The sequence below is a fragment of the Brachyhypopomus gauderio genome, chromosome 7, assembly GCF_052324685.1.
Source record: "Brachyhypopomus gauderio isolate BG-103 chromosome 7, BGAUD_0.2, whole genome shotgun sequence".
NCBI classification, from domain to species: Eukaryota; Metazoa; Chordata; class Actinopteri; order Gymnotiformes; family Hypopomidae; genus Brachyhypopomus; species Brachyhypopomus gauderio.
Window position 1 is genome coordinate 1690152 of NC_135217.1, and position 71509 is coordinate 1761660.

At 42.7% G+C, this 71509-nt stretch overlaps 3 protein-coding genes and 2 long non-coding RNA genes across 9 annotated transcripts; all 5 read right to left on the minus strand.

Moving 5' to 3' along the window:
* Positions 1-15096: 15096 nt before the first annotated feature.
* On the minus strand, positions 15097-17611 carry LOC143518438 (uncharacterized). The gene is made up of 3 exons (XR_013132181.1): positions 17490-17611; positions 15543-15737; positions 15097-15427 (listed from the first exon to the last, which is right to left on the minus strand). It is a non-coding gene; the product is annotated as an uncharacterized LOC143518438 (long non-coding RNA).
* A 2660-nt stretch (positions 17612-20271) lies between these two features.
* LOC143518448 (uncharacterized) lies at positions 20272-22997 on the minus strand. Its single transcript, XR_013132191.1, has 4 exons — positions 22686-22997; positions 21435-21459; positions 20805-20855; positions 20272-20417 (listed from the first exon to the last, which is right to left on the minus strand). It is a non-coding gene; the product is annotated as an uncharacterized LOC143518448 (long non-coding RNA).
* A 4384-nt stretch (positions 22998-27381) lies between these two features.
* On the minus strand, positions 27382-31871 carry LOC143518400 (uncharacterized). Of its 3 annotated transcripts, XM_077010865.1 has the most exons (4): positions 31560-31871; positions 30447-30471; positions 29812-29862; positions 27382-29435 (listed from the first exon to the last, which is right to left on the minus strand). In XM_077010865.1, exons 2-4 carry the CDS (start codon positions 30466-30468, stop codon positions 28045-28047), a joined length of 1464 nt encoding a protein of 487 aa, XP_076866980.1. In that variant the 5' UTR covers positions 30469-30471; positions 31560-31871; the 3' UTR covers positions 27382-28044. The 3 variants fall into 3 exon arrangements, with proteins under 3 accessions (XP_076866980.1, XP_076866982.1, XP_076866981.1); XM_077010867.1 differs by lacking the exon at positions 29812-29862; XM_077010866.1 differs by lacking the exon at positions 31560-31871 and having other exon boundaries at positions 29812-30119; positions 30447-30465.
* Positions 31872-36187: 4316 nt separating this feature from the next.
* On the minus strand, positions 36188-42608 carry LOC143518396 (uncharacterized). Of its 2 annotated transcripts, XM_077010858.1 has the most exons (9): positions 42407-42607; positions 40726-41130; positions 40090-40281; positions 39780-39973; positions 39573-39608; positions 39383-39407; positions 38706-38957; positions 38401-38591; positions 36188-38264 (listed from the first exon to the last, which is right to left on the minus strand). In XM_077010858.1, exons 1-9 carry the CDS (start codon positions 42468-42470, stop codon positions 38085-38087), a joined length of 1539 nt encoding a protein of 512 aa, XP_076866973.1. In that variant the 5' UTR covers positions 42471-42607; the 3' UTR covers positions 36188-38084. The 2 variants fall into 2 exon arrangements, with proteins under 2 accessions (XP_076866973.1, XP_076866974.1); XM_077010859.1 differs by lacking the exon at positions 39573-39608 and having other exon boundaries at positions 42407-42608.
* Positions 42609-50008: 7400 nt separating this feature from the next.
* Positions 50009-55894, minus strand: LOC143518389 (uncharacterized). 2 transcript variants are annotated; one of them, XM_077010849.1, is made up of 3 exons: positions 55253-55894; positions 53225-53296; positions 50009-53114 (listed from the first exon to the last, which is right to left on the minus strand). In XM_077010849.1, the coding sequence occupies exons 1-3, from the start codon at positions 55863-55865 to the stop codon at positions 51901-51903; spliced, it is 1899 nt and encodes a 632-aa protein (XP_076866964.1). In that variant the 5' UTR covers positions 55866-55894; the 3' UTR covers positions 50009-51900. The 2 variants fall into 2 exon arrangements, with proteins under 2 accessions (XP_076866964.1, XP_076866965.1); XM_077010850.1 differs by lacking the exon at positions 53225-53296.
* Positions 55895-71509: the final 15615 nt, after the last annotated feature.

Genomic DNA, 71509 nt, shown 5'->3' on the forward strand with positions numbered 1-71509 from the left:
CTAGTTTGATCGTGTTTATTTTTTGGCTTTATGTCTAATCATGAACATCCACAGACACGGATGTAGGAGACCCTGGGCAAGGACAACAACTAAGAAAAGAAAGAAAAAGAACCAAAATATAAAAGCACACTAAACCTTTCACAGATCAACTAAACCCCCATAGTGTTTTTTATACACCAGTCCCGCATCTGAAGTTCATCTGCTGTCTTCATTGGCCATCAGGTCAGGACCTTGTTAAGATTATGATTGACAGCATCCCAATAATGAAAACAGAGAATCGACATCTCACGCCACGACACGTAACAATAACTGTGCACATCAATGAATAAACACAACAATAAAGTGCAAATTATGAATGGCTAAGTAACAAATGGCAGTGAGAACTAACAAATGTAAATGTAGAGTGAGGTGGAGGGAGGTGAAGATGGTAACTATGGTGAAGATGAAAGGATGAAGTTCCTATGAACTGGCTGAGGAATCTGGATGTGTACTGGGACATTCTGGTGTGATGAATCATAAGGCAGAGTATTGAGGATATGTGGGGTTGTTGTAAACTTGTATTGCCTTGTTATCTGTTTCCAGATCTTCCAGATCTTATCGTTTCCAGGGAGCCCCACACCTGCTCTGCCAGTTCCAGTTTACTGAAGCACATATCACGCATTCAGCTATAACACACTTCCTCTTCACAGAACACACTCTGCAATTCAATGCATTGCAATATTCAAACAAGCACATTTTTCCTAGTTTGACATGCTGTGTAGCAACATTGCAGTTTTAAGACTGACGTGCTCCTCACCACAAAGTTTTCTTTCATTTTATTCATGTTATTTCCTTCACTCACTCTTTGTCTTTTACAAAGAAGGTCATTATTGACTTTTATCGTTTAACATGCACATTTCATTTGGCATCATGACGATTAAGGTGTTATAATATGAGGTGTTTAAAAAAGTATCTATCTATCTATCTATCTATCTATCTATCTATCTATTCTTTAGAAAATTAGACATGATTATTATCTTTAAGTTCTGCTTCTAGGTCTGTTCCTGCTCTTGAAACAATGGAGCAGAAATCTAGGGTGACATCACAGGCTTTCACATCATCCATCTTCTACAAGCATAAAGTTTGTTTGTGGAGATTACTAATAAAGTCATCCTAACATCTTATTGTAGTCTTATTGTAGATTTTCACGATGGAGCCCTGGCCAAGTATTGAGTGTATTTACTGTACATACTTTTCAACAGGCCAACATCTCTGAATTAAAACAATTTTTTTCAGTTGGTCTTACATAATGTTCTAATTTTCGATAATTAGTTGTCATGTCTGGCTCAATAAAGTTGTCATGCCTCGCTCCACATCTGCCTGTTAGTTTTGTTGTTTTTTTGAGCATGTGCTAGTTGCCCATTGTAACTTCTCCATGTGTTCCTTTTTAAATCTTCAGTACACATGCCTCATGTCAAGTGTTTGTGGTCGCTGATCTTTGTTTCATATGTTTGATGTACATCTGAGTGTTCTTTACGTTTGTTCATTTTAAACAATTTTGTATGGTTTCCATTTTGAACCATGTTCAAATACCTAGCTAGCTACATTTAAAGGGATTTTTCTAATTCAGTCTCATTCTATACTGAGACACTGTATAACACAACTCTTGTAAAACCTAAATGGAGATCTACACTCACCGGCAGCCCCGTCGACATGAAACTTTCTTGTCCCGGGCCCCAGCAAGACTGTCAACGGGCCTGCTCACCGGCCACTTTATTAGGTACACCTTACTAGTACCGGGTTGGACTATGAATGTATTTTGAATGTGAATGTATTTTGTGGAATCGTTTTGAGACCTCTACCCTCTGCCACTCGTGCCTACAGCACTTGGGCAGCTGAGGGAGGCGTGGTTCTTCACCAAACTAGATCTTTGCAGCACCTACAACCTCATCTGCGTGCGGCCTCGCCACGGCACCCTCGGTATTCCAGGCATTCATAAACGAGGTCTTGAAGTCATTTTTGGGTAAATCCGTTGTCACATACATCGACAACATTTTGATTTATTCCAAGACCAGGGACCAACATGTTCATGACGTGCGAGCAATCCTGAGCACTCACTTGCACAACCACTTGTACTGCAAACTCAAGAAGTGCAAGTTTCACTTCTCTGAGGTGAACTTCCTTAGTTACATCATAAGGCAGGGCTCCATATGCATGCAACGCGGAAAGGTGGAGGCGGTGATAGGATGGAACTGACCCCAGATGCGCCGTGAGTTCCAGCAGTTTCTAGGGTTCGCAAACTTCTATCGGCTGTTCATAAAATCCCTGAGCTCCATAGCTAGGCCCCTCACTGATCTGCTCCATGGAGGAACACATGAACTGAAATGGGGTGAAGAGGCAGAGACAGCATTTAAAGCGCTTAAAGAAGCCTTTGTGTCCGCCCCTATACTGCAGCAACCTAACCCTGCCTACCCTTAAAGTGTTGAAGTAGATGTAGGCGTTGGAGCTGTACTGTCCCACAGGATGAAGAAGAGAGGCTTAAAACCTATAGCATACTTCCAGGCCCGTTGACAGTCTTGCTGGGGCCCGGGACAAGAAAGTTTCATGTGCCCCCCCCCCCCCCCCCCCCCGCGGGTAATGACGTAATCGCAGTGGCACCGCCCATGCGCGAGGGCCTCACGCGCTGTCGATTCGCGAGGTCGTGCACCTCTCGAAATTTGTAACTTTGCGCGCACCGCGCTTCAGCGCAATGAACAAAGTTGTGTATGCAGGGTTCATACACCTTTATAAGGTGGAATTAAATCACTTGTACGTCACTTTCAAGGTCCATTTCAATATTTTCCAGCACGTTAAACTTAAATAAGTTAAATATTTATACATATACTCGAAATGATTCGAAATAATTCGCTTTTCATCACATTATTTAATGGTTATTTATTTTCAAAACGCCCAATCTTAACGTCTTCACGTTCTCTCATGTTTCGTCCTGGAATTACAAGAGGCTTGTATTTGTTAACGTAATACAGGAGAACTGGGGTGAGTTTCCCGAAACGTTCGTAGCGCTAAGTACTTCGTAACCTCGTATGAAACGTATGAGGTTAAGAAGTACTTAGCGCTAAGAACGTTTCGGGAAACTCACTCCTGTTCAGTCAGACAGATATTTGTTGTGAAACGAAGTAGTTATAATTTCAAGCATTTTCAAGTACTTCAGCCTAAATTCCAGCACTTTTCAAACCTGGAACACAATGCAACTTTAAAATTCGTCAGGTAAATATTTTCCTTTCTTTTCTGTGCTCCAAATTTCTGTATTTACTTTAACTATCCACCACTGTATTTCCCGCTGTTGTGCGGGTACCAGCCGGTTACGGTCGGTGCTGGATCAAACCATTTTCCAGTGGGAGGCGGGGGTGTATGCACTTAATGGAAAATATGCAAATAGGTAAAAAAACATATATATTTTAGCCATTGAGCTTATTTTGAGTACAGAACTTTATATTAATGAAAGATTTCAAGATTATTTAAAAATTATAGACTTTAAATAAAAAATAAATTGCTGGGCTCTTTGATGGGCCCCCCAGGTCCTGGGGCACGGGACAACAGACCCGGTTGTCCCCCCCTGTCGACGGGGCTGCATATTTCTCCAAAAACCTCACTCCCGCTGAGAAGAACTATGGCGTAGGTGATAGAGAGTTGTTTGCTATCAAGCTCACACTCGAGGAGTGGAAACACTGGCTTGAGGGAGCGTGGCACCCCTTCTTGGTGATCACCAACCACTAAAACCTCATAACACCTAGAGGCTCAACTTGAGGCAGCCCCAGTGGTGAATGACTCTTCTTCTCCCGGTTTATGTTTACCTTAACGTATAGGCCGGGAGAGAAGGATATGAAGTCGGACACGCTCTCTCTGCAATACGACCACCAAATCCACCTGAAAAGAGCCAGTGCTCCCTCCTCAGTGCTTCCTGGGAGCTGTAAACTGGACTCTGGATTGAGCGATTCAATGCGCTAACCCGCATCCTCGGTGCCCAGAGAACAGGTTATATGTGCCGCTTCATCAGCCTAGTGAGTTAATATTGTCACGTCCAGCCCCTCCCTCCTCCCTGGTCCTGCCTAGCTTCCCCATTTCATGTTTCTCCCTCTGTTTGCCATGCCCCTTTTCTCATTATTCCCACCTGCGTCTCGTTTCACCATCATGTTGTCAGTATATTTAAACCCTTCTGTTCTACACTCCTGTGTCGGTCATTGTCTGTGCGTAAGTCTTCCTTTGCCTTCCTGCTCTCTCGTGTTCCCTGTTCATAGGTTCCCGATTCTTGTTTCTAGTGTTTGCTCCATGTATCTGATTTGTGTAGGTTCTCTTGTTGCCCTTCTGATCCGTTGTGTATTTACTGTCTTATTTATTGATTATACTGTTGTTAGTTTTCCCTGTTGGTCATGCATTCTCGTTTCCTTAGCCCAGTGGTTCCCAAAGTGGGGGGCGCGCCCCCTAGGTGGGGCGCGGAGCTATTGCAGGGGGGGCGCGGAGCTTGGAAGTGTTGACCTTGGCTTGCTCACTGGAGGCTAGGACTCGGCACTTGTAAAGCTGCTTTGTGACAACAACTGTTGTAAAAAGCGCTATATAAATAAAATTTGATTGATTGATTGATTGAAGTAAAACTTGCACAATGTGTCGATGTGTCAATATTAAGAGGAGAGGTGAATCAGTGACTCGTACTCGCGCTGGTGCTATTCCACTTATGGCGCATTTCCACTAGGGCCTGCTTGGCACGGTACGGTTCGATACGAATCGATTCGCAACGGAACGGTACGGTCGCGTTGTGTTTCCATCACAATGGTGGACCACCACAATGTGGGTGGAGTCGCTGTTGGCGCACGGGTTGTAGTGTCGTGACATCATTTGTATGCGACCACAACACCGGTCAATGCCCCTTAACACATACCATTATTGTATCTTATTTATCTTTATCTTCATTATTGTATGTGGTTGCTCTAATTATTGATAATAATTTGGTATTACTCAAACAGGCTGAACACACCCTGCATAAAAAGCATCAGTCATACAATCAAATTAAATCAAACTTTATGTTACGATTCACGGGGACGGGTGTGACACAATTGCAGGAATGATTGTGATTTAATAGACAACACAGGTAACGAACCACACAAAGGAAAGCAACAAGGCAAAGTGGTAAATAAATCAAGGGGAACATGCGAAAAAACAAAACAGAGAACCTACGAAAACAACTAGCCAACAGAGTACAAACATGCCACAACAAACCTCAACAATGCATGAACACCAAAGCGCAAACTTGATTACATAAAACAAGAACATAACACTAAAAGCACAGACTAATAAACAGACGCATAAAACACCGCCGCTGGAGGCTATGTACAACACACGTAGGATAAGGACAAACTAAACAAGTGAATACAGAGACAAACAAAATGGCATACAACCAAATCTAAAAATAGGGGGAGACACTACTAAGAACAGAACCTATGGGAAGGTAACAGAAGGAGTGTGAGGAGTGTGAGCGAGTAACTGAACAATTAAACACGAGAGACAAGACCAAACCAGGGAAGACAAACCAGAACAAACCCAAAACCATGAGGTAGAAGAGAAGAGAAGGGAAGGCTCAGGCTACTGGACGCTGGATTCAGATAAGAAAAGCATAAAGAGGAACAGGGATAGAGAGCACACAAACACAAACGCAACAACCGACACGGGAGTGACACACTAGGGGGTTTATATACACAGAACTGGACGGTGAAACGAGACTCAGGTGTGGGTGTGCTAACGAGGAGGGCTTGACAGACAGAGGGAGGAACAAATGGGAGCGGGGAGCTAGGCGGGACCAGGGAGGAGGGAGGGGCTGGACGTGACATAGCCCCCCCTCAAGGCGTGCAACACCGGGGTACGCTAACTAGGGAGGGCCGGACAGAGGCCGGGGACAGAGACACCACGACACAGAGGGAGACGAGTGGGCGAGGTCGGGGCAGGGACAACAGACACGGGGCTGGGTGGAGACAACGGCCCGAGCCCCGGACGTACAGGGGGACCGGGACAGGGAACGGGCGGAGACGTGGGAGCGGGGCCGGACGGGACAGGACAGGGGGTCGACTCAGGGGGCGGAACCAAGGGGGCCGGATAAGACAGGGACAAAGGAACAGGACTGGATGTTCGGGACGACCGGGACACCGAGGTAGACAGACGGAGGACAACGGAGACATGGACAGGAACAAAGTGGGTGACAAGATGGGGAACGGAGATGGGAACAGGGACATGGAAGACGCTACCACGGACGGACACAGGGATAGGGACGTGGACGCGGACAGAAACACACACAGGGACAGGGACCAAAAGGAAGCCAGGAAGGGGACAGGGTAACAAGGGGAACACAGGCAAGTTCAAAACAGGCCCAACAAGGGGGCTAGCGCCCAGACGGTTCGGCACAGCGGCAGTCCCAGGCCCATAGGCGGGCAAAGTAGTCACTGTGGGGGCTTGCGCAGATCGAGGAGTGTCCAGGGAAGCCGGCGGAGCTGGAGGAGTGTCCAGGGGATCGGGGAAGGCTCCAGGTGCACAGGTAGGTTTGGTTGAGGGACAGCGGAGACCGGGGAGGCCGGACGGCAGGCCACAGGGACCGGATGCCGGGCCGCAGGGACCGGTGGGATCGAACGACGGGCCGCAGGGACCGGTGGGATCGATCGACGGGCCGCAGGGACCGGTGGGACCGGCCGACGGGCCGCAGGGACCGGCAGGGCCTGTCGGCCGGCAGTGGGAACAGGAGGAACAAGGGGGGGGTCTTAAGGAGCCTGGACGTAGACGGGACCCTGGGGAGCCTGAGAGCCGAGGAGGCCCTGGGGAGCTTGGGAGCTGATGAGGCCCTGGGGAGCTTGGGAGCCAAGGAGGCCCTGGGGAGCTTGGGAGCCGAGGAGGCCCTGGGGAGCTTGGGAGCCGAGGAGGCCGAGGCGACGCCCTAAGGAGCCGGAGATGTCGAGGCGACGCCATCAGGAGCCGGAGACGTCGAGGCGACGCCATCAGGAGCCGGCGACGTCGAGGCGACGCCATCAGGAGCCGGCGACGCCGGGCGGTTCCCACCGGGAGCAGGCAGGAACGCAGAGTCGACGTCATCAGGGGGCGTGGCCACCTGAGCGACGTCATCAGGGGCGTGGCCACTGGAGCAACGTCATCAGGGGGCGTGGCCGCCGCGCAGACATCATCGGGGGACGAGGTCACCCGACCGCAGTCATCAGCAGGCGTGGCCACCTGACCGGAGTCATCGGCAGGCGTGGCCACCTGACCGGAGTCATCGGCAGGCGTGGCCACCTGACCGGAGTCCTCGGGAGGCGTGGCCATCGGGTTGCAGGCCTCGGAAGGAATGGTCAACGGGTTGGAGTCTTCGTAAGGCGTGACCCCATCTCTGCACACCAGGTCGGTATGTATTCCCCCTTTGGATTTAGGAGCAGACATGTTATATTCCCTACCAAACCTGTCAAGCAGTGACCTACAAAATCCCGCCACTGTCCATGCATCTGTGACGCGATGTGCCGGGATAATGTTCGCCCAGTCTAGGGCTTTTCCTTTCAGCAGAGACCTAAAAAACAGCACCAACAACTCCTCCGATGGTTTGGGGACAGTGAGGAACTGAACAATTAAACACGAGAGACAAGACCAAACCAGGGAAGACAAACCAGAACAAACCCAAAACCATGAGGTAGAAGAGAAGAGAAGGGAAGGGAAGGCTCAGGCTACTGGACGCTGGATTCAGATAAGAAAAGCATAAAGAGGAACAGGGACAGAGAGCACACAAACGCAAACGCAACAATGGACACGGGAGTGACACACTAGGGGGTTTATATACACAGAACTGGACGGTGAAACGAGACTCAGGTGTGGGTGTGCTAACGAGGAGGGCTTGACAGACAGAGGGAGGAACAAATGGGAGCGGGGAGCTAGGCGGGACCAGGGAGGAGGGAGGGGCTGGACGTAACACTTTATTATGAAATATAGATATTTAAAGTACAACATATGTAAATAATATAGTTATAGTTAAAAAAAAGTGCAAAAAGCAAATTACCTAAAAATAATGTATAGCTTTATATGAAATAAATATTTATAGTACTACAAGCAAAATTTTGTGTGCTTTTACTGGCGTCTGTCTCGCATGGTGTTCACAAGTTCGCCAAGCACCCAGAGGAAAGCCTGGTTGAAGGAAACATTTTCCGCCAACTCCGCTCGCCTTGTCAGTGGAAGGGGAATCTTGAACGTAAAAAATAACAAATATTAAACACAAGCATTCCCGTGAAAGCAACAACAATATAGCGTAACTGCACAAAATGTGTAGCACGTCCAGTGGCGGACTTAGCAATTTGGGGGCTCAAGGCGAATTTGGCTAGGGGGCCCATCAACATTAATATGCGAGAAATAAGTTCAGGTTCACACTACACGATTTTAGGCTGGTTTTTCAGTCGCCGACTGTTTTTGTAGATCGGAGGCAAATCGGGGATCACTCGGCGCTCGCTCAGTCGTGTAGCGTGAACTGCTGAAAGATGCTCGCCGAGTGGTTGCCGACTCATCGCAGACGACCGGCAGATATCTAGCATGTTTAATATGTAGCATGTTTAATATGTAGCCCAGTCGGCGACTGTGAGTCAACAGCAGCGTCTAGCTTCATACAACTTTACTACAACACTGTGTTTAAGTTATTGTGACAGCACTGGAGAAATAGTGCGATTGACTATATCTATGTTCACTGCAACGGAGAGATTAAATAATTCTGGCAATTTGGGACTATGGAGTTGTTAAACGAAAAAAATAATAATAATAACGAAAATGTGGAGTACATGTACATTGTTTTTTTCTTCTTTGTGGTGTTGCTGGTTCTCGCGAGAGTTTCGTTTTTGTGTTCTCGTGTTTTTGGACGGCAGCCAGATGAGTTGGCGATTCCCCAGTCGTGTAATTCGTGAGCCCGCGTCGCCAATCAGCAGTGTTGGGAACGTTACTTTAAAAAAGTAATTAGTTATAGTTACTCACTACTTGTTCAAAAAAGTAACTGAGTTAGTAACTGAATTACTCTATAATAAAAGTAACTCGTTACCAGAGAAAGTAACTATTTGCGTTACAGTTAAAAAAAGTTATATGCCAATGAATAAGGATTTTTTTTGAAAAAGTAGTTTTTACAGTCAGTTGAAATGAGTAGATCAGAAAGGTGTTTAGCTTTTGATATTTATTGCACATCCACAGACCAGTGTAAAATCCTTTAATATCCCAAATCTTTGTAAAAAAAAAAAAAATAGTAAAGTTACACTATATAAAATGCATTTACATCTATCAAATAAAATTAAATTCTCTCAATCTGAGACAACTGTTTGTTCACAACAGAAGTAAACTTAACAATACAACCTCTATTCTTAATTAAATAATTCAAATACCCAGTCTGGTAGACATTCAGGAACTTCAAGTATTTTCTTAAATAATGTTTATATCGCCACCTTGAAAATGCTCATTTTTCTTCGGCTTGCTCCTGACTCGCCATTTCTGTCTCTTCTCCGTTTGTGTCGCGTGCTTCGGCACGTGTATAAAAACACTGGCTCTGATTGGCTACCATAACGCTGCCTTAGACAATTGCTTACTGACTTGTTAAGTTAAACAGGTGTTACACCGAGAACTGTGATCTATCGAGATCTGTTACTCCTCACTAGTCTGGGCAGCGGTCCGCTCGCATTACTGTTAGTATATAAATATATAGTAACGCACCGCTTTTATTGACCAGTAACGTCAACGGCGTTGTAACGACAGGAAAAGTAATTAATTATATTATCCCGTTACTAACAAAATGACACCGTTACCTAACGCCGTTTTTAACGGCGTTATTCGCAACACTGCCGATCAGTCATGTAGTGTGAAAGCCAAAACAACTGAAAGACTCGCGATTACAGCACAACCAGTCATGTAGTGCGAACGGCACAAAAACCTGACGACTGAGAAGTCGTGAAGTGTGAACCTGGCTTTAGCTAGACAAGGGGGCCCTACAGTGGGAGGGGCCCAAGGCAATTGCCTAGCAACGCCTCTATGCAAAGACCGCCTCTGAGCACGTCATCGCTGCTCATGCTTTGTTTATGGCTACAGCTAACTACCAACTAGCAAGGCTAAGACCTAGCTATTGTACAGTAGTGACTGTGGTGGTAACATTAACTACAAACACAGCTCTAAATTCCTGCGTTTACAATAGTTGCGTTCATATTACGTTCATATTACATCTTTTACGAGCCTAGTAAAACTGAAATCACAATACACTCACCATTCTCCGTGGCCTCCAGCACCGACATTGTCGTGTCCAGCACGTTTTCTCTTCCGTTACTGGCTGGCCGGTGACCGTATATGGCATCCATTTGCTGGAACCATTTCCAGTCTTTGCGGTTTGCTCTGCTGCGTTCGTTATGGTCCTTCACCGCCTGGTAGCTTGGACCGACTGGCACTGCTGAACGGACCGCTGGCATCCATGAGTGGCCATTAGCGCGGAAACCTCGCTAAAAACCTTTACATTTCTAGTGGCCCCGTCCAGTTTGCCCTGGATTTTTTGATCACTGATTATTAACAGAAAGGTTTATACCTCGGCGTTTGACCAGGGAACAGACTTCGCTCCTTGGGTTTTAAAAATGGCTGAGGAGTCCATAGCGGAGGAGTCGCTCTCCTGTGACGCAACCTGTGACGACACTCCCTGGCCAATCAGTGTCATGCTGCTCCTCCACGTCACAGAACTGTACCGCTTTGGAACGGTTAGAACCTCGAGCGAGTAGGTACGAAAAAAGTACCCGAAGGGACCAGCAAACTGGGACCTGGTACTAATGGAAACACTCACAAACCGTCGCGAATCGAACCGTACCGCGCCAAGCAGGACCTAGTGGAAATGGGCCACTAGTCCGTTTATTTGCTGGTTGACAAAAATAAACCTGGGCTCCATCACTACTTGACTGTTCATACATGAACTGGTGAGTTGTCCAAAGCTCATTGAATGCGTTACTTACACAAATAAAATAAAGAAAATAAAGAGCAGTGGTCTGAGTCGGTCTACGGCAGAAAGCTAAAAAAAACAACAATATTCCATACGCGCTCTCAACTCGCTCCCTTAAAGAGACAGTACACATATTTCTGGCCGTTACATGCTTTGTGCTCTGCGTGATGTCTGCGCTTGCAAACTAGCCACATATGTATTGCTGTTTCTCTTATTTCATCTCCTTATTTATTTAAAATTATATTTAGAATTCTTGAACCATTTAAAACGTTTCATGCAATTTATTTTTTTCATGTTTGACCAAAGTTGTGAACCTATTGTTTTTGTAAGTTTCAAGTTCTTTGGTATTATTTATTTTACATTCAATGTTATATTCATAATTGCACTGACTGAACAAATGCAAGTTTTGTTGTTTTTACATATTTATATGTGTATTTAAGTGTGCTATACGGGTGCAGAGTTTTCAATAAACTTGTAATTCAGTATGTCTGTGTTTAAAAAAAATGTTTTAAGTCGATTCAGCACAGTTTAACTCTATCACATCGGTATCGGATCAGTATCGGCCGATACTAAGCCTCAGATATCTGAATCGGTATCGGAAATGAAAAACGTGAATCGGTGCATCCCTAGTCAATATGGGGGGGGGCGCAAAAATATTCTCATCTACTAAAGGGGGGCACGGCAGAAAAGGTTTGGGAACCACTGGCTTAGCCTTTGGTGTTTACCTCGTCATAGTCAGTAGTAGTCCTTCTTTTGTTGTGTTAGTTGTAGTCTGGTTTGGTCTCTCCCCTTATATGTTCATGTAGCGTGCGTTATGTTTGGTTTCCCCAGTGAGTTAACCCTGCCATTTTGTTTCGTTGACTCGTTTAGTTGGATTAGCCCTCCGTTGTTTAGTGTAGTTCTGTTTGGTGTTCTGTGTTTCTGCCTTGTGTTTCACTGGTGTCTTAATAATAAACATTCCTCACTTTGCATTTGCGTCACCCCTGTCTCTAGCAATCATTACAGATATGCTGGGCTTACATGTCCCTGGGAATGGGGTACCCTGGGACAGCTCGGACAGCCCAGCTTCTGACAGCACGCTACTGATGGCCGGCTATGCACAAAGACATTAACAACCACGTCAACTCGTGCTCAGAGTGCACACGCAGTAAAATCCCGCGCACGCTACCAACAGGTAAGCTGCTCCCCCTACCAACACCTAAGCATCCGTAGTCTCACCTGGCCATCGATTTCCTTATAGACCTGCCAGTGTCAGAGGGAAACACCACAATCCTGGTCGTGTGTTGCTTCTCGAAAATGATGCATTTCATTCCACTTCTGAGTATGCCAATGGAGCTAGAGACTGCGGACCTCGTATTCAGGCAGTTTGGGCTGCCCAACGACATCGTGTCAGACAGGGGGATTCAATTCACTTGGCACATCTGGAAAGTTTCTCAACAAGCTCGACGTAACGGTAAACCTCACTTCCAGGTAGCACCCTCAAGCTAATGGACAGACGGAACGAGCCAATCAGGAGTTTGTGTGCTTTCTCAGAGCTTATTGTCATGAGCACCCAAAGACATGGGCATCGTATGTGGCATGGGCCGAGTATGCTCAGAACTCCTTAGTCCATACAGGTAACTAAGCTGACTCCTTTCGAGTGTGTTTTTGATTTCCAGCCACCACTATATCCCTAGAATCCCCCTCCATCTGAACAGCCTGCAGTGGATGAGTGGTGGCCTAGAAGCGAGCGCGTGTGGGAAGACACACCAGTGCTTGAGGGCTGCCATTTGCACCTTCAAGAGAAAAGCAGACCGAAGACGAGGAGACACGCCCACCTACAGAAAAAATGTGAAATTTTAAAAAGTCAGTCATAAGTCCGGTTCCGTCGTTAACAAGTCCCGTCGTTAAGCGGGGACTCACTGTATTGAGTTTAGTAGATATATGCGGCTTAAAGCCTGGTGCGGCTTATACAACATTTTCCTCTTTTTTTTTTTTACTTGGTAGGTGCGGCTCTATAGTCCAGAAAATATGGTAGTTACTTTTAAAATCAAGTAATCAGTAACGTAACTTAGTAAGTTACTTTTAAATCAGTAATAGCTCTGGAATTCTCTTCCTGAAGAGCTCAGAGGCATTTCATCCCTGCATAGTTTTAAGAGCAGTCTCAAAACATTCCTGTTTAGATCCGCTTTTAGTTAAAACTATTAAGATAGAGTTTCTTATCTTATTTACTTTACTTTTTATTATCTTACTTACTTCACTTTTTACTTTTTATGTTATTTTAATATTTTTATCTTTAATTTCTTTTAACATTTTCTTCTGTCTTTTTGTCTTTGTCTTATCTCCTTTTAATGTTTCTTTTATTTATACTGTAAAGCACTTTGAGTTACATGTATGTATGAAAGGTGCTATACAAATAAAGATTATTATTATTATTATTATTATTATAATAGTATTACTTTTTCAAGGTAGCTAAGCCATCACTGCTTTTACGTGAGTAAAAAACTTTTACTAAAGTAATTATTTTACAATATTATTAGTACTTTTACTTAAGTAAGAATACTTCTGTACTTCTGCCTTCTCTGCCTGATCATTACTAGCACTACAAAAGCTATGCAGTCACTGTGAAGTATTGCAAAGGGCATGCAGGTGATGATTCAGAAATGTATTGCATAATACCGTTAGCATACCATTTTGTTCACCCTTGTGTTTTTGACCTTTTGCATGCTCTCTGTGGTTTTTGTGATTTTGCCCTTTTAACCTGTTGCCTTTTGCTGTTTGGTGTTTTAACCGTTGTTTGTTTTTGCCTGACCTCCCTCTCCTGCCTCTCCTGCCTCTGGCCCTGCTGAATTCTCAGTATTAAAGTGCCATGAATATGAATCCTGCTTCTGTGTCTGAGTCGAGTGCATTACACAGGCATTGTGTTTATTTAGAAGGTTTATCAGGAAGACCAGAAAATCATGAAGAACCTTCTGTCAAGCAGATTCTCTTATGCTTGTATATGTATACCTACTGTCAAACCTTTATGAAACTCTAATGTTTTATGTAGTGTAAACTGTGTTTCTGTATTTGTTTCAAATCCACAGTACTAATGATGTTATTAAATGATTTATTATCCAGCATTTCACTACAATGTAACAGTGTAAAATCTAACTGGAAATAATTCAGCAGCATATCTAAACAGCTTCAACAACTTTACCCACTATTTGATGACTATATGATCTACTAGTGAATAAAAAGTTATATGCTCAGAAATTCCAGTTCTGTTACCCCTCTACCCAAAGTCATGACTAAAGCTCTGTGAAGTCATGTGATCAAAAGTTCACGTGAGTAGTGCTTAGGTTTCACGCTTCTCTCTTCTTGGGCATCTAGGAACACATGCAAGAAGGAACATATTACATTTTACTATAACACTTTGACACCCCCAGATCTACAGAATGTACATCTCCATTTCTCAGAGTGGACCACATCTTGGACATCAAGATGACATTTGTGTTCATTAAACTTTGACATTAAGACACATTTGTAAAGCTGAATGAGTTGCTTGGTGTTTTGTGAACTTTAATGGGGAAACTCACTAAAGTTTACACAATCCGAGTCACTTCCTGTAAAGGATGCAGATGGAAATATTTTAGAATCTTAATTTGCCTTGTTCCATAATAAGCAGACATAATTTCATATTGAGTAAATCAGTAAACAAATGTTCAAGTGAAAGTATTTAAATCATCAACCGCGCTAAGGAGGTGAGTCTCACTAAGATGATCACTCTGTACTAGTGTCACACCCCACTACCTCCTCCACTCCTGTGATCCTCATATTACACTCATATCCACTCATCTGCCACACCCTTACCCTGTCTCCTATTACCTGCACTGATCATTGGCCACACCCCTACACCTGTTTCCCATTACCTTCCTTGTTTAAATCTCACTGTTCAGTTCCCAGAGAGGGGAGTCTCCTGTCTACATTTGAGTCTGATCTGAGTTCTCCATCATCTGTGTTCTCCTTCTGTACAGTGACCTCTACCATCTAACCATTTCCATTTGAGGTTGACACCCATGGACTCACATGACCTGCTGTCTGTTTGCCACTTTGAGTTCACCTGCTTCTTTGGATTGTATGTTTAATAAATAAACTCAATTTGCATCTTGTCTCTCTCATAATTTCTGTCAATGGTTTTGCCTATTCTGGATGACTACAAGTGTACGAGACTGTAGGTCTAGAAAACTAAAACTGCTAAAACTAAGAGTATAATATCAGTACCTGAGGTTTCAGCTTTTTTTACCACTTTCTTTAGTGCTTCCTCATTTTTTAAGCACTTCAATAATCCACAGTCCTCATGGAACAGACAGTCCACTATGGTCGTGTTCTTCCTGGTTACATATCTGCTGCTGTCTGGTACAGTGCGGTCTGGGTCAAATGTGTAATGGAGCACCACTAGAACAGCAGGCTTGGAGTCTGTGGACAGAAAGCAGTTTTTATTTGTGTTTTGTTCAAGCCAAATTGTTATGTATATGCGATATTTAGACATATAATTTAGATATTTAGATATAAAGACTAATAAGTGTCTTACCTGCTGCATCAGATATTATTTTCAGTGCTGCATCAATGTCAGTTCCAACCCGTGACACAATGGGACAGAACACCAGAACAACATCACACTGTTCTGATGATACACACATCAGGTCTGGTATTTGTTCATGGAGACGTTTGATGAATCCTTCATGACATTGTGAAGTGTTTCCAGTTATAATGGTGGAGTACTTAACTGTGAGGAAAAAGAGAGCTAATTCAAAGTTTGGAAGTTTTGTGACAATCCAGCTTGTGTAGATGTACAGATTTATATTGCTGAGACACTATATACAATAGGGCTACATATCAGCCTACCCAACAAAGAATTCTACATGTCCAACAAAGAAGGATCACTCATTTAGTATGAATATTCATAGAGTATGCAAGACATTGACGACAACACATTGCACACCCAACTCACTAGTCTATTTGAAGACACAGTCAAGTCACAGTCCAGTCTCAAATCTCGTTAGAAGTATTCAAGCTACAGATCAACAGCACACTTCAAAATCTGATCACGCAGGCACTCACATGGGAACAAACCCTTGGAACTATTCTAATTAGCAATTTTGGTTGCTTTAAAAGTATTTTTTTTATCTCTCTGACAGATATACAGTATACATCATTTTATCTAATCCATTCCCTCTTTTGACTCTGCACTACTAAGATGTACGTCATAAATAGAACTGTTAAATACAGTGGCCAAGAAGACCCATCGCACTGCAAAAGAAAAACACGCTGCAAATACACAAAGCAAATTAATCAAAATGGCAACACATATGTAACATTTTGGAAATGCAATGCAAATTCAGAAATGCTGTAAATCCATTCGCAACAAAACAGAAATCGCAAAATGCAAAGTGAATGAACAAAAGCTAAATGTAAATCAAAGGAAAATGTTGGAATGAAGGACAGCATGGAAGCACTAATCATGGCAGCACGAACAAGCTGTAAACACTAGATTGATAGAGGCTGGATCTACCACACTAGGCAGGACCCCAGATGCAGGATGTGTAAAGACGCCCCTGAAATAAACTAGCAAGTAAATAAGTAACATTCTGTTTAGTCAAGCAGAGCTACAAGATGCAACACAAAAATAAAATACATACTATTTACATACAGATATAATATACCAATTGTCTACTGACCGGTCTCAAAAGTGAGGGCATACAAATTAGTCTTTGATCTCTTTTTTAAAAAGTTAACTTCCAGATACAGACTGACAAAGTGATGATGCTTTTCCAACTGGACACAGCAGAGAGGCAGAACAGTAAAAGGTGGCCATAGTAATAGATACTGGTGATTACAACACCAGGAAAAAGGAGGATAAAAATCTCTAGAAATACCAAGGGCTGGAAAAGATGTGGTGGCAATGGCAAACTAAATGTTAATAATGCTCTGTAACTGACCAGTCACATTTAAAGTTACCCATGTGCACATTTCAAGAGTGTAAACTGTACAGTGATTATTTGTATGATGACACTAAATTTGTTTTAAAGATGACTCGAGACCCAAGGGGAGGGGCTAAAGGTATAAAAGAGACATTAAACCATGAGAAGTGCGATGACGGAGATAGATAATAATAATAATAATAAAGATGCATTTTATGTAATGGCGCCTTTCTAGCACCCAAGGACACCGTACAATAAAAGACAATCATGAAATTAGACAAAGGAAATAAACATTAAAGATAAAACTAAATTAAATGATGAGACCATCATGCTTATTTTTATTTAGACTTCAGCGTTTGAACAGTAAAATTCCTAAAAGCTGAACCCTGTCAGTCTAGTCTCTGTAGCTGTAGGCTGCAATTTCTGCTACTTTGATCCAACCCCCCTACCTACCCCTCCCATTCGTCCCTAACCACACGCACACATACACACACAATATGAAGCAAAAATCAGTGTAAATGGGTTAATTTAATCAAAATAGAGATTAAAAGTTTTACCAAAAGAACTGGTGTTTTCTTGTAGCAGTTTCTTGCATTCATTTTGCTGCTTTTCTCTTTCAACTACCTGTTCCTTTCTTTCATTTTGCTGTTTTTCTCTTTGCTGTTTATCTACCTGCTTCTCTCTTTCATCTACCTGCTTCATTCTTTCATCTACCTGTTTCTCTCTTTCATCTCGTAATTTCTCTCTTTCAATTCGCTCTTTCTCTCTTTCATCTGTCAGCTTCTTTCTTTCATTTACCTGCTTCTCTCTTTCATTTAGCTGTTTCTCTCTTTCATTTAGCTGTTTCTCTCTTTCATTTAGCTGTTTCTCTCTTTCATTTTGCTGTTTCTCTCTTTCATTTTGATTTTTCTCTCTTTCATCTAGCTGTTTCTGTCTTTCATTTTGCTCTTTTTCTCTTCTATCTAACTTTTTCCCTTTTTCCTTTTGGTTTTCCTTTTCATCTGTGTGTTCCTCTCTGTTCTTTGGTGGGTTTGACACATCATTCCTTCTGTACTTCTTTGTTTGATTCTCTTCTTCTGTTTGCTGTTGCACCTGATTGAGCTGTTGGTCTGTTCCTGTATCATCTTCATGCTGTAGTTCCGGGTAATTTGCAGTTGTCTCTAGCAGAGTTTCTTTATTTCCTGCTTCGGTAGGTTTCGACTGGTCGTTTGCTTTCTCATCTGATAAAGGGTGTTGCGGCTGTCCAACACAATCTGACTGTTGTTTGCCACAATTTTGATTATTTGTGTCTCCCGACATCATTCTGGTCTCTGTTCCTTCATTTCCACAGTTTGGCCTCTCATCTGTGTGTTGTTCTCTGTTCTTCGGTTGGTCTGTCACATCATTCCTTCTGTTCATCTCATCTGTGTGTTGTTCTCTGTTCTCCGGTTGGTCTGTCACATCATTCCTTCTGTTCATCTCATCTCTGTGTTGTTCTCTGTTCTCCGGTTGGTCTGTCACATCATTCCTTCTGTTCATCTCATCTGTGTGTTGTTCTCTGTTCTCCGGTTGGTCTGTCACATCATTCCTTCTGTTCATCTCATCTGTGTGTTGTTCTCTGTTCTCCGGTTGGTCTGTCACATCATTCCTTCTGTTCATCTCATCTCTGTGTTGTTCTCTGTTCTCCGGTTGGTCTGTCACATCATTCTTTCTGTTCATCTCATCTGTGTGTTGTTCTCTGTTCTCCGGTTGGTCTGTCACATCATTCCTTCTGTTCATCTCATCTGTGTGTTGTTCTCTGTTCTCCGGTTGGTCTGTCACATCATTCCTTCTATTCATCTCATCTGTGTGTTGTTCTCTGTTCTCCGGTTGGTCTGTCACATCATTCCTTCTGTTCATCTCATCTGTTTGTTGTTCTCTGTTCTCCGGTTGGTCTGTCACATCATTCCTTCTGTTCATCTCATCTGTGTGTTGTTCTCTGTTCTCCGGTTGGTCTGTCACATCATTCCTTCTGTTCATCTCATCTGTTTGTTGTTCTCTGTTCTCCGGTTGGTCTGTCACATCATTCCTTCTGTTCATCTCATCTGTGTGTTGTTCTCTGTTCTCCGGTTGGTCTGTCACATCATTCCTTCTGTTCATCTCATCTGTTTGTTGTTCTCTGTTCTCCGGTTGGTCTGTCACATCATTCCTTCTGTTCATCTCATCTGTGTGTTGTTCTCTGTTCTCCGGTTGGTCTGTCACATCATTCCTTCTGTTCATCTCATCTGTGTGTTGTTCTCTGTTCTCCGGTTGGTCTGTCACATCATTCCTTCTGTTCATCTCATCTGTTTGTTGTTCTCTGTTCTCCGGTTGGTCTGTCACATCATTCCTTCTGTTCATCTCATCTGTGTGTTGTTCTCTGTTCTCCGGTTGGTCTGTCACATCATTCCTTCTGTTCATCTCATCTGTGTGTTGTTCTCTGTTCTCCGGTTGGTCTGTCACATCATTCTTTCTGTTCATCTCATCTGTGTGTTGTTCTCTGTTCTCCGGTTGGTCTGTCACATCATTCCTTCTGTTCATCTCATCTGTGTGTTGTTCTCTGTTCTCCGATTGGTCTGTCACATCATTCCTTCTGTTCATCTCATCTGTGTGTTGTTCTCTGTTCTCCGGTTGGTCTGTCACATCATTCCTTCTGTTCATCTCATCTGTTTGTTGTTCTCTGTTCTCCGGTTGGTCTGTCACATCATTCCTTCTGTTCATCTCATCTGTGTGTTGTTCTCTGTTCTCCGGTTGGTCTGTCACATAATTCCTTCTGTTCATCTCATATGTGTGTTGTTCTCTGTTCTCTGGTTGGTCTGTCACATCATTCTTTCTGTTCATCTCATCTGTGTGTTGTTCTCTGTTCTCCGGTTGGTCTGTCACATCATTCTTTCTGTTCATCTCATCTGTGTGTTGTTCTCTGTTCTCCGGTTGGTCTGTCACATCATTCCTTCTGTTCATCTCATCTGTGTGTTGTTCTCTGTTCTCCGGTTGGTCTGTCACATCATTCTTTCTGTTCATCTCATCTGTGTGTTGTTCTCTGTTCTCCGGTTGGTCTGTCACATCATTCCTTCTGTTCATCTCATCTGTGTGTTGTTCTCTGTTCTCCGGTTGGTCTGTCACATCATTCCTTCTGTTCATCTCATCTGTGTGTTGTTCTCTGTTCTCCGGTTGGTCTGTCACATCATTCCTTCTGTTCATCTCATCTGTGTGTTGTTCTCTGTTCTCCGGTTGGTCTGTCACATCATTCCTTCTGTTCATCTCATCTGTGTGTTGTTCTCTGTTCTCCGGTTGGTCTGTCGCATCATTCCTTCTGTTCATCTCATCTGTTTGTTGTTCTCTGTTCTCCGGTTGGTCTGTCACATCATTCCTTCTGTTCATCTCTTCTGTTGCTCTGGTCTTTCTCCCCGTCTCTGCACTGCCCTCATCATCACCCTTCACACCTTCTACACCCTCATGATGGACACTGTGGTGCTCAGCTGAGTGTCCTGTTTAAGAACAAGAGTTCGTAATGAGTGAATGATGATACAGCTGGATTACCAGGTGGTCACATACAGTTTACACATACAGTATGATTACTTATGATTTATTAATTTGGTCTTTTTTCCTAAAGTTTTTATTAGTTTTTCCTATAAATCCTTCATATTAAATGGATCTCATTTACATGTTGCATCTTTATGCATTAGTATTATAAATAACATTATAAATATTAACTACACAAAAACATGATTAAAAAACATACACATAAACGTATCATTTCTAGTTAATCACATTCATGTATGCTTAAACATTTAATCTTGTAATATGGTCAATTCTCATTCAGTTTTTCAGTCTCTTTCTCTAAAACCCTCCAACCCCAAACTGGTCTTCATTACCTGTTTCTGCAGTTTGTCTCTGCATGTTTGCAGTATCTTGGAGAATTAAATCTGTTGAAGACAATATATACTATACATGTATGTGCTCAACTCTGTTTATTACTATAATCCCTCCTGAATGCACTCTACTGAACAAACATGTGCACTGGGGACAAGGATCTCACAGCTTCTCTGGGCTGAACTAGACTACTGAGGGAGAGAAACAGCCCTCCAGGATGGGGCTGCCATGACTCCTGAAAAAACTTATAAAGGTCAGGAGGTCAAACCACCAACAAACCTGCTGAAAGTTCATGAAAAGATATTCTGAAAATAGAGGATATAGCGAAAGTTAAAAGCACATGCTAAAACGAAAGCTGTCAAAAATAAAACTGTTCCTAAGTGAAGGAACAATGGAATCAAGTGGAGATTTTATTAAATGTAAAATTAATTTAAGAATATTTTTTATCCTTAAATAAAAAACAAACTCGTCTTTTGATGAGTGAATTTCTGATATGTGAATTTGTCATTATTCTGATGAACATAAAGCACACACATACATGGGGAGATACAGACAGGTAAATGTGACTGGGTCTCATCACCTTTCTTCACATGGGAGTGAGACAGGTTGCACTGACACAGTTCTCCACTCACCTGAGTTACTGTCAGAGCTCATGTCCTGCAGGGAATAATGAGAAAGAATGATAAAGTGTTATGATCCATATTAAAATCACACTACTAATCCTGTCAAAAGAGTGTTATGATCCATATTCAAATCACACCCCTAATCCTGTCAAAAGAGTGTTATGATCCATATTCAAATCACACCCCTAATCCTGTCAAAAGAGTGTTATGATCCATATTGAAATCACACCCCTAATCCTGTCAAAACAGTTTTATGATCCATATTCAAATCACACCCCTAATCCTGTCAAAAGAGTGTTATGATCCATATTCAAATCACACCCCTAATCCTGTCAAAAGAGTGTTATGATCCATATTGAAATCACACCCCTAATCCTTTCAAAAGAGTGTGGAAGTGTTACCAAAAGGTAATGGAATAAGCCCTGCTTTTGGTTAACCCTTTACTGATGGGATAGATTGCACCATTACCCATATATTGAATATTAATGCACACCAAAGAATAACAAGTCAATGTTGTAAGAAAAGTTACCAATTTGCCAATTGTGGTTTTCACCAAATCATAATACACACTAGTGAACACTAGGGGGCTGTGAATACACAAACACTGGTGAGCACTGTGAGTACACACGTGCCCAGAGCAGTGGGCAGCCCTAGCACCGGGGAGCAGTTGGGGTTACATGCCTTGGTCAACAGTACTTCAGTCATGGCTTAGCTGGGAATCAAACCTACAACACTCTGATCACTAGATCAGCTCCCCTACCACTCGACCATGGCTGGCCCATGTACCTGACCTAACAGGAAATATAACAATGTTATACAGATCTGGTTCTACTACTTCATGACAAAGATCTTAAACAAAGATTCAGTAGTTGAAAAAGCATCAGTTGACAGTTCATTTAAAAATAAGGAAAATCACAAAGAATCATTATCCTATAAAACTACAAAAACACTGGAGGACAGACCTACTAGATAGGCTCATAATCACATAGAACCACATCAACACAGGGGGACAGACATATTGCAATGCTCTGGAGATCTTACACAACATATCAGACTCTCCCACAGAAACTCCAGTGTAGCTCCCATACACACAGGCTACTTTCTCATTTACTTACCTATATACACTGCTTATTATCATATATATAATTTTAGCGTTTTATATTATCTATTGCCCACCTATACCTATTAGTTCATGATTGTAGGCTATGCCCATGCTCTGTTTGCAGAGCCTATACATTTCAGTCTGAAATATCTACTCACCGTCGTTAATCTTCAGGTAGTGAGACACGAAGGTAATGAGCTTTCTCTTTGAACACACAGAATGGGCGTGCCCTACTCTGTTGTACTCTAACTACCGTTTACCTTTTCACGCTGTTAAAACCAGCGAACGAATGTTTATGATTGTGGTCAAATATACCGTTACTGCCGTTTATCGCTCCTTTACGTTATCTTACTTGCGGGTGATGTGCTAGGCTGATTTCACCGCTTTTTAGACTTTCTGAACTGGCAGGAGGTGCAGCAAAAAAGGCTGTTATACTTTTGCATCTGAGCATAGCGCTCGACTCCGCACACTGCGCGCGCCGCGAACCTGTGTGTCAGAAGCGTTTATACTGGACACGTCACATTCTCTGCTGTTCTCCAAAACAATAGCAGTAGTAGTAGTGAAGGACTTAGCAATTTGGGGGCTCAAGGCGAATTTAGCTAGGGGGCCCATTAATATGCGAGAAATAACTTAGCTAGTCAGGGGGTCCCTACAGTGTGGGGTGCAGTGGGCGGGGCCCAAGGCAGTTGCCTAGCAAAGACAGCCTCTTAGTAGTATAGTGGTAGTGTAATGGTAGTATAAAGAAATACCCCCAGGGTAATGAACATTTACCTGACGAATTTTTATGTTGCATTAACGCTAACAAATACATCAAATATGTATTAGCTCTTTAAAGTTGTGAAACATAATCCACATCAATATCTATGTGGTAAAAGAGCATAGGCCTATCGACTACATGTATATCTGAGAAAATTAAAGTGTATATATTCGTTAAAAGAACTAGCGCATACGTATTGTCATGAATAGAGTATTAGCAGAAACTACCGGTGTAGGTTGTAACACATGCTGGAGTAAGTTGTAACAATTAGACAAAAGAAGCAAAAACAGAGGCCACACCATGCAATATGCTTCAAAAAGAGGTTTATTGAAATAAAAGAACAATCCAGAACAATGTCTCTCTCTCTCTCTGTGACTGACTCATATCCACTTTCTGTTTTACTGTGTGTGTGTGTGTGTGCGTGCGTGCATGCGTGCGTGTGTGTGTAAATTAGTGTACTAGAACAATCTTATTTAACAATATGTATGCCTAATGAACACTAATACAACGTACGTATGTAAAGAACATGTAGGTCAAATAATAAACAATGTGTGTGTGTGTGTGTGTGCGCGCACGTGTGTGTGTGTGTGTGGTGTGTATGTGGGGTGTGTGTGTGTGTGTGTGTGTGTGTGTGCGCGCACGTGTGTGTGTGTGTGGTGTGTATGTGGGGTGTGTGTGTGTGTGTGTGTGTGTGTGTGTGTGTGTGTGTGTGTGTGTGTGTGTGTGTGTGTGTGTGTTACATGGCAGATACCATGTGCCTTTGCAACTGATCTGACTGACTTGTCCTTCTTTGTGATCTCATCAGATGCTTTTTTAAAAATCATTTGCAGGCACACCTCTTTCAGTCTTTCTTTAAAATTATTAAAAATCAAGAAAGTTTTTTTAGTTGTATCTAAGGTGATGGTTGTGTTACAACCTACCCCACCCCTGTCAGCTATTGTTTGTCTAGCTGTATTAGCATAGTGATTTGAAATTAACAGGGAAAAAATGTATCTATTACAGTTTAATGTAATATAATTTATATGGTTTTATCTGCAAGAATAAGTAATAAAGAGAATATAGTCTGTATTCAGACATTTACTTTCTTACCTCAAAATCATTTTTTCTCTATGGAATCTGCATGTGCCTGTTTCATGGGCCTGTTGCAGGGCCCGGTGGGGAACAGCATGAAGGAGACACATGGGTCCACTCTCCCATGGGCCCACCATCTGTGGGAAAGGTAGTACTAGGGGTTCGGGGCATTGTGAATTGGGTGGTGGCTGAAGGCGGGGGCCTTGGTGTTCTGATCCTCCGTTACTGAAGTTGATTCTTGGGACATGGAACGTAAGCTCTCTGGTCGGGAAGGAGCTCGAGGCTGGAGTTGCCCATGGTGAAAGGCAGAGAACAGGAGTGGGTTTACTCATAGCCCCCTGGCTAGCTGCCTGTGTATAGGGGTTTTCCCCGGTAGACAAGAGGGTTGCTTCCCTGCACCTTTTTGGGGAATGTACTCTGACTGTTGTTTGTGCTTATGCACCAAATGGCAGTTCAGAGTACCCGGACTTCTTGGAGTTCCATGTTCAAGCACAAAGGTATACATAAGTTCACATAGCACCAGGATACCTTAGCTTGCAGTTCAATGATTGACTTTGTAGTTGTGTCGCCGGACTCGCATCTGTGTGTTTTGGACACTTGGTTAAAGAGTGGAGCTGAGCTCAAGTGGAGCTGTCAACTGATCAAATTGAGTTGGATCAAATGGCAGGTGAGGATGTGGGAAAGATCTGGCAGACCCCAGTGTTTTGTGAGCGTTTGCTGGGAATGTCTGGCAGAGGAAACTGTCAGAAAGATCATTCACTTTCACGTCCAACAGACCTTTGACCTCTTTGTCATGCTGAAGAAAGAATCATATCAGGCCTGGTTGGCTTGTGGGACTCTGGAGGCAGCAAATCGTTACAGGAGGGCCAAGCGGCTTGCAGCCCTGACTGTCGCAGAGGCAAAAACTCGTGTGTGGGAAGAGTTCGGTGAGGCCATGGAAAGTGACTTTTGGCTCCAAGAAGATTCTGGAAAACCGTCAGGCAACTCAGGGGAAAGTGGTTCCTGACGAACACTGTATACAGTGAGGCTGGGAATCTGCTGTCCTCGACCGGGGATGACATCAGGTGGTGGAAGGAATACTTCAAGGATCTTCTCCATCCCACCATCACACATTCCATAGAGGAAGCAGAGGCCTCATGTTACTCAACCCTTTCTCTTGTTGGTCTCCGGTTGCGGTCATTTGTGTTTCATCACCATTCCTTTCATTTTTGTTATTTTGTCTCCTGCTATTCTTCGAGTACTTACCTCCTGTGCTGCTCTCTGGCCTTCCTCAAGTTTTTCCCCTACCGTTTTCTTCCTATCCGTTTCTACATGTGCTTTGTGCATTTGGAGAAGGCATTCAACCTTCTCCGGGAGTATAGAGTACTGGGCCCACTGCAATGGGCTATCCAGTCCTGGTAAAAACGGAGCAGGAGCTTGGTTTGCATGGCTGACAGTAAGACAGACTGGTTTCCAGTTGTGGTCAGCGTCCATCAGGGCTGCCCTTTTTGGTGCCCAATCTGGTGGCCTCAGAATTCCTCGTCTCCTTTTTGTGGATGACGTGGTCCTGTTGGCATCATCGGGATTTCCAGCTCTCACTGGATCAGTTTGCAGCTGAGAGCAAGTCAGCCAGGATTAGAATCAGCACCTCTAAAACTGAGACCATGGTACTCGGTCAGACAAGGATGGGGTACCCTCTGTAGGTCAGGAGTGAATCCTTGCCTCAAGTGGAGGAGTTCAAGTATGTTGGGATCTTGTTCATGGGTGATGAAAGATGCCAGTTGAGGTGGTTCGGACATATGGTCCAGAAGCCCTGTGGGCACCTCCAAGGTGATGTGCTCCAGCATGTCCAACTGAAAGGAGACCCCGGGGATTACCCAGGGCTCGCTGGAGAGATTATATCGGCCACCATGTTAAGATTGTTCTGCACTGAGACAAATAACCATCGTGGAAAAAAAATTGAGTGATGGGTTCTATATGGTTTTGAGCATGCAAAATTGAGTGATATTTAAATCGTTTCCAGAAGTGATTTTTGGTCACTTTATTTATCATATACTCCTACTGTGGTTGTTGTTGTTGTTTTATTGTTGCTACACCTTGTTTACCTGCCTTGTGTTTCACCTGTCTCTCGTTCTACCATCATTAATGTGTCCATTTAAACCTTCATGTTTTACCCTCCGTTGTTGGCCTTTAATTGTCATGATTGTCTTGGTGCTTGTCATGTGTGAATAAATGTTATGGTGACAATGAAACCATTCCAACAACCGTCCAACGACATTCCACACCAACATGAACTGATTAGGATCTTATCACTTTCCAGCTCTTATCAGGTCTGAGGGAGCCCCACACCTGCTCTGCCAGTTCCAGTTTACTGAAGCACATGCTAATCTCACGCACTCTCAGATATAACACACTTCTTCCTCACAGAACACACTCTGCAATTCAATGCATTGTAATAACAAATACTCCAAACAGACAAATCCTAGTTTCACATACTGTGTTGCAACACTGCTGATACATGCTTATCACCACAATGTTTACAATCATTTTATTAATGTAATTGGTTTCATTCTGTCTTTAAGTAGAAACATTGATTGTATACATAGTCATGATGCCAAGTGAAATCTATATGTAAAATTAAAAATGTCAATAATGACTTTCTTTGTAAATGATGGGACTCAATAATTTTCCTCTAGATTATTAAGTTGCATTATGATGTGAGCTGTAAAAAAATCTGTAAAAAATCTACACTACTCACAGTGCTCAGAGTAATCTTGTTCTGTGTTACAGTGGAAGACAATATGAATGTTTGATTAAATGATAAAAACTCATATCAGTGTAATGGTTTTCAAATGTTCTTTAGAAAAATGATTGCCAGATACTTGATAAAGTGCTTTCAGTTCTGCTTCTAGGTCAATTCCTGCTCTTGAAACAATGCTCTTGAAACATCATCCACCTTCTTCAGGCATGAAGGTTGTTTGTGGAGATTACTAATAAAATCCTTCTGAGCTCTTATTGTAATACAACAAAAAAGAACGCACTTCACATGCACTAGAGGGAAGTTTATTTTGATTTGTAACAAAACTTTTGCATAACTTGATTGTGCAGGAATATAAAGGTATCATCAACTGTGCTAGACTAAGATTCTATATGAATATTCACTGGTCAAAAAATTAACGGGAACACTTAAACAACACAATGTAACTCATACTACATACTAATCTAAACTAAAGTATAGTTTAGATTAGTATGTATCAGATTAGACCAAATCAGTGATTTATCATACATACTAGTGGCTCTTCTTCCCCTCGTGTCCTGTGCTCCTGTGTTGTCTGTTAATATAACCACAAACTAAAGGATCAAATGCTGTGCTTTTCCTGCTAAATTACAGCCAAAAAATCAAGAAATAGAATCAATCAGCCCTTCAGAGAAACAAAGAGGCCATTAATGAAAACTAAGGTGTTACTTTATGTTGTAGTAGAATGGTAATACAATGGCGCCCCCTTTCTCAGAACTGTTGGCATTGCGTCTGTTATGAGAACATAATTTTCATAATGTAAAGAACGTGATTGTGTGATTTACATCTGAACATCTGCTGTGTTATCTGCTGCCAAACAGGTTCTCCTAGTCATCATTTCAGTTTACCTCTGGAGGGGAGAACCACCGTTATTGGTATCAATCTTTCAGTTTCTTTTTCACTAAGGAATCAATCAACATGTGGCAGCCTCCCTCCTGCCTCCTTCTACATTCATTCGTTCATTTCGCTCTTTCTCTCTTTCATCTACCTGCTTCTTTCTTTCATATAGAAATTTCTCTCTTTCATTTTGCTGTCTCTCCCTTTGATCTAACAGGTTCTCTCTCCCATCTACTTGTTCCTCTCTTTCATCCAACAATTTCTCTCGTTCATTTCGCCATTTCTCTCTCTCATCTACCTGCTTCTTTCTATGATCTACCTGCTTCTTTCTTTCATCTAGAAATTTCTCTCTTTCATTTCGCTGTCTCTCCCTTTCATCTAACAGGTTCTCTCTCTTATCTACTTGTTCCTCTCTTTCATCTAACAATTTCTCTCGTTCATTTCGCTCTTTCTCTCTTTCATCTACCTGCTTCTTTCTTTCATATAGAAATTTCTCTCTTTCATTTTGCTGTCTCTCCCTTTGATCTAACAGGTTCTCTCTCCCATGTACTTGTTCCTCTCTTTCATCCAACAATTTCTCTCGTTCATTTCGCCATTTCTCTCTCTCATCTACCTGCTTCTTTCTATGATCTACCTGCTTCTTTCTTTCATCTAGTAATTTCTCTCTTTCATTTTGCTGTTTCTCTCTTTCATCTACCAGCTTCTCTCTTTCATTTAGCCATGTGTCCCTTTTATTTTGCTGTTTCTCTCTTTCAATATGCTGTTTCTCTCTTTCATTTTGCTGTTTCTCTCTTTCATCTAGCTCTTTCTCTCTTTCAACTACCTGCTTCTCTCTCTCTTTTTGCTGTTTCTGTCCTTCACCTAGTTGTTTATTTCTTTCATCTAGCTGTTTCTGTCTTCCATTTTGCTCTTTTTCTCTTTTATTTAACTGTTTCCCTTTTTCCTTTTGGTTTTCCTTTTCATCTGTGTGTTCCTCTCTGTTCTTTGGTGGGTTTGACACATCATTCCTTCTGTACTTCTTTGTTTGATTCTCTTCTTCTGTTTGCTGTTGCACCTGATTGGGCTGTTGGTCTGTTCCTGTATCATCTTCATGCTGTAGTTCCGGGTCATTTGCAGTCGTCCCTAGCAGAGTTTCTTTATTTCCTGCATTGGTAGCTTTTGACTGGTCTTTTGCTTTTTCATCTAATGAAGGGTGTTGCGGCTGTCCAGCGCGATCTGACTGCTGTTTGCCACAATTTTGATTATTTGTGTCTCCCGACATCATGCTGGTCTCTGTTCCTTCATTTCCACAGTTTGGCCTCTCATCTGTGTGTTGTTCTCTGTTCTCCGGTTGGTCTGTCACATCATTCCTTCTGTTCATCTCTTCTGTTGCTCTGGTCTTTCTCCCTGTCTCTTCACTGCCCTCATCTTCACCCTCCACACCTTCTACAACCTCATGATGAACACTGTGGTGCTCAGCTGAGTATCCTGTTTAAGAACAAGTGTTTGTAATGAGTGATTGATGATACAGCTGAATTACTAGGTGGTCACATACAGTTTTCACATAGAGTATGATTAGTTTATTAATTTAGTCTTTCTTCCTATAGTTTTTTTTAGTTTTCCTCTGAACCCTTCATATTAAATGGATCTCCTTTACATGTTGCATATTTATGCATTAGCATTATAAATAACATTATAAATATTAACTACACAAAAACATGATGAAAACATGCACATAAACATATAATTTCTAATTCATCAAATTCATGTATGCTTAAACATTTAATCTTGTAATATGATCATTTCTCATTCAGTTTTTCAGTCTTTCTCTAAAACCCTCCAACCCCAAACTGGTCTTCATTACCTGTTTCTGCAGTTTGTCTCTGCATGTCTGCAGTATCTTGGTAAGTGAAATCTGTTGAAGACAATATATCCTATACATGTATGTATACTGCTCAACTCTGTTTACTACTATAATCCTTCCTGACTGCACTCTACTGAACAAACATGTGCACTGGGGACAAGGATCTCACAGCTTCTCTGGGCTGAACTAGACTACTGAGGGAGAGAAACAGCCCTCCAGGATGGGGCTGCCATGACTCCTGAAAGAACTTATAAAGGTCAGGAGGTCAAACCACCAACACACCTGCTGAAAGTTCATAAAAAGATATTCTGAAAATGGAGGATATAGAGAAAGTTAAAAGCACATGCTAAAACGAAAGCTGTCAAAAATAAAACTGTTCCTAAGTGAAGGAACAATGGAATCAAGTGGAGATTTTATTAAATGTAAAATTAATTTAAGAATATTTTTTATCCTTAAATAAAAAACAAACTCGTCTTTTGATGAGTGAATTTCTGATATGTGAATTTGTCATTATTCTGATGAACATAAAGCACACACAGACATGGGGAGATACAGACAGGTAAATGTGACTGGGTCTCATCACCTTTCTTCACATGGGAGTGAGACAGGTAGCACTGACACAGTTCTCCACTCACCTGAGTTACTGTCAGAGCTCATGTCCTGCAGGGAATAATGAGAAAGAATGATAAAGTGTTATGATCCATATTAAAATCACACTACTAATCCTGTCAAAAGAGTGTTATGATCCATATTCAAATCACACCCCTAATCCTGTCAAAAGAGTGTTATGATCCATATTCAAATCACACCCCTAATCCTGTCAAAAGAGTGTTATGATCCATATTGAAATCACACCCCTAATCCTTTCAAAAGAGTGTGGAAGTGTTACCAAAAGGTAATGGAATAAGCCCTGCTTTTGGTTAACCCTTTACTGGTGGGATAGATTGCACCATTACCCATATATTGAATATTAATGCACACCAAAGAATAACAAGTCAATGTTGTAAGAAAAGTTACCAATTTGCCAATTGTGGTTTTCACCAAATCATAATACACACTAGTGAACACTAGGGGGCTGTGAATACACAAACACTGGTGAGCACTGTGAGTACACACGTGCCCAGAGCAGTGGGCAGCCCTAGCACCGGGGAGCAGTTGGGGTTACATGCCTTGGTCAACAGTACTTCAGTCATGGCTTAGCTGGGAATCAAACCTACAACACTCTGATCACTAGATCAGCTCCCCTACCACTCGACCATGGCTGGCCCATGTACCTGACCTAACAGGAAATATAACAATGTTATACAGATCTGGTTCTACTACTTCATGACAAAGATCTTAAACAAAGATTCAGTAGTTGAAAAAGCATCAGTTGACAGTTCATTTAAAAATAAGGAAAATCACAAAGAATCATTATCCTATAAAACTACAAAAACACTGGAGGACAGACCTACTAGATAGGCTCATAATCACACAGAACCACATCAACACAGGGGGACAGACATATTGCAATGCTCTGGAGATCTTACACAACATATCAGACTCTCCCACAGAAACTCCAGTGTAGCTCCCATACACACAGGCTACTTTCTCATTTACTTACCTATATACACTGCTTATTATCATATATATAATTTTAGCGTTTTATATTATCTATTGCCCACCTATACCTATTAGTTCATGATTTTAGGCTATGCCCATGCTCTGTTTGCAGAGCCTATACATTTCAGTCTGAAATATCTACTCACCGTCGTTAATCTTCAGGTAGTGAGACACGAAGGTAATGAGCTTTCTCTTTGAACACACAGAATGGGCGTGCCCTACTCTGTTGTACTCTAACTACCGTTTACCTTTTCACGCTGTTAAAACCAGCGAACGAATGTTTATGATTGTGGTCAAATATACCGTTACTGCCGTTTATCGCTCCTTTACGTTATCTTACTTGCGGGTGATGTGCTAGGCTGATTTCACCGCTTTTTAGACTTTCTGAACTGGCAGGAGGTGCAGCAAAAAAGGCTGTTATACTTTTGCATCTGAGCATAGCGCTCGACTCCGCACACTGCGCGCGCCGCGAACCTGTGTGTCAGAAGCGTTTATACTGGACACGTCACATTCTCTGCTGTTCTCCGAAACAATAGCAGTAGTAGTAGTGACGGACTTAGCAATTTGGGGGCTCAAGGCGAATTTAGCTAGGGGGCCCATTAATATGCGAGAAATAACTTAGCTAGTCAGGGGGTCCCTACAGTGTGGGGTGCAGTGGGCGGGGCCCAAGGCAGTTGCCTAGCAAAGACAACCTCTGAGTAGTAGTATAGTGGTAGTGTAATGGTAGTATAAAGAAATACCCCCAGGGTAATGAACATTTACCTGACGAATTTTTATGTTGCATTAACGCTAACAAATACATCAAATATGTATTAGCTCTTTAAAGTTGTGAAACATAATCCACGTCAATATCTATGTGGTAAAAGAGCATAGGCCTATCGACTACATGTAGCCTATATCTGAGAAAATTAAAGTGTATATATTCGTTAAAAGAACTAGCGCATACGTATTGTCATGAATAGAGTATTAGCAGAAACTACCGGTGTAGGTTGTAACACATGCTGGGGTAAGTTGTAACAATTAGACAAAAGAAGCAAAAACAGAGGCCACACCATGCAATATGCTTCAAAAAGAGGTTTATTGAAATAAAAGAACAATCCAGAACAATGTCTCTCTCTCTCTCTGTGACTGACTCATATCCACTTTCTGTTTTACTGTGTGTGTGTGTGTGTGCGTGCGTGCATGCGTGCGTGTGTGTGTGTGTGTGTAAATTAGTGTACTAGAACAATCTTATTTAACAATATGTATGCCTAATGAACACTAATACAACGTACGTATGTAAAGAACATGTAGGTCAAATAATAAACAATGTGTGTGTGTGTGTGTGCGCGCACGTGTGTGTGTGTGTGTGTGTGTGTGGTGTGTATGTGGGGTGTGTGTGTGTGTGTGTGTGTGTGTGTGCGCACACGTGTGTGTGTGTGTGGTGTGTATGTGGGGTGTGTGTGTGTGTGTGTTACATGGCAGATACCATGTGCCTTTGCAACTGATCTGACTGACTTGTCCTTCTTTGTGATCTCATCAGATGCTTTTTTAAAAATCATTTGCAGGCACACCTCTTTCAGTCTTTCTTTAAAATTATTAAAAATCAAGAAAGTTTTTTTACTTGTATCTAAGGTGATGGTTGTGTTACAACCCACCCCACCCCTGTCAGCCATTGTTTGTCTAGCTGTATTAGCATAGTGATTTGAAATTAACAGGGAAAAAATGTATCTATTACAGTTTAATGTAAAATAATTTATATGGTTTTATCTGCAAGAATAAGTAATAAAGAGAATATAGTCTGTATTCAGACATTTACTTTCTTACCTCAAAATCATTTTTTCTCTATGGAATCTGCATGTGCCTGTTTCATGGGCCTGTTGCAGGGCCCGGTGGGGAACAGCATGAAGGAGACACATGGGTCCACTCTCCCATGGGCCCACCATCTGTGGGAAAGGTAGTACTAGGGGTTCGGGGCATTGTGAATTGGGTGGTGGCTGAAGGCGGGGGCCTTGGTGTTCTGATCCTCCGTTACTGAAGTTGATTCTTGGGACATGAAACGTAAGCTCTCTGGTCGGGAAGGAGCTCGAGGCTGGAGTTGCCCATGGTGAAAGGCAGAGAACAGGAGTGGGTTTACTCATAGCCCCCTGGCTCGCTGCCTGTGTATAGGGGTTTTCCCCGGTAGACAAGAGGGTTGCTTCCCTGCACCTTTTTGGGGAATGTACTCTGACTGTTGTTTGTGCTTATGCACCAAATGGCAGTTCAGAGTACCCGGACTTCTTGGAGTTCCATGTTCAAGCACAAAGGTATACATAAGTTCACATAGCACCAGGATACCTCAGCTTGCAGTTCAATGATTGACTTTGTAGTTGTGTCGCCGGACTTGCATCTGTGTGTTTTGGACACTTGGTTAAAGAGTGGAGCTGAGCTCAAGTGGAGCTGTCAACTGATCAAATTGAGTTGGATCAAATGGCAGGTGAGGATGTGGGAAAGATCTGGCAGACCCCAGTGTTTTGTGAGCGTTTGCTGGGAATGTCTGGCAGAGGAAACTGTCAGAAAGATCATTCACTTTCACGTCCAACAGACCTTTGACCTCTTTGTCATGCTGAAGAAAGAATCATATCAGGCCTGGTTGGCTTGTGGGACTCTGGAGGCAGCAAATCGTTACAGGAGGGCCAAGCGGCTTGCAGCCCTGACTGTCGCAGAGGCAAAATCTCGTGTGTGGGAAGAGTTCGGTGAGGCCATGGAAAGTGACTTTTGGCTCCAAGAAGATTCTGGAAAACCATCAGGCAACTCAGGGGAAAGTGGTTCCTGACCAACACTGTATACAGTGAGGCTGGGAATCTGCTGTCCTCGACTGGGGATGACATCAGGTGGTGGAAGGAATACTTCAAGGATCTTCTCCATCCCACCATCACACATTCCATAGAGGAAGCAGAGGCCTCATGTTACTCAACCCTTTCTCTTGTTGGTCTCTGGTTGCGGTCATTTGTGTTTCATCACCATTCCTTTCATTTTTGTTATTTTGTCTCCTGCTATTCTTCGAGTACTTACCTCCTGTGCTGCTCTCTGGCCTTCCTCAAGTTTTTCCCCTACCGTTTTCTTCCTATCCGTTTCTACATGTGCTTTGTGCATTTGGAGAAGGCATTCAACCTTCTCCGGGAGTATAGAGTACTGGGCCCACTGCAATGGGCTATCCAGTCCTGGTAAAAACGGAGCAGGAGCTTGGTTTGCATGGCTGACAGTAAGACAGACTGGTTTCCAGTTGTGGTCAGCATCCATCAGGGCTGCCCTTTTTGGTGCCCAATCTGGTGGCCTCAGAATTCCTCGTCTCCTTTTTGTGGATGACGTGGTCCTGTTGGCATCATCGGGATTTCCAGCTCTCACTGGATCAGTTTGCAGCTGAGAGCAAGTCAGCCAGGATTAGAATCAGCACCTCTAAAACTGAGACCATGGTACTCGGTCAGACAAGGGTGGAGTACCCTCTGTAGGTCAGGAATGAATCCTTGCCTCAAGTGGAGGAGTTCAAGTATGTTGGGATCTTGTTCATGGGTGATGAAAGATGCCAGTTGAGGTGGTTCGGACATATGGTCCAGAAGCCCTGTGGGCACCTCCAAGGTGATGTGCTCCAGCTTGTCCAACTGAAAGGAGACCCCGGGGATTACCCAGGGCTCACTGGAGAGATTATATCGGCCACCATGTTAAAACTGTTCTGCACTGAGACAAATAACCATCGTGGAAAAAAAATTGAGTGATGGGTTCTATATGGTTTTGAGCATGCAAATTGAGTGATATTTAAATCGTTTCCAGAAGTGATTTTTGGTCACTTTATTTATCATATACTCCCACTCTCAATTTAGTGTGCATCTTTGTTGTGATACGTTTGTGTGGTTGTTGTTGTTGTTTTATTGTTGCTACACCTTGTTTACCTGCCTTGTGTTTCACCTGTCTCTCATTCTACCATCATTAATGTGTCCATTTAAACCTTCATGTTTTACCCTCCGTTGTTGGCCTTTAATTGTCATGATTGTCTTGGTGCTTGTCATGTGTGAATAAATGTTATGGTGACAATGAAACCATTCCAACAACCGTCCAACGACATTCCACACCAACATGAACTGATTAGGATCTTATCACTTTCCAGCTCTTATCAGGTCTGAGGGAGCCCCACACCTGCTCGGCCAGTTCCAGTTTACTGAAGCACATGCTAATCTCACGCACTCTCAGATATAACACACTTCTTCCTCACAGAACACACTCTGCAATTCAATGCATTGTAATAACAAATACTCCAAACAGACAAATCCTATAGTTTCACATACTGTGTTGCAACACTGCTGATACATGCTTATCACCACAATGTTTACAATCATTTTATTAATGTAACTGGTTTCATTCTGTCTTTAAGTAGAAACATTGATTGTATACATAGTCATGATGCCAAGTGAAATCTATATGTAAAATTAAAAATGTCAATAATGACTTTCTTTGTAAATGATGGGACTCAATAATTTTCCTCTAGATTATTAAGTTGCATTATGATGTGAGCTGTAAAAAAATCTGTAAAAAATGAATGTTTGATTAAATGATAAAAACTCATATCAGTGTAATGGTTTTCAAATGTTTTTTAGAAAAATGATTGCCAGATACTTTATAAAGTGCTTTCATTTCTGCTTCTAGGTCAATTCCTGCTCTTGAAACATCATCCACCTTCTTCAGGCATGAAGGTTGTTTGTGGAGATTACTAATAAAATCCTTCTGAGCTCTTATTGTAATTCAACATAAAAGAACGCACTTCACATGCACTGGAGGGAAGTTTATTTTGATTTGTAACAAAACTTTTGCATAAATTGATTGTGCAGGAATATAAAAGTATCATCAACTGTGCTAGACTAAGATTCTATATGAATATTCACTGGTCAAAAAAATAACAGGAACAACACAATGTAACTCATACTACATACTAATCTAAACTAAAGCATAGTTTAGATTAGTATGTATCAGATTAGACCAAATCAGTGATTTATCATACATACTAGTGTCTCTTCTTCCCCTCGTGTCCTGTGCTCCTGTGTTGTCTGTTAATATAACCACAAACTAAAGGATCAAATGCTGTGCTTTTCCTGCTAAATTACAGCCAAAAAATCAAGAAAGAGAATCAATCAGCCCTTCAGAGAAACAAAGAGGCAGTTTTAACAAAACTAAGGTGTTACTTTATGTTGCAGTAGAATGGTAATACAATGGCGCCCCCTTTCTCAGAACTGTTGGCATTGCGTCTGTTATGAGAACATAATTTTCATAATGTAAAGAACGTGATTGTGTGATTTACATCTGAACATCTGCTGTGTTATCTGCTGCCAAACAGGTTCTCCTAGTCACCATTTCAGTTTACCTCTGGAGGGGAGAACCACCGTTATTAGTATCAATCTTTCAGTTTCTTTTTCACTAAGGAATCAATCAACATGTGGCAGCCTCCCTCCTGCCTCCTTCTACATTCAAATGGTCAGATTACTAAAACAAATGCCATGCCGGTAACTGATCTGAGAACAGCCACATGAGACTTCCGCGAACCCACTTCATCCATCTCCTGTTATCACTGAACGTTCATTTTTCATGTGTGTTCATACTATCAGTACGGTCCCTCCCCTTCATGTGTGCACTGTGAAATCCATAAATCCAATCTGAATGTAATCCTAAAAGGTCACATCCCATCTATCCAGAAATTCACAGGAGTAGATCTAACTGAGATTATTCTGATGAAATGTTCTCTCATTCTTCACCAGTATCTGTTGCCAGGTGAGAAATATAGGATTATGGTACCACAGACATAAAATTGGCATATTTTAAGGGAAATTATCATACACCCATAACCAAAATTCTGAAGCAAACACATACACATCACTAGTAGCTCACATTTAGAAAAGCAGATTGGCTGGAATTTCAGGGTTCACTAAAAACGGACAGACAGTTGAGACAGACCAGATCAAATTATCGTATATGTGGCCTTTTTTGGGATTATTGATCGTACACAGTGCAGAGGGCAAAATTATAGAACAAATACAATAATTATCATACACCTGGCAACACTGCCAGTAGTAAAGCACAGGCATGCCTAGCCTGTATTTATTCTTCCTGTCATTTGTCACTTAGCCATTCTAATAATCCACTTTATTTATATTATATTATTTAATTATTGATGTGAAAGTCTGCATATACTGGTGCCAGAGACCAGTTCACCTTTTATGTATTTATTGGACAATAACATTCTGAGAGATGATTAATAAAACTATTACAATATGTCCGGTTTTAGGAAAATGATCCATTCAATCTACAAACACAAGGTAACATAATGAGACAATGCCATTGTCTCTAAAGTACCAGTGTGCCAGTAATTTAGTAGTAGTATTAAGTATTTAAATTGATTTCCAGTTTAAGTGAATTAAGACTTTGTTTTTAAGCAGAAAATGTGTGTGGCCCCTCCCCAAAAACACAGATGTCAAGCTCACTCAGCTGTTAATGAGACATACTGTACAAACATCCCAGATCAGGTCTGAAATGAAACCCCATGGGGAAATTGGAGCTTCCAGCTTAACAGTCTTTAAAGTAATGAACTCAAGTACACAGTCCTGTCCAGTACACGTTTCCTCTCAGCAGACATTAGCTTAGTCTTTAACTTCCACTCGTTTATGCTCTTACTCTCTCTTTCGTTTTTTGTCTTCTGTCTCCTGATGTTCCCCTGGTTGTGTCTCAGATTTGCGTTTGAGCTGTCTGTGTTGTTTGTCTATCTTAGCTTCTGCCTCAGCATGGTGAGGAATGTTCATGGCATCACTGGAAAGTCCTCCTGACTCACACGTGTATACATCCCCTGGATCCTGAAAAAAGCAATAATTTGATATTCTAATTAATATTGTACATACATTTACAAATAAATACATCCACAAACAATACATTTCTACACAATACATTTCTGTGTGGAATGAACTAAAGAATGTTTATTTTCTGTCATACCTTTTTAATGTATTCCACAACTCTGCTCACAGCTTCAGTGTTCCTTGTGCACTTCAGCAAACCCTGATCCTCATGGAACAGACAGTCCACTGTGGTCATGTTCTTCCTGGTTACAGATCTGCTGCTGTCTGGTACAGTGCAGTATGGGTCAAATGTGTGATGGAGCACCACTAGAACAGCAGGCTTGGAGACTGTGGACAGAGAGCAAGACTTGATCTTGTGAGCAGGACTTTATCTCGTCAAACATGATGGAGCAGTGTGTGTCCAATATCTTATGTGTTCACAATGAAGAGGCTCAGAGTTACCTGCTTCAGTAATGAGCTTCAGCGCTGCTTCAATATCAGTTCCAGCCCGAGACACAATGGCACAGAATAGCAGAATGACATCACACTCCTCCACTGTAGACACCTCCTGCAGGTCTGGTATTTGTTTATGGAGCATTTGTAGAAAGTGTTCATGAGCACCAAGTGTTTTTCCACTTATGATAGAGACGTATTTAATCCGGTTGCTGTATTTGACCCTCTGTTTGGGCCATAAGTTCCATGTCCATCTGGGGCCTAAAACCAAATAAGAGAATCTGCTGCAGGCTTCACTTCATAACTGGGTGTAACTTCAGTACATAATAACAGTGCAGGAACACTTCATAACACATGGCACATCAACACCCACATTGCATGTTTTACCTCTGCTCTAGATCTGGTTATGTAATTTACAATATTTGCAGTATATTTTTGTATTTCATTTATATCTTGTCATTTATGTGCACTGGTACCGCAACACAATTTCCCCCATGGGCATAAAAAATACTCCATCCATCCATCACACAAACATTTACATGCCATTTCATGCAGGACAAATATATTTTACTGATTTAAAAAAACGTTTTAAAGAATATTTTTTAAATGATGTTGCACAGGGAACAAGATAATTTTCATTAAAGAAAATGAATCATTCAAGAATTACAATAAATAATATCACTTACCTTTACTCGTGTGTTTGGTGATTTCCTGTGAAAAAAAAATATATATATATACTCTCTCACACACAGAATACAAAAAACAAACCTCACCATAAGTATCAAGTTAGCAAACGCTGATCATTTGTCTCTCAGCAAAGTCAGTGAGATGAGTTCTACAAAACTGAGGTAATCTGTTTTTTTAAGCTTATTGTACCTTTGTAATGTTTTCAGGATTTGGTCCCCTGTTACTCTGCATAAAGATAAACTACATGTGACTAATACACAAAATCACATTGTTTACATCATTAAATTCTATAGAATATTTTCATATCCTGCTTATATATTGTATCTGTTTATATTCCAACAATGTTTGCTTACATTCTAAGACTAAAATAATGAATAACCGTTATAGAAAAAATACCTGATCCTCAATCCACTTTGAAATGCTGGTGAGAGCCTCTGTATTCTTCACACAGTCTAGAAGTCCCTGATCCTCATAGAACAGACAGTCCACTGTGGCCGTGTTCTCCCTGGTTACAGATCTGCTGCTGTCTGGTACAGTGCAGTCTGGGTCAAATGTGTGATGGAGCACCACTAGAACAGCAGGTTTGGAGACTGTGGACAGAGAGCAAGACTTGATCTTGTGATGCAAGATCTTTATTTTGTCAAACATGATGGAGCAGTGTGTGTCCAATATCTTATGTGTTCACAGTGAAGAGGCTCAGAGTTACCTGCTTCAGTAATGAGCTTCAGTGCTGCTTCAATATCAGTTCCAGCCCGAGACATGGGGCAGAACAGCAGAATGACATCACACTCCTCCACTGTAGACACCTCCTGCAGGTCTGGTATTTGTTCATGGAGACGGCTGATGAATCCTTCATGACTTCGTAAAGTGTTTCCAGCTACAATTGTGCAGTACGTAACTGAAGAAACAGAGCATTTTCAAAGATTAATCTAGAAATATTATACCAACTCAGTTTGTGCCGATCTGCACTCCTGCATAGTTTATCTCCATCCCTCTAACACACCTGATCAATTCTAGATTGTTTTCCCTTCTAATCCACAATGAGATTAAGCCACATGAGGAAACTCCGTACAATGCACAGAGGCTTTTGTCCCAGCACTCTAAGACTGTAAAGTATGTGAAAAAGAAGAGTGCTAAAGACTAGTGAGCATCAGAGCCTCAATCCAGGATGAAACAACCAAGAACCAGGAGAACACCAGAAAGATGGACCTAGTGATTAGTGAAACAAGCTCTGAGTACAGGATCAACAAAGGGTGGGACAGAGAGATTAATGCAAGATGCTACCAGGCAGAGCATACATGAAAACTCCATAACCAGTATGTATATACAAGAAGTTTTTTACCTTTCGCTCCTTTATTTTGCCATTTCTTTTTTACATTTTGCTGTGTCTCTTGTCCATCTAGCTGTTTGTCTATTTCTTTTTGCTCTTTCTCTCGTTCATCTAGCTGTTTCTCTCTTTCATCTGCAAGTTTCTCTCTTTCATCTAGCTGTTTCTCTCTTTCATCTAGCTGTTTCTCTCTTTCATCTAGCTGTTTCTCTCTTTTATCTATCTGTTTCCATTTTTCCTTTTGGTCTTCCATCTCATCTGTGTGTTGTTCTCTGTTCTCTGGTTGGTCTGTCACATCATTCCTTCTGTTCATCTCTTCTGTTGCTCTGGTCTTTCTCCCCGTCTCTGCACTGCCCTCATCTTCACCCTCCACACCTTCTACACCCTCATGATGGACACTGTGGTGCTCAGCTGAGTGTCCTGTTTAAGAACAAGAGTTTGTAATGAGTGAGTGATGATACAGCTGAATTACAAGGTCGACACATACAGTTTACACATACAGTATCATTAGTTTATTCTTTTGGCCAAGGAATTATATAGGCAAACCTTCCTATAGCATTTCTCTAAAATCTTCACCCATAATCTGAACTTCTTTACATGTTCCACTATTTGGTATTAACAACATAAATCACATTATACATATAAACACATGCATGAAAACATGCAGGTAAATGGTTCAGTATAATTTCCAGGTGATCACATTTAGATATGGTTAAACATCTAATCTAGTAATTCGGTCATTCCTCATCCAGTTTATCATTCTTTCTCCAGAGCTATCCAGTGCCTCCCTCCCTGTTGCACTGATCACTGCCAACAACCTGTCTCTAAGTGTTCAACTAACAATTAACGGTTATTTCGGAAATTAGGAAAATAACATATAATCACACAACACCACATCAACACATTAAAAGTGGGGACAGACGTGGGAAATCTCCAAATTCAACATTACACCATGCCATACTCCACTGTACCACCCTAAAACACACACCTGGCTCTCGTTCGAGTATAAGTTTATAAGGTTTGTTTCAGATTCACGTTTCCCTTCGTCGTGTTTCAGTTGTATATTGCCCTGCGAGTTTGTGTTTAGTTTAAGTAGCCTACGTTCCGTTTCAGATTGGTTTGTGTTTCATATGGTATTCGTTGTCTCATGTGTTTGTTTCGTGCTTTATCCGGTATCTTTTCTATTGCCTCTCGTCATATGATTTGTTCTTTGCTTATGTTCATCGTTCGTATGTGCATATTGTAAATCTAGTTGTTTTGAGTTTACTCTGGTATTTGCCGTGTTCTTATTATTTATAGTCCGTTAAGTTGTTAACCATGTCTCGTAAAAATCGAGTGCTCCGTGCAAACACGACACGTCTAACCAGTGGGGTCAGTCTAGTTAGCCTTGAGGCCCGCTCTCCAGCGCTAGTGCGTCCGCCCCAATGTTACAAAAACACACACTACATTTACTCACCTGTGTACGCAGTTTACTGTAGAATCATATAAGGTAAGCGTTATTATGTTAATTATACCAATACATTTACAATTTTCAGTCCAACGCCACATTTCTCTGACAGGATACACAAAGTACGAACGACAAACCTGTGATTGTTTTGAATAAGCGATTAGGTAGAACTGAATTTATGATCTTTTAGTCTATGATCATACTGTGTCTGCAGAGATTAACACATTTCAGTCTGAAGTATCTACTCACCTCCGTGTATCTCGACGTATAGGGGGCTACATATGTGAGACGCGAGGCTTTCATGCACTTTCATTTTCACTTCAGCTGGCCTTTTACACTGTGGGGTTTGACACTGATGTGTCGGTCGCGAACGAACCGGTTCAAAGAGCCGGCTCTTTTAAGTGAACGACGAAAGCCGGTTCCCCTCTAAGATCCCCCCCCGTCAACAAATTACGTTCGCCAACCCCTCAAATAAGGGAGAAGCCTCTCGCTGCAGCCTGCAGCAAGTATGTCTCGCTGCAGCCTGCAGGAAGGCGGAGTTGGACATCCAACCCCGCCCACATCCAACTCCACCCTCATAATGCGCTGTCGTGCGCCAACCCACTACTTCTTCATTCGAGAAGAACTGTGTGGTACTTGAAAATATGCATAATAACTCACAAGTGTTCAAGAGGCACGTCGTTGCGCTTAATTTACACATACCTCGTTTACTTTGTGTATCGTTCCACGTATGTTATTCATTATTTTTATTTATTGGGTGGCGAACGTAAAATGTTGACGGGGGGATGTAAAATGGACACAAATTAAGTATTATATCGCGATCGATCGATCGCCGGTGGTTGGCGCCAGAGTGAACTAGTAACTCATTGAATCATAGATGTAGATCAGAGGTAAATAAACTAGATTTTTTTTCGGCGTGAGAAATCGGATGTGTGGCGTGAGAGCGTGTGAAGACGGTCAAATGCGTGTGTCTCATGCTCAATGCGTCAGAGTTGGCAACCCTGCTACTATAAGTACACAATTAAAATAGTAATGTTTACTGTTTACTGATAATGTTGGTGATAGAGAAGGGGTATGTTGGTAATGTTGGTAATGGAGAAGGGGTGTAATCAGGGCTTAATTTGAGCCGGATCCTGCCGGAACAGGATCCGGGAACTCTTTCATTTTGAAGGGTGCGTTCCGGGAACTGTCTGCCTCGATCCGGTAACTTTCAAGCCTACTAATTATAAGTTATGAAGAAATCTGTCTTCAAAATGAAAGAGTTCCCGGATCCTGTTCCGGCAGGATCCGGCTCAAATTAAGCCCTGATTACACCCCTTCTCCATTACCAACATTACCAACATACCCCTTCTCTATCACCAACATTATCAGTAAACAGTAAACATTACCATTTTAATTGTGTACTTATAGTAGCAGGGTTGCCAACTCTGACGCATTGAGCATGAGACACACGCATTTGACCGTCTTCACACGCTCTCACGCCACACATCCGATTTCTCACGCCGAAAAAAAATCTAGTTTATTTACCTCTGATCTACATCTATGATTCAATGAGTTACTAGTTCACTCTGGCGCCAACCACCGGCGATCGATCGATCGCGATATAATACTTAATTTGTGTCCATTTTACATCCCCCCGTCAACATTTTACGTTCGCCACCCAATAAATAAAAATAATGAATAACATACGTGGAACGATACACAAAGTAAACGAGGTATGTGTAAATTAAGCGCAACGACGTGCCTCTTGAACACTTGTGAGTTATTATGCATATTTTCAAGTACCACACAGTTCTTCTCGAATGAAGAAGTAGTGGGTTGGCGCACGACAGCGCATTAGAGGGTGGAGTTGGATGTGGGCGGGGTTGGATGTCCAACTCCGCCTTCCTGCAGGCTGCAGCGAGACATACTTGGAGAAAGGAGCCATTTGGGAACCGAAAGAGACTCTTTATGAGCTGAGCCAAAAGATCCGGCTCCCTAAAAAGAGCCGAAATTCCCATCACTATTTGACACTCCATGGCCGGGTGTATCTGTTTATTTGATATATAGCTGGTGGTGTAAATGTAACGTTAGTGCCGCGTATTGGTCAGTTAAGCTATGTGAAGACAAACTAAGACAGCTTTAACGATAGTAACGGGCAGGGTAAGCTTCGGAGACGACAGCGTCTTTTTCACATTCGCTTTATTTAAAACAACCACACGATTCAAAAACACTGTGTCGAGTCGCGTAAGTGATGATGTGAGTGCTGAATTTACATTGATCTTACCGGCTTCCCGACTCGTGTCCCTTCAGTGGAATGTTTGCAGTAGCTATTTGAGTAAGGACGTTTGAGTAAAGGTATTTGTGTGAAATCGAAAGCAGGACTGCCTACCGTTAACTGCGCTGTATTCAGTGTGTAGATCTGTTTTCTCTTACAACATGGAAATATGAAACTTTACCTCTGTGTTTGTCGGTCATTGGTCTTTTATTAATAAGGAAGTAGATGAAGTAGTGATATGGCATCATATTACCACTTTGAAACCTTTGAAAACCCTTCAATTTTATGCCGGGCATCACTTACTGAATCTTTTTGGCATAAAAATTATAAGGTCGAACAGGACAAGTTCAGGTGAGCTAGTCGCTTCAATGTCAGTTCCAGCCCATGCCACAAGGGGGCAGATGACCATAATGACGTCACACTTGCCAGTCGTGGCATTGACAGCCTTTCTGATTCTGTTGGAAGCCTTTGGATTGGTCCCAGTGCTGACAGGGAAGGACCTGAAGTCTCCTGCACAAAACAAGTGAACAGGTTTGAGCTTAAATCAGATATATAGTACAAATCTTCCTCATTTCCTGCGTGAATTATTGTCCTTAAAGTGGAAGTGTCACAAGCTGGTCAACGTGTTTGTCACGTTCACAGATCCTCCACTGAAGTCCAGAGCGGGGAAAGCTGTTCCTGTAAATGCCAGCCACCGTGCTCTCATTACATTTGGGAATTGAAACGCATTACCAGTGCAAATCCAGTGATTTTCATTTTTTAAATTATTTTATCATTTTATAACACAAACAAAGAACAGTCTGAGCTTACAAAAAAAAGAGGGAGGAGGTATACACAATCTATTTTTTTCTCTTTCTTTCTTTCCTCTTTTTTTAAAACAGATCTTCCATGTTCTTGCTACACTAATCTATCATTTCCTTTCTGTACAGCAGGGGTGTCAAACTCATTTTCACCGCGGGCCACATCGGCATAATCGTTACCCACGGAGGGCCATATGTAAGGGCGTACTCACACTAGGCTCTGCGATCCGGGCCCGGGCACGGTTGCCTGCCGAAGCACGGTTCGTTTGGCTAGTGTGAGCGCTCCAACCGTGCCCGGGCCCGGATCAGTTAACCGTGCTCGGGCCCGCTTTGAAGAGGTGGGCCAGGGCACGATTCATGTGGACTCGGGCACGGTTCGCTTCTAGTGTGAGCGCTATCCGTGCCCGGGCCCGCTTGGTGCCTCGTCTGATTGGTTCATTTCGCTGGAACTCAAACATGACATCAGTGATGCGACGCTCACGTTAAACAGTCATAGCGGCAAAGCGATTAGCAGACAATCGTTGTGTTAAATGATCGATAAATCTGTGCTTGCACCGTGTTTCTGCACTTCCAAAACGACTCCAAAAATACAATAAAAAGAGAATCATGAGCTCTATAGTGTTGTGCGAGCGCGCTTTTTTTCCAAATAAAGCGGCGTTGTGATGACGTAAGCGTGCTCGGGCCGGGTTGCTGAAGCGAGTGTGAGTGCAGGCCAGAGGGGGAGTGGGGAGGGGGGATAACCGGGCCCCAGCACGGATCCAGCAAACCGTGCCTAGTGTGAGTACGCCCTAACTTATAAATGTACCTACTCCTTAATGTTAAATACCTCTGAATTTATTACTTATTCAAGTTACAAATATTAGATATATTTGCGTAAATGTAAAAAAATGTTTGCTTGTTTCTGTTATTATAACATAAATCCTTTAAATTTGTTAGGTTATGAAACCCACATTACTCCATCAATCAACGATCAAACTATCCAAGTGAATAAAGAAAAATTGATCAAATATATCACATTTACTTTGTTCAAAACTTGAAATATCAAATTACTGTGAAAATAGCGATTGTGCTTCAAAAATGCTCCCTCTGAAAAATACTGAAGCACGGCGATTTCTTCAGCCACAACAAAGCAGCTTTTACTGCCGTTTCGTTTGTGGTCATGAACACACTCTGTTGCGATCTGTTGACAATTCGTCGTTTTTCTTGAGGGCTAATTTTGGCATACTTAGCTCTGTGTTTGGTCGCAAAATGCCGACGTATATTGTACTCTTTGACAACTGCCACTGCTTCATACCCATTTTTCTCCTTGAAGCGCAAACATCGCTTTCCCATCTTTCTTGAAACATCCTTCTATCTGCATCAATGTTTCTCTTCATGGACATTTTGGAATCATTATTTGTATTTCCCAATTACACTTATTGGGAAAATCGCATCGATATGGATGCACTGCAGTGTCGAGATGCCGTCACCTCGCGAGTAACATAATTGTGGGAAATGTAGTTTTTGCTCACTTTTAGTTTTTTTTTTTTTTTTTTGACAATTTGGCTTTTTAAGCTCTCGCGGGCTTTGAGTTTGACACCTGTGCTGTACAGCAGTGGTTCCCAAAGTGGGGGGCGCGGAGCTATTGCAGGGGGGGGGGGGGGGGGGGGGGGGGGCGCGGAGCTTGGCAGTAAAACATGTGCACATGTGTCAATAGGGGGGGGGGGGCGCAAAAATATTCTCATCTACTAAAAGGGAGCACGGCAGAAAAAGTTTGGGAACCACTGCTGTACAGTGTCTTGCAGATCACGGGGCAGATGTTCCACAAGGGGTCGCCATATCTTCATAAAACCGTCCTCATTATTCTTTAATTTTGCACTAAGCCTCTCAAATGGTAATATCTTAAAAACCTCCAGAAGTTTGATACTTTTGGACATTCCCAAAACAGATGCATAAGTTGATTTACACTTAAGACAAAATGAGTCTTAAAATTTAATTCAGAACATAAGGAGTCCTCCGCTGTCTATGAAGCATCCGGAACTGCATTTTCTTTATACTGTACTTATTACTAAGATTGAGTTAATTGAATTAATTCTTTCCATGGTTGCTCATCACACTCTTTTAAAATCCCTTTCCCACTTCTTGATAAGTTTTTCAAAATTATATTTATTATACTCCTGTATATATTTGTAACAATGTCCAATTAATCCTTTTTTAAACTTATAATAAACCAAAAACTTTTCCATTGGACTCAGTTGAACGATAACTTGTTGTTTTGAGATACAAATTAATGTAATATCTAATTTGTAAGTATGCAAAAAAATCTCTTTGTAACAGCTTATATTTATCTTTAACTTGTGAAATGACAACCACACCACCAAGAAGTAGATCCCCATCACTCTTACACTAGCGGCTAACCACCTTTGGAACACACCACCTTTAAAACCAGGAGTAAAATCCTCATTATTTATTATTGGTGTCAAATTAGAGATTGTAGTTTTGGCTAAAATACCAATTGATGTACCTCCAAATCTTAATTGAATTCTCCGTCATTGGATTATTTACTGATTTAATATGTTTCTCATTATTCACAATTCTCGCTATTAATGTAAATGGTGCTGAATTGCATGCTTCCAATAATTTTTTGAATTGCAGCAAACACTGAAGGTTTTACAGGTGAAGTAGATGTAAAATATCCAATACCGATAATGAGCTCATGTAACGCCTCCATCATAATGCACATTATGGCTGTGTGGACCAGTTAAGTGTGTACAGGCAGAATAAAGGAAACCATCTCCTACCCACCACAACAACTTTTGAAGCAGGCTGTCATCCTGTTAACACACAGGGAGAAGATGGTAGGACCACATGAAGGTTTCATAAATCTTCTATGGTAGTAGTCTAGTGTGAGTTTTTGTGTAGATTGATTGATTGGTTAGTCCTTAAAATACATGAAAATTAGCAACCATCTGACCCATCTTAACCAGTGTAGTCCAGTCCCAGGGCTCCGGGGAGACACCCACCTCACATCACTCCACGTCAATCACTGGAATATTAGCACACCCTTAACCTGTAATCACCTGCACCTGTATTCACTTAACATCTTGCTTAAAGCCCTGCAAGTCTCACTGGTGTGTGTGTGTGTGTGTGTGTGTGTGTGTGTGTGTGTGTGTGTGTGTGTGTGTGTGTGTGTGTGTGTGTGTGTGTGTGTGTGTGTGTGTGTGTGTGTGTGTGTGTGTGTGTGTGTGTTCGATCGATCGATCGATCGATCGATCAAGGAGAAACAATCATTCTCACAGACTGTTGGACAGGTATCTACAACAAGCGTATTTTGTACATGTTCATATATAGGTGGCGACGTGTGTCCAGCATCCTCCAGTGTAAAGTCCATCTCTGCATGTGAGGAACCTTGGTCTAAGACAGCTGAGCTTATCTACTCTTATTTATGACCTTCCCTCTCATGGACACAGTTTCAGTCCATTTAGATGAAGCCAACACTCATGTCAAGTTTGAATCACTCCTCCACACCCTTCACCCTCTACCTTTACATTCACTCTTGGAATGACACCACTAGGTATTGTGTCTGCTTTAATATAAACTTTAACCAACAAGCTACAACAAACAAAGCTACTTACAACATGATTTGTACAAACAATGACCAGCCAACAAAAAATTTTTAAAATGGGATTTAAATACACAGACCAACAAGGAAGTAAACTAGAAGCAGGTGAATACAGTGATGAGAGGTGGGGTAACAAACAATCAGGCATGGAAAACAAAACCAAAACACAGTGGCACATGAAATACAAAAGCAACAACATGACCGACAGCTGGGTGACCGGGCCAAGCATGAAGTTTAGAGACTATTTGCCACCTTCAGACAGCAGGAGAGATGAAATTAAAGAGCAAAAATGACAAATATAAAGAGACATAATTAGACTACACTGTAACATTGCTGTGTTAGTAATGATGCTGATAAAGTCTGAATCCAATATATGCAAGAACTTATATATACTCCACGTCTCAGTCCTCCCAACCTCTTTTTCCAGGTCTACCAGAAGCCACTGATCAGGTAAACAGGTACACAGGTACACACAAAACAAATACGTGGATGGTTTAGTTTGTGTTTAGTTAGTGTTGGTATTTTTGGTTAATGTGGTGTATAGACCTGTATAATTTCAGAAGTTGTGAAATGAGAACTGACTTTTAGGACCGTACCTTTTGGTTGAACATCCAGTGATGTCTGCTAAACAAAGTGAAACCACAAACCATGTCCAAAGGGTTATTGGTCATTATGGTTGTTGGTTGGACTTCACACTTAGAGAACAAAGAATCAACACCCCTCTGCCATCTGAGTCCCTCCTGTCTATGTTCTCTGACCAATTAAATGTAAGAAATACTTATTGTCAACAAAACAAATGAAATGACTTTTCAATTCCATCTGATCCTGATTGCAGAGACCTGGCTTTAAGACCTGACCCCAGAACAGAGTACAGAAAGGACAGAGACACAGAAGTCATAGAGAAAACCAAAGGAAGAGGAATCTGCTACTGTGAGAACTTGTTTAAAGATAACATGGGCATTCCAGAATCATGCACTCTTTCACTAGTGTCATGTTACTCTCCCAGACAAATGTGGAGCTCACCAACTTGCAGGGGTAACCCAACTCTGAAGAATCTATCCACAACTTCTCTCCTGGTGCTGAACTGCTTCACCACTAATGGTTTATATTCATGTTCTATTTCTAAAATATTTTGTAATTTTTGTCGGAACATTTTTTGTCCACTGGTTCCAGAAGATGCCTGAATCTTCATATGGTTCGTGTAATTTATCAGGACTGGATCTGCTGCAAGAACATCCATTTATAACCTGCTGCTTCAGACTTAAATCTGTTACTGTTCACAGATCAGTGATTCTGTCATCTGCACTGATTCTGCTGTTCACGGATCAGTGATTCTGCTGGAGCTGAAACTGTAATCTCTGCTGTTCATTGGTATGATCGAACATTCAGAACTTATTCACTCACTGTGCTCCAGGTAATCTGCTATTTAAACAGTGGCATACTGCAGGCTAGTGCTTATGACTAGATCACTCATGACCAGACCGAGTGCTTATGACTAGATCACTCATGATCATGTGGGAGTTTCACCTACTAATCCTTTAAAGTAGATATAATTTGTTTTGCCTTAATTATTAATCAGTCTCATTAATTTAGAATCAGTCTCATTCTAATTATACCAGAACCACAAGTTTAGTTATCAACTAAAGGTAATTAATGGTTTGGTATCTGAAGGATTTAACTATGAATTCTTTGGAGGTTTTGGCAACAACCACTTTTGAATGACATCAATACAGACAATTTGATGAAAATAAAGGATACATTTATTTTAAACCAACTATTCTAAAACAAACAGCATCAACAAGGATCAGTATATTTACAGTGAAGACTCTGCATCTAGTGTGTGTGTGTAAAAATAGGAGGAGTAAATGTGTGCACGCGCTTGTGCGCGTGTGAGGAGGCGGGGGTTGTAGTTTCAGTTCTCCAATGGAGAACAAAGCCTCTAAAATGGCGCCGACTTTAAACAGTAGAGCAGCGCGACTGTATGTTAATGAGCTCAGCTGGTGTATTCCAAAGAGTAATGGCGCTGGCTTAATAACTAAAAATTAACGTGGTGTATCTGAGAATGGGGAAGACTACAAGTTGTCCATTAATCAGATAAATAAAAGATGCTGGCATGCACAGCAAAGAGAACTTTGTATGTACAAATCTTGATGAAGATTATGAAAATAAAGTTAAACACATTCGGAATGTATTAACAGAAAACTTGGTTAACTCTACAGTTCAAGTAACTTTGCCCTTTGATAAACTATGCCCAGCGGTAAGAGTCTCACGTGTTGAGGGTTTTGGGTGGTTTCCTCGTCCTCCCTGAATTCTCCTGGAATTAGGAGGGAATTTCCACCACAGGCTCCTCGTCCAGGTGTGCTGGGGAATCATCCAGGACTGAGAGTCTCGTTCACGATTTAACAACAGGGAATTGATCGCCTTTGTTTCAGTCCGTGTGGCCGCGTTAGCAAGCTTGATTGAAGTAGTTCGGTGAATCTGTTGTCGCGGTAACGTTGATCAGTTGCTTGGTGTAACTCGGGCTCGTTAATGAAGTAATACGACTTTCAGCTGTTTGCTGTTAGTCGTACCAAAGTTCGCGTGCTCTCAATAAAGTGAATCGGGGAGAGAGTGAACTGTACACACACCCTTACTTCTGTCAAAGCAAGCTTGTTCAATGTGTTGCCAGTGGTACTGCCACCTGCTGGTTTAGCATGGTACCTACAATCAGACCGAGTGCTTATGACTGGATCACTGAGTGTCCCCCAGAGCAGCAGTTGGGTTAACCTGCTAAACAGTCCTGTAGTGTCCTGATGACCCTGTCCTCCTGCTGGGACTCCCTCTCTGACTCCCACTCTAATTCCCTCTCTGTAATTATGTCTTAGTGTCTCTAAAGCTGGGCGTACACTGGGCCGAGTTTCGGCTCAATCGCGCGTCGTGCATCGTATAGTTTACACAGGTAAACGAGGAGCGATTCACACCTCACGACCAACTCCCGATCAGAAATCACAGCGTCGCAAGAATATCAAACATGTTTGAAATTCAAATCGCTCCTCGTGAGAGTATCACACTGTTGAAGCAGCTCCAAGAGCTTCAGTCGTGCGATTTAGTCGTACAGTTTGAGCGGGAGCTGAGTACACGATTTAAAATATCGTACAGTGTACGCCCAGCTTAACTCTCTCTCCTTCTCCTCTATCCTACAGTCAAATTCTTTCTGTTTCTGTGTCATAACACTCCAAAGTTTTTGCTGGAGTTCAGGCAGGATGATCTTCATGAGGTTCCTCTCTGCCTCCACCCTGGCCTCTCCTTCATACGTCTCCCTGATCTCCTCCATCTCCTGTCTGTGTCTATCCTCCATCTCTCTCTTCTCTTTCTCACTCTCCTCTTTCAGTCTGTCTAGTTCCAGCTGAACCTCTTTCCTCTTCTGAATCTCTCTCTCCAGCTCTCTCTCTAGCTCTTTCTTTTTACTGTCATCCCTTTCTTCTTTCAACATTCTCTCAAGTTCAGTTATTTGCTCCTCATGTTTATTGATTTGAGTATGACAGTCAGCAAACAATTGTGTAAATTTCATCAAAGCCTCCTCTATGCTCCTCTCTAGTTTCTCTCTTGTTTCTTCTTCCTGTCTCTCTTTCCTCTTTTCTCTTTTTCTCACAAACATTGTCTCCATCTCTCTGATCAGAGATTCTGTCTCCAGGTAGATCTCACTGCTGTAGAATCTCTCTCTGTTTCCTTCCACCATCTTCTCTATCTTCTCCAGCAGCTCTGAGATCTGAGACCCATCCCCACTCTCCTTAATGTTGAGACAGTGAAACTTGTTCCCACATTTCTCCACAAGTGTCTGGACCGCTTGACTTCCTGACTGAATTAACTGTTCAGGATTTTGTTCTTCCTCACTAACAGTGAAGAGGATCATGGTGTTCCTCCAACATCTCTCTCCAAACATCTCTTCGATTTTCTCCAGCATCCCTCTCTCCTCTCCTGCAGGCTGCTTCACTGGTATGACTAGGAGGAAGGCGTGGGGTCCTGGGGCAGACAGATGGACACAGAGTCCCACGTCCTGTCTCACCTCCTCCAGAGAGAGTTCAGGGCAGAACCAGTCAGGAGTGTCCACCACAGTCACCTTCCTCCCAGCCACCTCCCCCTGTCTGCTCTCACTCTGCTGGGGGAGTGTAGATGTAGCAGCCTGGCTCCTCTCCTCTCTGCCCAGGATGGTGTTTCCTGCTGCACTCTTCCCAGACCCAGTCCTCCCCAGCAGCACCAGCCTGAGTTCTGGTACAGGAACCGGCACTGGAGAGTCTGGACTGGAGGATTCTAATCCCACTGGAAAAGAACAAGAATAAATAATTTGGCACAGAATAGTTTACTGCAACCTGGTCAATAGCTGTTAATAAATCATTAAGGTACTATTTGTATCTATATTAATCCCGTACTCTGTGGACTAAGTCCCTCAATACTGTTTCTCCTCCTGAGTGGAGCTGCCAAGTCTGCTGTCTTTCCACTCACTGTAATACAGCAGAACCAGACAGAATGGAGAACACATTATTTAAAAGGCAGTTAACAGATGAGCATTGTTAAAATAATCTATGATAGACCATGAGTAACTATTTTCAAAGGATCAACTTGCATTTTACTGTATTTGTGGGGCCAGTTGGTTGTCTTTATATTCTCATGACCAATGAAGGGTGACCACACCAATAATAGGAACTTTAAAATGTCCATGTCTAAAGTGTCTTATTCGGTTTATGCTGAATAAAGCACATACTCCCCAGCCGTGAGTCTGTGACAATAAAAAGGAAGCAATAAGTCTAGTCTCAGGGAAAATGGGGGTTTTAATGAATGAAGTGCACAACACAAAACCTGTGACCTAATCTAAATGAAGGATACAATAACCAACAGTCAACTGCTATAAAGACAAGATGTAATTAACACATTGCCCTCCACCCTCTCAATCATTGGTCATTGTAGTTTTCCTCATCCCCTATGTTTACCTATCCTGGTTCAGCCTTTGTGCAATCTATTTCACCTGTGTCTTGTTTCTACCTTCGTTTGTTGTGTATTTAGACCCCTTGTTTCTTTTAAATGTGCCATATTTTGTCAATTGTGATTTGGGGAGCAGTTGGGGTTAGGTGCCTTGCTCAAGGGCACCTCAGTCATGGCGTCAGGTCTGGGAATCGAACCCACGATCCTCTGGTCATAAGACCAGTTCCTTACCACCAGACCATGACTGCCCCACCAGACCATGACTGCTCAGTGGTTGTCAGTCTTTGCATGGTTGTTTCCCGAGTTTGCTTAGCCTACATTTGTTTTTCATCCTGTTCTATCGATCCTGGGTTTGTTTATACTTTCTGTTCCTGTCATCTTTCTCCCCGTTTTCCCCAGTAGGCTTGACATTCTCTCGCTCTGGTTAATCTCCTCTTGGTGTGTTTAATAGTCTTTATACTAGTAGTTAGTAGTTAGTTAGTAGTGGTTAGAAGTAGTAGTAGTTAGGGTTTATGCTTGTATGTGTTAGTAGTGTAACGATGCGCGCAGTGCGACGGACGAAGCATGAGTCCAGCAGTTTGCACAAACGTCACTTTTATTCAACACAAAATAGCGCAGACAGCGCACGTATGACACTTCTACATTTAATGCGGACTGACTCAAACAAAGATGAGCACGGGCCACTGCGCGAACGCACATTAAATAGACAAACCACATAAGCCCCGAGTGATCACGAGAGGAGCTACAGGTGAGACCGATGAACACTCAGACACATCCACACCTACGAAGATCCACAGGCGCAGACGACTAGACGTAGACAACATAAACCCAAGCCCAAAGGGGAGGGGTCAGGGGCTGTATCGTGACAGCGGGGGTATGCTACATCCCTAGTTTATGTTAATGTCTCGCGTACTGATCCCTTTTTTGGGGTTTAGTTTACCAAACGTTGTTTGTGTAGTTTCGTAATGCTATTCATGTGCATTTGTGTTAATATTTTGTCTGTTCTTTATTCCTGAAATATTTACTTTTATTTTTGTAGAGGTTTGGTTGTAGGCATTTGATTGTTTTGCAAATATTCCTCTTAGGTCTTGGCATAAGGCATCCAGTCTGTCTGGTTGCATTTCTGTGTCAAAACCCTGTTGACCCATACCCGTGTATGTTGATTAAAGATCAGGTTTCTCCGCATTTGTTTCCACCCCTGCGTTGCATGAACGTAAATTGTTACAACATATATAGACATAAAATGACCCTCAGTTGTCAGGATCCTAATAGGCCCCACCCACCTGAGGAACAGCAATGCAACAACAACAGGACAACATAAACTACTTCCGCTGCTGATGGAGGCAACCGGTAGGTTGCCCCCATATTGTGACAACTTCACAAGACATTGAGTGTTTCTTGATCAAGGTCAAATTGAATATCCACCACATAACAAGCCTTCTTTTAAACCATTGTTTTTTAAATACCAAACTACTCACTGTTTGGATGGTCCCCCTCTTTGCTGCGTCTTCTCCTGACTGGGACTGGTGGGTCTGGGTCTGTCCTCTCCTGTAGCTGTTTGCTTCTCTCCTTTAGAAGTCTGTCTTTCTCCTCAACCTGCTTATCTTTCTCTTCAAGCTGTTTGTTCTTTTCTGCCAGTTCAGTTTTCTGTTGTTCCAGTAGGATCATCATCTCCTGGTGTTGGTTGTTCTTCTCCTGTAGTTCCTTTCCCAGTGTCTCCAGTTGATTTTTACTGGTTTCTACCTCTTTTGTTGTGTTCTCCAGTAGTGTCTCTCTCTCACCCAGCAGACTGGTCATATTCCCCAGTTGTGAGTCTTTCTGTGTGAGTTGATTCAGTGCATCTGCAAATCTTTCATTAGTTTCCTGTAACAGTGCATCTCTCTGAGAAGCAGATCTGATGGTCTCTAAATGTTCTTTTATAACCACGTCTTTCTCTTCCAGCTCCATGTCTTTATCTTTCAGCTGTTCCTTCATCTCACTTATTTCTTTGTCTTTCTCCACAAGTCTTTGCTTAATGTCTTGCAGTTGTTTTCTGTGATTCTCCTCTAATTTCAGTCTCAGTGTCTCTAACTCTCTCTGTTTTTCCTCCATCCTACTATCAAACTCTTTCTGTTTCTGTGTCATAACACTCCAAAGTTTTTGCTGGAGTTCAGGCATGATGATCTTCATGAGGTTCCTCTCTGCTTCCACCCTGGCATCTCCTTCATACATCTCCATGATCTCCTCCATCTCCTGTCTGTGTCTATCCTCCATCTCTCTCTTCTCTTTCTCACTCTCCTCTTTCAGTCTGTCTAGTTCCAGCTGAACCTCTTTCCTCTTCTGAATCTCTCTCTCCAGCTCTCTCTCTAGCTCTTTCTTTTTACTTTCTTCTTTCAACATTCTCTCAAGTTCAGTTATTCGCTCCTCGTGTTTATTGATTTGCATATGAAAGTCAGCAGACAATTGTGTAAATTTCATCAAAGCCTCCTCAATGCTCCTCTCTAGTTTCTCTCTTGTTTCTTCTTCCTGTCTCTCTTTCATCTTTTCTCTTTCTCTTTCTCGTATTGTCTCCATCTCTCTGATCACAGTTTCTGTCTCCAGGTAGATCTCACTGCTGTAGAATCTCTCTCTCTTTCCTTCCACCATCTTCTCTATCTTCTCCAGCAGCTCTGAGATCTGAGACCCATCCCCACTCTCCTTAATGTTGAGACAGTGATACCTGCGCCCACATTTCTCCACAAGTGTCTGGACCTCTTGGCTTCCTGACTGAATGAACTGTTCAGGATTTTGCTCTTCCTCCGTAACAGTGAAGAGGATCATGGTGTTCCTCCAACATCTCTCTCCAAACATCTCCTCCATTTTCTCCAGCATCCCTCTCTCCTCTCCTGCAGGCTGCTTCACTGGTATGACTAGGAGGAAGGCGTGGGGTCCTGGGGCAGACAGACGGACACAGAGTCCCACGTCTTGTCTCACCTCCTCCATAGAGAGTTCAGGGCAGAACCAGTCAGGAGTGTCCACCACAGTCACCTTCCTCCCAGCCACCTCCCCCTGTCTGCTCTCACTCTGCTGGGGGAGTGTAGATGTAGCAGCCTGGCTCCTCTCCTCTCTGCCCAGGATGGGGTTTCCTGCTGCACTCTTCCCAGACCCAGTCCTCCCCAGCAGCACCAGCCTGAGTTCTGGTACAAGAACCGGCACTGGAGAGTCTGGACTGGAGGATTGTCCACTCACTGGAAATTAACAAGAATAATTTAACAGCATATTTTACTGCAAGCTGGTAAATAGGCTATTAATAAATCCTTATATGTAACTCTATTTATCCCGTACTCTGTGGACAAAATCCTTCAATACCATTTCTCCTCCGGAGCGGTTCTGCTGATTCTGGAGTCTCTCCACTCACTATAATATAGTAGAACCAGACAGAATGGAGAACACATTATTCAGGAGGCAGAGATAACAGATGAGCATTATTAAAATGATCTATGATAGACTATGAGTAACTATTTAAAGGATAACTAATGGGCGACGTGTGAAAGAATGCAGAAACGAACATACAGAAAAACAGTTTATTGAAGCAAGGTATACGTGGACTCAAAGACAAACACGGGACAAGACTAACATTTAAAAAATGCCATGTCTGAAATGTCTTATTTGGTTTATGCTAAATAAACACATGCTCCTTGGCCATGAGTGTGACGTTCGGGGTGGCGCAAAGGACGAGACACGGGATCCTTGGCTGCGATAGATGTCACATTTATTTACACAGATAATTGCGCAATAGCGCACGTGGAACATTTAAACAGACACAGCAACGTGTAGACTTTAGACAACAACGAGCACAGGACACTGCACGAGCGCACATTAAATAGACAAACCACATAATCCCCACGTGATTACGAGACGAGCCACAGGTGAGACAGATTATCACAAGACCTAACCACAACCACGAAGATCCACAGACGCAGACGATATACGTGGACAACGTAAACACACGCCCAAAAGGGAGGGGCCGGGGTCCTCAACGTGACAGACGCCCCCTCCAAGGGCACTACCCGTCCCGGGGTGCCAACAGGACCGAGTGCCCCTAACCCACGTCGATGGGCGGATCCGACGCAGTCAGTCCTGTATCTGGGAGGTGACCGCCCTCGGCGAAGCGTCCGCCACAAACCGCCTAGAACAGGAGGTCCTCAACTGGCGGACTGCGGTCCGGATCCGGACCCGAGCACAGTCTTGTCCGGACCCAATCTCATTCCCGATTAACTGGATACGGACCGAAAAAAAAAGTATTAATTTTGACGGGAGAATTAATTTTAAACCGGAGCATTTATTTCAGGGCTATTGAAAAAACACTCCGTCACGAGTGTTACATTCGCCGCCACCACCCGCCACCACCCCCCCCCCCTCCCCTCCCCCCACTCAACAACTTACGATCGCCACCCCAGACCTCAGGTCATAGCTATCTGCCAAATTTGGACCGCGGAATAATATAGTTGAATACCCCTGGCCCAGAACACCCTCCTTGGGAAGACAGGGGAAAAGACGTTAGACACACACAACAGAACGTTTACGAACACACAAACAGGTACATTCACACAAAGAGGAACAAAAGGGAAAAAGGAGGTTGGCACACATACGGGAAGACTTACAAACACTGGCACACACACACATGAAACAGGCGCTAGGCTGCACGCCAGGAGGAGAGCTAACAGGGGAGAGAGACCGGGAGCTGCTGGTGCTGCGGTGGGCGGTCCTCCTCCTGCCTTTGCTGCAAACCCTCTGCCAGGTGCAGCGCGGCTGGCGGAAGCGCCTGGTGCAGCGCGGCTGGCGGAAGCGCCTGGTGCAGCTCTGTCGTCGAAAGCGCCGGGTGCTGCGCGTGGGAGTCCCCTGTCAATCTCCATCCGCTCCTCCTCCCCGCCATGGCTCCATCTCATGAACTCCACCGGGCTCCCACCCCGGAAGTAGTCCATGATGCTGACCTCTGACGGGTTGGAGAAAGGCGCCTTCCTCAGGGATCCTCCCTCTCCTAGCGGTCCCCACGGAGAGCTCTGAGGGGGAAGGGCTCTTCTTTTCCTCCTCGGTATAGGACCCCTCCTCTTCCTCCGTGTAGGAGTGTAGTCTACGGTAGGAGCGGAGCAGATGGACGGAGGGTACTTCTCCTCCTCCCCACCAGGGTCCATGATAGGAGAGGGACCCACGGATGGAGGGAGGTAGTCCTCTTCCTCGGAGTCCTCCTCCCCAAACTCGCCCTCTGGGGTTGACACGGTGGCGTCGATCATGCAGGCGGGGAGTATGGCTGGAGTAACCTACTTAAGTAGGAAGGCGCAAGGTCATGCAGGGATTTAAAAACCAACACAAGCAGTTTGTACTGGATGCGATACTGCACTGGAAGCCAGTGAAGGTGACACAGAACCGGGGTAATATGCTCCCAAGATCTTTTATGGGTAAGCATCCTCGCAGCTGAATTCTGCACATACTGCAGTTTGCTCAAAGCCCGCACAGGGAGGCCATACAACAGAGCATTGGAGTAATCCAGTCGGCATGTGACAAGCGCATGGATCAAAAGTCTCAGCAGCAGCAAAAGAAAGGAAAGGGCGAATCCTAGAAATACTCCTAAGGTGGAAGAAGGCTGCTCTACATGTATTTTTAATGTGTGACTCAAAAGATAACGTAGAGGCAAACGTGACTCTGAGATTTCTTACCTCAGCAGAGGTAGAAACAACAAAACCCGGAATACTAACAGTAGTGTCACCAAGTCTCCTAACTGTAGTAGGAGAAGCAATTATGATGGCCTCAGACTTTCTATTGTTTAAACTCAGGAAGTTATAACCGGTATATATATAACTGAAGTCACATGCTTAGTGAAATGAAGGCCACCTGTGTGCAATCTAAGTGTCACATGATCTGTCAGTATATACACACCTTTTCTGAAAGGCCCCAGAGGCTGCAACACCATTAAGCTAACCAAACAACACCAAATCAAAATCAAATAAAATTTTATTTATATAGCGCTTTTTACAACAGTTGTTGTCACAAAGCAGCTTTACAAGTGCCGAGTCCTAGCCCCCAGTGAGCAAGCCAAAGGCGACAGTGGCAAGGAAAAACTCCCTAGTTTTTTGCATGAGGAAGAAACCTTGAGAGGAACCAAGACTCAGGGGGGGAGCCCATCCTCCTCTGGCCGACACCGGCACCGACACCGACACCGACACAGACACCATGAAGACCAAGGAGCTTTTCAACTAAGTCAGGGATAAAGTTGTAGAAAAGTATAAGTCAGGGTTGGGTTATTAAAAAAATCCAAATCTCTGATGATCCCCCGGAGCACCATCAAATCCATCATCATCAAATGGAAAGAACATGGTACCACAACAAACCTGCCAAGAGAGGTCAGCAGCAAAAGAAAGGAAAGGGTGAATCCTAGAAATACTCCTAAGGTGGAAGAAGGCTGCTCTACATGTATTTTTAATGTGTGACTCAAAAGATAACGTAGAGGCAAACGTGACTGAGATTTCTTACCTCAGCAGAGGTAGAAACAACAAAACCCGGAATACTAACAGTAGTGTCACCAAGTCTCCTAACTGTAGTAGGAGAAGCAATTATGATGGCCTCAGACTTTCTATTGTTTAAACTCAGGAAGTTATAACCGGTATATATATATAACTGGTTATAACCAGTGTTGCAAATAATGTCGTTAAAAATAACGACGTTAGGTAACGGCGTCATTTTGTCAGTAACGGGATAATATAATTAATTACTTTTCCTGTCGTTACAACGCCGTTGACGTTACTGGTCATTAAAAGCGGTGCGTTACTATATATTGATATACTAACAGTAATCCGAGCAGACCCCTGCCCAGGCTAGTGAGGAGTAACAGATTTCGATAGGTCACAGTTCTCGGTGTAACACCTGTTTAACTTAACAAGTCAGTAAGTGATTGGCTAAGGCAGAGTTATGGTAGCCAATCAGAGCCAGTGTTGTTACACGCGTGCCAAAGTACACCAGTGACACACAACACAAATGGAGAAGAGGCAGAAATGGCAAGTCAGGAGCAAGTCGAAGAAAAATTAGCGTTTACAAGGTGGTGATAAACATTATTTAAGAAAATGCTTGAAGTTCCTGAATCTCTACCAGACTGGGTATTTGATTTATTAAATTAAGAATACATAAACGTACGGCGAACGTAAATTGTTACCGGGTGGGGTGTAACATGGACACAAGTTAAGTATTATATCGCAATCGATTGCTCGCCAGTGGTTGGCGCCGCAGCGAACTAGTAACTCAATGAATCATAGATATGGATCAGAGGTAAATAAACTACTTTTTTTTCGGCGTGAGAAATCGGAAGTGTGGCGTGAGAGCATGTGAAGACGGTCAAATGCGTGTGTCTCACGCTCAATGCGTGAGAGTTGGCAACACTGAAGTAGTGACTTCATAACTACTTTTTAAAAGTAACGTTTCCAACATTGGTTATAACCCATATAATAAAATCACATTGTACAAAAGTTCTTATTCTCCTCCTCACCAGTCAGCAGAGAAGATTCCTCCATTTTCATTCTCTCCTCTTTTGTCCATCTTCTGTCTCTCTGTGGAAGTAAATTAAACAGAGTGAAGGGTCCATGATGTCATACTGTGTGTTATATGAAGGACCAGTGTGGATTATTGAGAGCTGATATTATTAAGAGTGGAGAACCTGCTGATTGTAGCTGCTGTAAACTGATACTGTGTTTGGTAGCACACTGAGGAACACAGTCAAAGTACAGACTGAGCAGATTTACAATGAGTGATATTAAACCTATAATAAATCACACAGCTCTGTGGTAATGTGTGTATATTAAACCTGTAATAAATCACAGCTCTGAGGTAATGTGTGTATTAAACCTGTAATAAATCACAGCTGTGTGGTAATGTGTGTATTAAACCTGTAATAAATCATACAGCTCTGTGGTAATGTGGGTGTATTAAACCAATTACCTTCAGAAGTCACATGCTTAGTGAAATGAAGGCCACCTGTGTGCAATCTAAGTGTCACATGATCTGTCAGTATATACACACCTTTTCTGAAAGGCCCCAGAGGCTGCAACACCATTAAGCTAACCAAACAACACCATGAAGACCAAGGAGCTCTCCAACTAAGTCAGGGATAAAGTTGTAGAAAAGTATAAGTCAGGGTTGGGTTATAAAAAAAATCCTAATCTCTGATGATCCCCCGGAGCACCATCAAATCCATCATCATCAAATGGAAAGAACATGGTACCACAACAAACCTGCCAAGAGAGGGCCGCCCACCAAAACTCTCAGCCCGGTCAAGGAGGGCATTAATCAGAGAGGCAGCACAGAGACCAAAGGTAACCCTGAAGGAGCTGCAGAGTTCCCAAGCAGAGACTGGAGTATCTGTCCATATGACCACAATAAGCCGTACACTCCATAGAGCTGGGCTTTATGGAAGAGTGGCCAGAAAAAAACCTTTACTTACAGGCAAAAATAGGAAGGCTCGTTTCGAGTTAGCAAAAAGGCATGTGGGAGACTCCCAAACTGTATGGAGGAAGGTACTGTGGTCAGATGAGACCAAAATTGAACTTTTTGGCCACCAAGGAAAACGCTATGTTTGGCGCAAACCCAACACATCTCATCACCCCAAGAACACCATCCCCACAGTGAAACATGGTGGTGGAAGCATCATGCTGTGGGGAGGTTTTTCTGCAGCAGGGACTGGAAAACTGGTCCGAGATTTACCTTCCAACAGGACAATGACCCAAAGCATACTGCTAAAGCAACACTTTAAGAGGAAACATGTAAACATATTGGAATGGCCTAGTCAAAGCCCAGACCTTAATCCAATTGAGAATCTGTGGTCAGACTTGAAGATTGCTGTTCACCAACGGAAACCATCTAACTTGAAGGAGCTGGAGCAGTTTTGCCATGAGAAATGGGCAAAAATTCCAGTGGCAAGATGTGGCAAGCTCATAGAGACTTATTCAAAGCGACTTGCAGCTGTAATTGCTGTAAAAGGTGGCTCTACAAAGTACTGACTTACGGGGGTGAATAGTTATGCACACTGATGTTTTCAGTTATTTTGTCCTATTTGTTGTTAGCTTCACAATAAAAAAAAATTAAATGTTGAAAGTTGTAGGCATGCTCTGTAAATTAAATGATGCAGACCCTCAAATATTCCCTTTGAATTCCAGGTTGTGAGGTAACAAAATGTGAAAAATGTAAAGGGGGGTGAATAATTTCGCAAGGCACTGTATAGGTTGTCCGTTTAGAGAATTTACTCGTAAAGGGGGATTTACAAGTATAGTAGGAATGCTCAGAGAATGGGCTAGGTTCAGGTCAAGGAAATTTCCAGCTGCACCAGAATCTACCAGTGCGGAAAGGTGAGTAGGAAAACCCCCCCAGGCCACAATGACAGGTACGTTAGACTGACTTTCACTCAGAGATAGGAGTGCCGGCACAGTTATGAATACAGGTGTTTCTTTGTGCAATACAGAGAGAGGCTGTCGGATGGGGCAGAGTTGGCGGAAGTGACCCTCCTCACTGCAGTATAGGAATAACCCTTCACGAAATCTGTGGGCTCTCTCTTGTGCAGAGAGGGATGTTCTTCGCAGCTGTATGGGAATGGACATTCCTAGGGGGTCAGGCCTGGGATGACAGCGAGAAATCGGGGTCAGGGGAACCCGGGAATCACTCTGCAAATTGCATTGGTGTGTCCTCAGTAGTTTATTCACTTCACTGATGTCAACGAGTGACAAGGTTTCGTCTCTGCAGGCTAGTTCTACCTGGAATTCATGGCGGAGACCTCTGCGGAACACGGTACGGACTGCTGTGTCATTCCATCCATTCCCTGGCATAAACTGCAGCGCTGTGTTCTCCTTGGGAAATTTCGCATAAGGAAGTTCCCACATCTCTGCCGGTAGTGGGATGGTCAAACACTGACTTGAGTACAAACTGGCATTCAAACTCAGTCCCTCAGATCCAATTGTATTTTCCAATTGTGAAAATACAACAATGTCTCACAGCAAGCAGCGACAGTTATGCACAGGGGTGTTGCACACAAGGGCGTGCGGCGGGAAGTCATGTCTGTCCAGGGTCACAAAGGGAAGGCAGAGTCCGAACGGTACAGGAGGGTTAGGCTGAAAGAGGTCTATGAGGGAAACAGAGGTCAGAACATGGGCAGGCAAAGGAATCTATAGAACGCTCGGTACTCTGCATGAAAACGGCAATACTTCACAATCAGGAATCGGTACTTCCAGCATTAACTAGTTGAGGAGGGGCAAGAAGAAACGAGAGGCAGGTGTGCGGCCAATGATCTGGAGGAGGGTTATGCGTTATTCCCAACACACATTTCTAGAGAGGGATTACTGCAGCACACACACACACACACACACACACACGAGATCACTCACACCTCCCCCACCATCACCACACACACAAGAACACTCACACCTCCCCCACCGTCATAGTGCTTACCTGAGAGATGAAGACTTCAGCAATATGAGGAGATTTTGAGCAGGAAAAAGAAAGATAATTAAAGTACATAATGAGGGAAAAGCTCAGGTGTACATGCACATAACTTTTAGAATAATCATAAAATTGTGTGTCCTTCATGAACCAGTATACAAATAATAGTCCTCTACATCAAACTCCTGTTATTTAAATATAATATTAAAGAAAATGACTCAAATGTCTCACTAGAAGTGAGATCACACTGGCATGTGAGTGTGATTAGAGATAATCAGGTAAATCTGACTCTTTGATTCTTAGCATCACAGTGTCAAACAGGGTGAAAACAGTTTGTGTGACACTGTTTACAAACTAGGTGACAGTATGATACAGTGGGGAAAATAAGTATTTAGTCAGTCACCAATTGTGCAAGTTCTCCCACTTAAAAAGATGAGAGAGGCCTGTAATTGACATCATAGGTAGACCTCAACTATGAGAGACAATAGTTTACAATAGTTAGACAATAGTAGACAAAAAAAATTGAGAAAATAATTTTGTCTGACTTTTAAAGAATTTATTTGCAAATAATGGTGGAAAATAAGTATTTTTTGCAAATAAATTCTTTAAAAGTCAGACAAAATATTTCTCAATTTTTTTTTCACATTTTGTCTCTCATAGTTGAGGTCTACCTATGATGTCAATTACCGGCCTCTCTCATCTTTTTAAGTGGGAGAACTTGAACAATTGGTGACTGACTAAATACTTATTTTCCCCACTGTACATGTTCTCCCAGCATCACAGTGTGTTGTGTTCACTACACTATGGACATGATGCTCAGCTGTACTCTTCTCTGGCCACACAGTGTGGCCACATATATTTAATCTACAGAATAAAAGGTTTATTCATGCAGATAATGACAGAACACACCACAGTCCTGCTTCTCTCATACTCACTCCATCTGCTCTCCTGTGCTTCCCTGTCCCGCTGTAAAAGTGAACAGTGTGAGCTTTTCATTCATGAGGTCTTGTGTGACCTGCTGCAATCCACAGAACAACTACAGACGTGAATAACTCATATGATGTTATACATGGTACCATGGTAACATTACTGCTATAACATGGTTTATATAAATATTCTTCAAAATTTCATAATTTACTGAGCTGTAGATTTAGTCAGTGTGCCATGACCTTATTGGTCTGGGATATTCAGAAACGTGAGATTAACTTGAGTACTGATGACTTCTCATAACACACTTCAGTTCCAACACATACGTAACTTTCTGACAGTCTGACAGTGAGACCTTTAATTTGATAGTTGAATAATTTTAACAACACAGAAAGCCAATCAATCAATCAAACAGTCTGATGTTTACAGTTCAGTTGTTATTAGTGGTGGGTCGTTATCGGCGTTCGTTAATTTGATAATTTTTATATCGCCCGATAAGAGTATCACCGTTAATCTATTCTTAAAGTTGGCTTGGGAACTGGGTCAAAATAGGTAAGCAAACTGACTTTCACCTTGATAGTTTAGCTCGGGTGTATTCCTAACCAAATTGCACAGTATTGGGCGAGAACGAGTTTTTAAAGCTGTGAGCTTCGAAATGTAATCACGGCACAGAGGTATTGCTTTTCACCGTACGGTATTTCTGACATAAATGTCTCCTTTAAATGTAATGATCACGAGATTGATTTAAACACTGATGTGATGAAAACATGTCACAATGAAAAGTAAAAGCTCCAGTGTGTGTGGATTTGTATTTAAAGAAAGAAACGCTGAATTCGTGCCAGAAGCCACCTTGAAATGCAATCGACTGAACGTCATTGTATAGGCCCTTTTCACACTTCCGCATTTTTTCTGCCGGAAGCTCTCGTTGCAGGGTAAAGTTACTTCCGTTACACATTAAACAATGGCAGAGTCCAATAACAAGAGCTTTTGCAGTGCACCAGGGTGCTCGATCTCGAAGCAAAAACAGTCGTATCTCAGTTTCTATGGTTTTCCGGCTGACGACGAGCAGAAAAGAAAATGGGTTTGTGCAATTAGGAGGGATGAAGGGGAAAACTTTGTGATACGGAGCATCTTTGTGTGTAGCCAGCATTTCACTGCTGCAGACTACATAGCAGGAAGCTCGCGGCTAAAAGTTGGTGCTGTTCCCTGTTACTGTTCCCAGCCGGTTTCAGTGGAACAGTTGCTGTCCGCGTTTGAAAGATCAAGCTCTCGGCTGGGAGTACACGTACGTCCGCTAGCATCTAGCTGTTACCCGCTAGCATCTAGCCCCGGTTCACTAGCTTCTAGCTCCGTTTCGCTAGCTTCTAGCCCCGGTTCGCTAGCTTCTAGCCCCGGTTCGCTAGCTTCTAGCCCCGGTCCGATAGCATCTAGCTCCGGTTCGCTAGCTTTTAGCCCCGGTTCGCTAGCTTCTAGCCCCGGTTCGCTAGCTTCTAGCCGTGATCCGATAGCATCTAGCTAGAAAAAAGCAAGCTCTCGGCTGGCAGTACACCACGAACATCTACTAGTCGAGAGTTTGCTCTTTCAAATGCGGACAGCAACTGTTCCACTGAAACGGCTCTGAAACTAGCTGTGATCCGCTAGCATCCAGCTCTGCTCGGTAGCATCCAGCTCTGACCATCACTTTGCTGTCGACTATATTGGACACTGAATAAACAATAACACGTAATAACTTGGTGTGTGTCATGAACTTTATTGATACTGATGTAAACCAAACAATCAATAGCTGACGTCCCTTGGCTTGCTAAAGCTTGGCGTACACTGTACAATATTTTAAATCATGTACTCAGCTCCAGCTCAAACTACGACTAAATCGCAGGGAGAGTCAGCTCGTGGAGCTGCTTCAACAGTGCGATACTCTCACGAGGAGCGATTTGAATTTCAAACATGTTTGATATTCTTGTGACGCTGCGATTTCTGATCGGGAGTTGGTCGTGAGGTGTGAATCGCTCCTCGTTTACCTGTGTAAACTATACGATGCACGACACGCGATTGAGCCGAAACTCGGCCCGATCGCAAAAATAGTCGCACAAGTGAAAAATCGGCAGAAAATGGGCCAAAAATCGCACAGTGTATGCCCAGCTTAACCTAGCTAGATATTGTTAACTAAAGCTGTCAGTATCATTTGTAATATTATAATATATATCATAATATAGACTGTTTTACCACTCCGTAGGATGACTAATGGAACCAGCTATACCTTAAATAATAGTTAGATACCTAATTAGTGCTAGCTGGTGTTAGCTTACCCTGGTATAAGTGAATAAATTATTCTACAAACAATTTGTAGCCTCTATTTAACTTGGAACCGTTCGTTGTTGAATGTTCTCCAACGATACTGGAAACGTATTTAAAATTCAGTCTCGGCAGCGACGACAGGGATGAAGTAAACACACGCTCCATGCTGAGGTGAATTGACAACAACTATCTTCTGCGAGTACCGGAACTTGTTTTACCCGGCGGCGACGTATTTCCGTTTTGTTGTGAAAAGGGCCTATTCCACTGTGTGTCCCTGCGAAGCTGTATTCGTGCCAGAATGAAATCTAATCACTGTCCAATAGGAACGCTCGCCTGAATTTGGGGCGGGGCTTAGACTCCAGTCAGAAGCAATCACTCGTAGTTGGACTTGAAAGCAGCAGAAATGTCTCTTCACGACAGAATAAAAGAGGAAATAAACAGTCTAATTGGACAAATTGAGGCTGGTGCAGTTACAGACGACTAATATTGAAAATGGACCTTGAAAGTGTCGTACATGTGCTTGAATTCCACCTTGTAAAGGTGGATGAACCCTGCAAACAGCGCTGAAGAGCGGACAGTGACCTCAACCCGCCACAGCGGAGCCCCTGCGATTGCTACCCGTATTTTCCAGATTATAAACCGCTACTTATTCCCTCCACGCTTTGAACCATGCGACTTATAATGAGGTGTGGCTTTTCTGTAGATGTTTCTTCACCCGTCAGGGGTGGAACAGAAAGTTAATCAGGTGGTAGGACAAAGTTGTAAATCAAAGAAGAAAGTGCTCATTTTCATTTAACTCATGCAAGCAGCAGGCACGGCGGAGAATTTTTTTCAAACAAACGTGTTGTGCCGAATTCCGAGTAAAAACACTACAGATGAAATTCGGGAGTTACAGTGATTTTAACTTAGTTCATTGAGCACTCTAGTTTTGTCCTAACTAGATATTTAGACATAATACTGCTGTAATACTGCAAAGTCGTGGTCAGGGGTGAACTTCGTATAGTGTGTATTTTATTTAAAGCAGTATCTATACTGGTGGGCGTATCCTAACGAAGAGTTGGGGCGGAGATACGGTCTCTGGTGGAGATACTGTCCTGCCTACCGGTTCTAATGCGCATGCTCTGGCTCCAATTTTCATCTACTGCGCAAGCGCATCCAAGATGGTGGTGTCCGTGCGGCCATCTTGGTGGCTTCAAAAGGTCACAATGGGAGTCAACGGTGATGTACCCTCCATTATATATACTGTCACAGCCACGAAGTCGCCAGGTTTGCTTAATGGAAAATTCATTTTTAAGAAGCTTCCTAATGGAGACATTGACCAGACTAAAGTTGTTTGCACCTTATGCAATATTGGAAACAGGAGATGAGCCCCTGGTCTAATGCACCCTCTGTATTAAGAAACCCTATCTAAAAGACTGACTTAGTCATTACTTGGGTAGCATGCATATGAGCCATTTTAATCTAGATTAATCTCAAGATTTCAGTGAGATTAATCTAGATTAAAAAAATTTATCTATGCCCACCCCTAGTTGTTATGAACTCCAGATTTTCCCTATAGGTATTTCATGTTATGAACTGTGTCATTCACTTGACTCTTAAGGTGACCTAGTGAATTAGTGACTCTGAACTCGACATGAGTCACACATGACTGATTAGTTGTGTGATGGGGTAGTTACCCAACGTAGAGAATCATCCCATCACCATGATGATGGCCTTGTTTGGTTTTGTCTTTGTTGCCATGACTACATTAATGTTAATTTAAATGTCCTGATCAACATATCCTGGGTCCTTTTACACATGACTTCAGTAATAATGGTAGTGAACAGCAGTGTTGGGAACGTTACTTTTTAAAAAGTAGTTAGTTATAGTTACTCACTACTTGTTCAAAAAAGTAACTGAGTTAGTAACTGATTTACTCTATAATAAAAGTAACTCATTACCAGGGAAAGTAACTACACTGCTCAAAAAAATAAAGGGAACACAAACAACACAATATAACTCCAAGTCAACCACACTTCTGTGAAACCAACCTGTTTAGTTAGGAAGCAACGCTGATTGTGAATCAATTTCACCTGCTGTTGTGCAAATGGAATAGACAACAGGTAGAAATGAGAGGCAATTAGCAAGACCCACCCTATAAAGGAGTGGTTCTGCAGGTGGGGACCACAGACCACTTCTCAGTACCTATGCTTTCTGGCTGATGTTTTGGTCACTTTTGAATGTTGGTGGTCCTTTCACACTCGTGGTAGCATGAGACGGACTCTACAACCCACACAAGTGGCTCAGGTAGTGCAGGTCATCCAGGATGGCACATCAATTCGAGCTGTGGCAAGAAGGTTCGCTGTGTCTGTCAGCATAGTGTCCAGAGGCTGGAGGCGCTACCAGGAGACAGGCCAGTTCACCAGGAGACGTGGAGGAGGCCATAGGAGGGCAACAACCCAGCAGCAGGACCGCTATCTCCGCCTTTGTGCAAGAAGGAACCGGAGGAGCACTGCCAGAGCCCTGCAAAATGACCTCCAGCAGGCCACAAATGTGCATGTGTCTGCACAAACGGTTAGAAACCGACTCCATGAGGATGGTATGAGGGCCCGACGTCCACAGATGGGGGTTGTGCTCTCAGCCCAACACTGTGCAGGACGCTTGGCATTTGCCAGAGAACACCAGGATTGGCAAATTCGCCACTGGCGCCTTGTGCTCTTCACAGATGAAAGCAGGTTCGCACTGAGCACATGTGACAGACGTGACAGAGTCTGGAGACGCCGTGGAGAGCGATCTGCTGCCTGCAACATCCTTCAGCATGACCGGTTTGGCAGTGGGTCAGTAATGGTGTGTGGTGGCATTTCTTTGGAGGGCCGCACAGCCCTCCATGTGCTCACCAGAGGTAGCCTGAACTCCATTAGGTACCGAGATGAGATCCTCAGACCCCTTGTGAGACCATATGCTGGTGCGGTTGGCCCTGGGTTCCTCCTAATGCAGGACAATGCTAGACCTCATGTGACTGGAGTGTGTCAGCAGTTCCTGCAAGATGAAGGCATTGAAGCTATGGACTGGCCCGCCCGTTCCCCAGACCTGAATCCGATTGAGCACATCTGAGACATCATGTCTCGCTCCATCCACCAACGTCACGTTGCACCACAGACTGTCCAGGAGTTGGCGGATGCTTTAGTCCAGGTCTGGGAGGAGATTCATCCGCCACCTCATCAGGAGCATGCCCAGGCGTTGTAGGAAGGTCATACAGGCACGTGGAGGCCAAACACAATACTGAGCCTCATTTTGACTTGTTTTAAGGACATTACATCAAAGTTGGATCAGCCTGTAGTGTGTTTTTCCACTTTAATTTTGTGTGTGGCTCCAAATCCAGGCCTCCATTGGTTTCCATTGATTTTTGTGTGATTTTGTTGTCAGCACGTTCAACTTTGTACAGAACAAAGTATTCAATGGGAATATTTCATTCATTCAGATCTAGGATGTGTTATTTGAGTGTTCCCTTTATTTTTTTGAGCAGTGTATTTGCATTACAGTTAAAAAAAAAAAAAGTTATGCCAATGAATAAGAATTTTTTGAAAAAGCAGTTCACACAGGCAGTTGAAATGAGTAGATCAGAAAGGATATGGGTGTTTAACTTTTGATATTTATTGCACATCCACAGACCAGTGCAGGATAATCCTTTAAAATCCAAAATCTTTGTTAAAAAAAAGTAAAAAGTAAAAAGTTACACTATATAAAGTGCATTTACATCAAATTAAATTAAATTCTCTCAACCTGAGACAACTGGTTTGTTCACAACAGAAGTAAACTTAACAATAAAACCTATATTATTAATTAAATAAATCAAATACCCAGTCTGGTAGACATTTAGGAACTTCAAGTATTTTCTTAAATAATGTTTATATCGCCACCTTGAAAATGCTAATTGCTCTTTCTTGTTCCTGACTGCCATTTCGGCCTCTTCTCCGTTTGTGTCACGTGTCACTGGTGTGCTTGGCACGCGTGTAAAAACACTGGCTCTGATTGGCTACCATAACGCTGCCTTAGCCAATCGCTTACTGACTTGTTAAGTTAAACAAGTGTTACACCGAGAA

Coding starts and splice junctions, on each gene's coding strand:
- LOC143518400 (XM_077010865.1), bottom strand. CDS start 30,468: ATGAGCTCTGACAGTAACTCAG. Junction 29,863..30,446: donor GAGCTCTGACAGTAACTCAG/GTGAGTGGAGAA, acceptor TGTCTTCAACAG/ATTTCACTTACCAAGATACT. Junction 29,436..29,811: donor GAGACAAACTGCAGAAACAG/GTAATGAAGACC, acceptor GTTCTTAAACAG/GATACTCAGCTGAGCACCAC.
- LOC143518389 (XM_077010849.1), bottom strand. CDS start 55,865: ATGGAGGAAAAACAGAGAGAGTTAGAGACACTGAGACTGAAATTAGAG. Junction 53,297..55,252: donor AGAGGGGGACCATCCAAACA/GTGAGTAGTTTG, acceptor GCTGTATTACAG/TGAGTGGAAAGACAGCAGAC. Junction 53,115..53,224: donor TGAGGGACTTAGTCCACAGA/GTACGGGATTAA, acceptor GTTCTTTTCCAG/TGGGATTAGAATCCTCCAGT.
- LOC143518396 (XM_077010858.1), bottom strand. CDS start 42,470: ATGAAAGTGCATGAAAGCCTCGCGTCTCACATATGTAGCCCCCTATAC. Junction 39,974..40,089: donor GAAGCTCATTACTGAAGCAG/GTAACTCTGAGC, acceptor CTCTGTCCACAG/TCTCCAAACCTGCTGTTCTA. Junction 39,609..39,779: donor CAAAGTGGATTGAGGATCAG/GTATTTTTTCTA, acceptor ATCTTTATGCAG/AGTAACAGGGGACCAAATCC.